Source organism: Pristiophorus japonicus, chromosome 5 (assembly GCF_044704955.1).
Source record: "Pristiophorus japonicus isolate sPriJap1 chromosome 5, sPriJap1.hap1, whole genome shotgun sequence".
In the NCBI taxonomy this organism is placed as follows: Eukaryota; Metazoa; Chordata; class Chondrichthyes; family Pristiophoridae; genus Pristiophorus; species Pristiophorus japonicus.
In genome coordinates, this window is record NC_091981.1 from 123,337,175 (window position 1) to 123,409,263 (window position 72,089).

Below are 72,089 nucleotides of genomic sequence, written 5' to 3' on the forward strand. Positions count from 1 at the left end.
TCACCCTTGAGGACTGGAACGATCGGGCAGGCCCACTCATTGAACTCGATCGGCGAAATGATGCCCTCTCGTTGCAGCTGGGCCTGCTCGATCTCTACCCTTTCTCTCATCATGCACGGTACTGCTCTCGCCTTGTGATGGATGGGTCGCGCCCCCAGAATTAGGTGGATCTGCATTTTAGCTCCTTGGAACTTCCCGATGCCTGGTTGGAACAGCGAAGGGAACTTGTTTCAGACCTGGGCACACGAAGAGTCGTCAGCGGACGAGAGTGCTTGAACGTCGTCCCCTAGTTCCAACGTATCTTTCCCAGCCAGTTCCTGCCGAGCAGCGTGGGACCATCGCCTGGTACCACGCAGAGTGGTAGCTTGTGCACCGCTCCCATCGTAGGAGACCTTTACAGTAGCACTGCCGATTATGGGAATCAGTTCCTTTGTGTAAGTTCTTAGTTTCGTGCGAATGGGAGTTAAGACTTGCCTTGAGGCCTTGCTGCACCACAATTTTTCGAAAGTCTTTTTGCTCATAATGGGCTGGTTTGTGCCCATGTCCAGCTCCATTGACACCGGGAGTCCATTTAATTCAACCTTCAGCATTATCGGGGTACACTTTGTGGTAAATGTGTGCACCCCATATACCTCTGCCTCCTTGGGCTGAGGCTCGTGATCTGCCGTGGATCTGTCCTCCTCTGCAACATGGTGGTTTGCAGGATTAACAGAGTTTGCAGCTTGCCTGCACATACATTGGAGGTGTCCCATTGTTCCACAGTCCTTGCAAAGGTAACCTTTGAAGCGGCATGAATGGAAACGATGATCACCCCCGCAGCGCCAACAAGGTGTTAATGGCCTTGCATTCATCACCCTTGATGGTGGACTCTGAGACATCTGCGGACGTGCAGCTGCAGGCAAGTGGGGCCTGCCCTGTACGTTGTGATTTGAAAACAACATCACTTTATTCACAGTACTTGTAGCAGCACTTGTGTGCTGAGAGATTTGCTGATAGCCAGGGCTATCGCTATGACCTTACTCAAAGTTAGGGTCTCTACAGTCAAAAGTTTGCGAAGTATGACTTCATGGCCATATGCCAAGCACGAAAAAGGCCTTGAGCATGTGCTCCAAAATGTCCTTCAAATTCACAATGTCCTGCAAGGCATCTTAGCTCGGCGACATAACTCGGCACTTCCTGGCCTTCAGACCTTTTGTAGCTGTAGAACCGATAACTCGCCATCAGAGCGCTTTCCTTCGGGTTCAGATGCTCCCGGACCAGTGTGCATGATTTCTCTGTGGGTTTCGCTGGAGTAAGCAGATTTTTCATGAGGCCATACGTTGGTGCCCCACAGACGGTGAGGAGAATCGCCCTTCGTTTGGCAGCGTTCTCTTCTCCTTCCAGCTCGTTGGCCACGAAGTAGTGGTCAAGTCACTCCATGAAGGTTTCCCAATCACCTCCCTCCGAGAATTTCGACAGGATGCCCACTGTTCTCTGCATCGTTGGGTTTGTCATCTGTATCTCGTCGCCAGTTGTTATGTATGAATAAAGAGTCTGACTGGATACCGTGAGCTCAAAGTAAAGTGTGACCGTAGCCTTTTATTGCAGGTCTCCAGAGTGCCTCTCCAGCCTGTGAGGCCTCCTTAAGTACCTGTGCTCCCAAGGGATTGTGGGATTCCTTGGGACTCCAGGGGATGAGCCCTCTGGTGGCTGTACTAGGTATGTACAACTTTACATACAAAGCAGTAAGGATCATGGCCTGCATGTTCCATGCAGCAGTCTTCGCCTCTCTTTAGCTGCCGTTAAGGCTAGAACAATGAAAAATATGAGGCATACAGCCTCATTAAAATATTTAAATGTGGGACCCGCCTCCTGCAAGTGTGTTGGTTGCCCACCCACTCATCCCACCTCTGTTAAACAGGAATTGGGCATTTTTATATTTTTACTTTCCACCTGACCCAAACCCACCTGTTCTTGGGGGTTAAAATTCCCCTTAGTGTGTCTGTGGTAGACAAAGTGAGTTGGCGGGGGGTGGGGGGCATATCAGCCTCCAGAAAGGTGTATGTGGGCTTCAGTGCGACAAGATCAGTCGCTTCGCTTCGGAGGCTTAGCAAGTTGTGCAGATGAGAGCAGGAAGTTACAAAGCGTCAAAGACAGAGTAATTGGAAATGTCAAGCTCTGTGATCTTGCTTTCAGCGGTTGCCCACAATTTGATGCCATCTAATAGTTGGTTTTCTATTGTCTCTATGGTTACTAATGTGTTTGAAGTCAGCATTATTATTAGGTTTAGAGTCTTTTGAACAGTTGTCATCTACCTCCCTTCAGTTTAGGAGAGATTATAAATAGGCTGCGATCTACTCGCAAGCAGGGAAAACAATCATATGTACATCCTAAGTAACAAATAGAGTACTGCAGTTCTGAAATCCATCTTTTAGCATGGTTGATTTTTGAAGTAGATACAAGTTGGTGACAGGCTCAGATAAATTAAACAACTATTGAGTTTGTTGATCTTTAATCTTGGAAACAGATGGTCCTCTCCTTGCTGCTTTCCAAAACAATTCACTGCCAAAAATTTTTTTCCATCATTCCAAATCTTGACCTTTTCATTCTGTATATCTGTGAGCAAGCAAACCAGTGAATATAGTTAATTCCATGTGCATCTATTTATATGCCTCCTTCTGCTGCTGTAGCCTATACTTCTGAACACATTTTCTTGGCACAGAATCCATCCATAAGAACATAAGAATGTAAGAACATAAGAAATAGGAACAGGAATAGGCCATAAGGCCACTCGAGCCTGCTCCGCCATTCAATAAGATTATGGCTGATCTGATCCTGGACTCAGCTCCACTTCCCTGCCCGTTCCCCATAACCCCTTATCCCCTTATCGTTTAAGAAACTGTCTATTTCTGTCTTAAATTTATTCAATGTCCCAGCTTCCACAGCTCTCTGAGGCAGCGAATTCCACAAATTTACAACCCCCTGAGAAAAGAAATTTCTCCTTATCTCTGTTTTAAATGGGCAGTCCTTATTCAAAGATTTTGTCCTCTAGTTCTAGTCTCCCCCATGAGTGGAAATATCCTCTCTGCATCCACCTTGTCAAGAATAATCTTATATGCTTCGATAAGATCATCTCTCATTCTTCTGAATTCCAATGAGTAGAGACCCAACCTACTCAACCTTTCCTCATAAGTCAACCCCCTCATCTCCGGAATCAACCTAGTGAACCTTCTCTGAACTGCTCCAAAGCAAGTATATCCTTTTGTAAATATGGGAACCAAAACTGCACGCAGTATTCCAGGTGTGGCCTCACCAATACCCTGTATAGCTGTAATAAGACTTCCCTGCTTTTATACTCCATTCCCTTTGCAATACTCGATGGGTAATGTGAGACTATTTTTCCTCTACTCCATTCGACTGGGCACACTATGACTGCTTCTAAGTTGCTTTTCTTTTATCTCAGCTGTTCTTTTCTTTACAGCAGTCGGTCTGGAAAGAATACCACATAAAATAAGGTTTGCATAAAATTTGCATGAGATAACCATTTAGATTTATTTTGTTGCATTTTGGTTTAATTATAACATCTGCTACTCATTTTTTTAGTAAAATTCACATCTGTTTCAGGTTAACCTTCCAGTTTTCTTTTTGCTACATCAGATGAACAAATGGCTCAATAAATCATGGATATTTTAATAAAAACAAATAATTCTTTCAATATGGCATTTACGTAGTGAAACACTCCTGCCATGCACTGTACCATTCTCAGGGGCTTTGAAACAGGCAACAGTTTTATGAGTTGCCAAGAAAGCTTCAGCATGTCTTTCTGCACTCTGAAGCCTCATTCACATGTGCAGTTAAATGACTGACAGCATGGGGTAATTCAATAGCCCTGAACTTGCGGCACCTATGGGTGCGGATGAGGTGTGCACACGCCCGTAGGAACCACATAAGTTCCGGGTTTAGGTATGTGAAGCGCATGTTCTTAAACCCGGAACTTGCAATCTGTCACGAATTCTCATGACAGATTGCACGCATCCGAAGGAAAAGGGCCTCCACGGGCAGAGAGTTGGGCTATTTGCCCAACTCCTTCCCAGCGAATGTCCTTCAAATTCTTACGCCTGGAAAAAGCAGGCCTTACACCTGTATAAGAGTTTAAAAAAATAGAAAAATAAACAATGGTCACTCTTTTATATATTAAAAATCCTGTCCATTAAGGTAAGTTTATTTTAGCCGTTAAAACATCAAAAAAATGTTTTTTTAAAAAAATGTTTTTTTAAGTTTAATTAAATTGCATTTTAATTAATTTTAAATATGTAATGTTTTTTAAATTTATTTAATATGTTTGTGTGTTTTTTTGGGTTTTCCCATTCATACTTCTGGCAACTCCGTGCAAACGGAACTCACCATATGTATGATTGGGAATACCTCATTTTGATCATTTTGGCCGGCCGAGGTGATCCAGTGATCCAGTAATGTGTATGAAGCACATACGCTCATGGAATACGTGGGCCTCAGTGCAGGCCTACGCATTGAGGCCCAGCAACAGAAGTCTCTGTACCTCTGGGACCACCAGGTACTTTCAGAAAAGATTTTGCGGTCGGAGGCATTTGCCCACGGGAAGCCTTCGACGGCAAATTCTGCGCCATTAGTTTTACTCCAGAATATCAGTCAAGACAATTTTCAACATGAATGCATAAAATGACTAAGAATTTTGGCAATAACTTGTCACAAAAGGTCTATGTCTGAGGCCTACATGGATATCTCTGTAAAATTGGACCTCATTAACGTATTTGCAATTTAACATTCTGACATAAGGGAATTAGCAATGAGTCCTTAACCATGGTAAATATTAGTACAAGTTGAACCTCTCTTATCCGGGACTCCCTTAACTGGCACCACCCCTTGCCCCGCACCATTCCCGGCCGCCAGGTGGCGCATGCGCAGGGCGCGGCCGGTTAAAATCATTCCTTTCCCGGTCTCAGAACATACATTTTTTTTTAAATTGTACAGGGTACTCACCAATATAATCTTTCTCCTCGATGTCAGGGTTATCGGCTGACTCCGCCTCGTCACCCTTGCTGGAACTCCTGCAACCACAGCCCTTGGGCCGGCCGCTCCTCTCCACAATGTTCCCTCCGGCGGGTCGGGCCGGCGGGCTGTGTCCTCGGGCCAGCAGCTGCTCTGCTCAGTGCTCCCTCCGGGGGTGTCGGGCCCGGTTGGGCCGCGCCGACTCTTTGGGACCCGCCGGCCTGCCGACACTTCGAAGCCCACTTGGGCCGCAGACCTCCTCCCCGCCCCCCCACCACCGACCTTGGGCCACTTCTCTTTCCCCTCTGGGCTGATAACCTCCCCTCATCCGCCAAAATCCCTCATCCGGCACAGGCCAGGCCCCGAGAGTGCCTGATAAGGGAGGTTCAACCTGTACACTTCTTGCATAGAATTGCATAGAATTTACGGCGCAGAAACATCCATTCAGTCCAACTGGTCTATGCCAATTTTTATGCTCCACACGAGCCTCCTCCTACCCTTCTTCATCTAACCTTATCAGCATAACCTTCTATTCCTTTATACAGATTCCTCTTAAATGCATCTATGGTATTCGCCTCAACTATTCCTTGTGGTACTGAGCTCCACATTCCAACTGATCCCTGGATAAAGAAGTTTTCCTAAATTCCCTTTTGGATTCATTATTGACTGGGCCAGATTTTTGAGAAGTTTGCGACCGGGTTTTCGCTGCGATTTGACCCTCCGTGGCGCAAGCCCGGTCACAAAACTGGGGGGTGGGATCTTCAGGTTTGTGGTGGCGATGGGGCGTAGCGCCGGGGAGAGGAACGCCAACGTGCAACGACGACGATCGCATTTGTGTCCAACTTTCGGCTCTCTCACGACCCGTGCACCACGCTCAGAATAGCGACAGGTCAAACCTGTTTTTGGAATGTTTTTGCAACATTTTTCCCCCCTCCCAATGTTCCCAGCGCCAGACTACATTTGGCGAAACTCATGTTTTTGCGTCGAGAATCCTCGTGGTACGCCCCCCTGCCCCCCGCCTTACCCCTGCTGCAGATATAAAACCCGAAAGTTCAACCAAAAAGCGGTAGCGCAACAAAAACGGTAATTTTCATGTATCGCTACCAACCCGAAAGCTGAAAATCCGCCCCATCGATATCTTATATTTATGGCCCCTAATTTTGGTCTCCCCCACAAGTGGAAACATCTTCTCTACGACTACCCTATCAAACCCTTTCATAACCTTAAAGATCTCTATCAGGTCACCCTCAGCCTTCTTTGCACGAGAGAAAAGAGTCCCAGCCTTTTTAATATTTCCTGATCAGTATAACCTCTCAGTGTAAATCTTTGTTGCACCTTCCCCAGTGCTTCTATATCCTTTTTATAATATAGAGACCAGAATTGTACACAGTACTCCAAGTGTGATCTAACTAAGGTTCTGTACAAGTTTAACATAACTTCTCTGCTTTTCAATTCTATCCCACTCGAAATTAACCCCAGTGCATAGTTTTCTTTATTTATGGCCTTATTAACCTTTGTCGCTACTTTCAATGATTTGTGTATCTGCACCCCTAAATTCCTTTACGTCTCTTTCCCATTTTGACTCTTATTTTCCAAGAGCTATGTGGCTTCCTTATTCTTCCTGCCAAAATTCACAGCCTACCGTATGCCCTGCACACAGCTATATTGAAATTAATTTGTCAATTACATGTCCATTCTGCAAGTTTATTAATGTCCATGGTAAATATCAGAATGCACCTTAACTACAGTGGTTCAATCGCAGTGTAATAGCCATATACTCTGCAAATAGGAAAAACATATTGAATTTATATTTTAAATGACCAAAAGATATTTAAAAATCACACATGGTATTATAGTTTTGGCCTTATAGCAATTAGCCATATTGTTAGATGTATTGTCCTGGATTAAAGTGACTGTCATGGCGCACGGTTCCAGACATTACACCAAAACTATGCAAGTGGAGGTATGGGAATGATCAGTTGTGAGGACTTTCTTCTATTCCTACAAAGCTTTTACACTGCAGTTTTGGGGGAAAGGTTACACTATATGTCGGCAAAAGCAACTAAAGTAGAGCAAAAATACTCTGCAAAGCAGGGGCTTGAGTCAAATTGCTAATGCTGTATATATATATGTATATTTCTGAAGGACCCTGGAGAGATTCTGATTTTATCCAGTCACATGAAAAAGCATTCTAATCATTTTGCTGCCAAAGCATTAATGATCGCTGGTGCTTAAAAAATTTATAAACTCAAAGCAAATCTTTGCATTTTAATGCAATGAAATCTTCCTGTTAAGTTGAAAACCAGTTATGCTTGAAGTGAAAAAACTGAATGGAGAGTAGCAGATGGCTGAAATGATACAAAGCTCTAACTCAAAGGGTTTGGATGACGTCAAGGACCTATCATATAACACGTGTAAGGGCTTTGCCCAAAAGAGAAAGCTTGAATAATTTATGAATATAATTCAAACCGCTAGGGTATGTTACGCCAGCCTGCTGACATCCTCAATGTCCTTCACATCCCTGTACTACATGGTATGCCAATACTTTTTTCGTCATTTTTATTTAACAACAGAGACAATAACTTGCATTTATATTGCAATTTAATGTAGAAAAACATCCTAAGCTACTTCACATACAAAGAGAAGAACGCATGCCAAGCCTTTATGGGGAAGTTAAGGCCTCGATCGCGACAACTGTGGTGAGTCCAGGGCAGCTGGGATTGGTGGCAGGTGACAAAGCTGCTCCTCGCTCCAGCCCACTCTATGTGAAGAATCTTCCCTAGATTGGGCTTGTTAAACCCATCCTGCGAGGTTCCCAGCCAACTGAAGTAATCAGGTCTAATGACATCACTTGATGATGCATCATCAGCCAGTTTCCGTAAAGACACCATGTCCACGTTGATTTTGACAGTTGTTCTGTCACCGCTCTGCAGCATTGAGGTGCTGCAAACACCAACAAGCACTCCACAAAGGTGCACGTCTGCACCCAGGTTCTCCCATGACTCCCTCCAGATGCTTATGGAGTGAGTGACAGCATGCAGGAAGGTTCTCTTCCCTTCCAATGGGCGGAAGAGACCTCCCCAGGAGACCAACGCAGCCTGGTTGCACAATGCACAGGAGGGCACAAGCAGGGATACCATCAGGAGGAGCAGGCTGCAGTGGCGCAAACCTTTCTATGATCTCAGTAGATCACGAAACATTACTGCAAAACCACATTCAACCTCATTCTGCTGTGCCACTCATCACATCCCCATCACTCTTCCCTACCCTACTCCTGCACCTCCTTACTCACACCAACTTATCTTGCACCTCCACCCATCCCTTTCTTTATCTACATGATCACATCCCCATCTCACTAGCCACACATCACACTCACCCTCATCCCTGTCCAATCATACCAACTAACAACACACAAGGGTAAGCATTTGGGTCTTTTAGCCAATATTCATGTAGAGTTTTCTCAAACATTGAAATCTTTAGTTTGAACACTTTGCGCTCTTTTACAGATATGTGTGAACCTTTGGAAGTGGCTTGATGAGTTGTAGTGAATGGTGAGGTATAAGGGTACCCCCACCCCCTCAATGGTGATTAGTGTGAAAGGAGTGGCTTGGTCATTGCAGGGATGCCTTATGGTGTGGGGTGGGGTGGTACCAACCTGGCATATCATGTGGCAGCCAGGATGTACAGCATCAAGTGAAATAAATGTGGCCATGGTAAGGCATCCCTGGCCTCCCGGGCAGCAATCCCGGATGCTGATACCCTCTGTCCTGTGCAGCATCAGGTGATTGCAGAGAAGGTTGGTGTTGTTGTTGGTGATGCTAGTGTGTTTAGTGATGTTGGTGTTGGGGCTGATCGTGGTGAGATTCTGAGGACCAAGATGAGATTATTTCAAGGGCACTGATGCTGTTGGAATAGATGGCAGCTGACGTTGAGATGACAGAACCGATCTGTTAATGATGAGAGAGGTGGCTCCAAGGAGGTGACACTGGATAGAGAATACACTGCAGACACTTCCAAACTGCATACAGTTCAAAAGTGTCTTCCAAATCCTGAAGGCTTCAGCTTCTGACATTGGAAAGTGAACAGCTGTGAAATGGTAGCTTTTATACCACTTCTGCAGCTGTCAACTAGTCAAAGCAATGGAGAGTCATTGAAAACCCAACGCACTTACCTGACGTGAAGCCTGAGCGACAGGAAGCTGCTGAAAAATTTTGAAAAATGATAAGTACCTGGTAAAATTATTTTTACATACCTGTAAATTGTCTCTTAATGATGTTAATTGGGTGGCCCACTGCTTGGTGTTGAGTTTGTGAACAGCAGTCAGACCCAACACTTTGGAAACTGACAAGGAGGTGGGTTCAGAGCAGGATCCTGCCCCGCTGTTAATCACGGCCATTTTAACAGTGGGAATGCCTCCAAACCCACACTCGCAGGACTGATAAGATTTTGGCCTAAGTGTGGTATCTGAAGGCTTTATCAAAGATGATTCTCTGGAGCCTTTTAAAGGCAGAGGGAGATGTAGAAATGCAGAGAGGTTTAGAGAGGGAATTCTATATAGAATGAAAGATTATTACCAGTAATTTCCGCTGGTGCTCTCCTAATTGTCCGCCCTAATTTAGATGGCAGAATTTCACAGAAACCCAGAGAAACAGCGCACACGGCATTTACATCATTTGTCCAGTGTTTCCACAAATCTTATGCCAAAGTTACAGCGCACAATTTAGAGAATCCCCAGAGAAATTCAACCCCATAATGTATTGATGCAAGTTAAAAAAAATGCTGAGATAGTTAAGCTGATAATAAGTTAGTTTTGATGTTGTTACCTTGTAGACTGTAAATAATAAGCATTTCATTCGCTTGTCTTGGTAATTGATAAACACTTCATACCCATCGTGTTCAGGAGTCACTGGTCTCGAGCTCTTGGCAAATATTTTATGAGGGTCTTCCCTTTCTGGCTAACTTATTGCAATGTAAAATTCATTAATATAAGTGGCCTCCAAAGCTGCTTTTAAGGGAAAATTAAACACTCGAAGTGGGAAAAATATTAAAGGGTATGGGGAAAAAACAGGGAAATATGATTGGTGTTTATAGCTTTGATGTGGAGTTAGCACAGGTACAGGCATAATGACCTCTTGCTGTGCCAAAAATTCTATGATTCTATAATCTGGAAAGTAAAGGTTCCATGTTGTCTTAATATGTGTTGAGATTTCTCCTTTAAAGCTTTTAAGGGTTTTAGCTGTGATGTGCTTCTAGGACTGCAGCCTTGTTTTCCACATATATTCACATGGAAGCAATCAAGTTTCAGTACTCTGTTCACAGATACCGCATTCTCATTTCAGATGTTCTTTCGTGATATTCACAAATTATATGGATCAGCAGATATTTTCCAATGCTGCCAAAACTACATCGAAAACATTGTAAATATCTGAAAGTTAATTAGGTTTATCTCCTTCCTAAGACCCAAATCCCATTCTTTGACAAATATTTCCTCCACTACATTGCATTTTCCATTAGATTCAAGCTGCTCTTCAACCAAAATAGTGCTACTATACTGTTCGAACTGATTCACACCGCAGATTAGATTTCCACATCAGCTGCATTATGGCGTGTTACATTGAGCACTGACAGGCAATGCCACAAAGTGGAATGGTTAAAGGTTCAATGCAGCCACTCGACTCACTTCCTCGTCTGAACCAGACAGATGCTGCAATATTTTGCTGCAGGAGAAATGGAAGATTAGTTGAGGACACTCAGCCTGGGCAGTACCTTCTGCCACAGATGCCAGTGTTACAGATCTGTGAGTACACTGCTCCGCCTGGATTAATGCCGCAACAGAGGCGCGACCAAATTTCTCTCCCAAAATCTTTTATTTTAATTTTTTTGATTATCCCCAAATCTTACCTGGGAACTTAAGGCAGAAGATTTAGGGATAATCAAAAAAATGAAAATACAAGACTTTGGGGGAGAAATGAGTTCGCACGTCTGTTGCGGCGTTAATCCAGGTGGAGCGGTACTTTTAGCGCCTTGAAAAAGTTTGCGTCTTCCACCCAGTTATTCGTCAGAATCGGTTGAAGGGCTGACAGGGGCAATAAATCAGCTGTTGCACACCAGAGCTGGGAGGCCATAACGGAAGTTTGAGGATATAACGAGCATGGTGGATAGAGGTGTACCGATGGATGTGGTGTATTTAGATTTCCAAAAGGCATTCGATAAGGTGCCACACAAAAGGTTACTGCAGAAGATAAAGGTATGCAGAGTCAGAGGAAATGTATTAGCATGGATCGAGAATTGGCTGGCTAACAGAAAGCAGAGAGTCGGGATAAATGGGTCCTTTTCGGGTTGGAAATCGGTGGTTAGTGGTGTGCCACAGGGATCGGTGCTGGGACCACAACTGTTTACAATATACATAGATGACCTGGAAGAGGGGACAGAGTGTAGTGTAACAAAATTTGCAGATGACACAAAGATTAGTGGAAAAGCGGGTTGTGTGGAGGACACAGAGAGTCTGCAAAGAGATTTAGATAGGTTAAGCGAATGGGCTAAGATTTCCAGATGGAATACAATGTCGGAAAATGTGAGGTCATCCACCTTGGAAAAAAAAACAGTAAAAGGGAATATTATTTGAATGGGGAGAAATTACAACATGCTGCGGTGCAGAGGGACCTGGGGGTCCTTGTGCATTAATCCCAAAAAGTTAGTTTGCAGGTGCAGCAGGTAATCAGGAAGGCGAATGGAATGTTGGCCTTCATTGCGAGAGGGATGGAATACAAAAGCAGGGAGGTCCTGCTGCAACTGTATAGGGTATTGGTGAGGCCGCATCTGGAGTACTGCGTGCAGTTTTGGTCACCTTACTTAAGGAAGGATATACTGGCTTTGGAGTGGGTACAGAGACGATTCACTCGGCTGAATCCGGAGATGAGGGAGTTACCTTATGATGATAGATTGAGTAGACTGGGTCTTTACTCATTGGAGTTCAGAAGGATGAGGGGTAATATTATAGAAACATTTAAAATAATGAAAGGGATAGACAAGATAGAGGCAGAGAGGTTGTTTCCACTGGTCGGGGAGACTAGAACTAGGGGACACAGCCTCAAAATACGGGGGACCCAATTTAAAACGGAGTTGAGAAGGAATTTCTTCTCCCAGAGGATTGTGAATCTATGGAATTCTCTGCCCAGGGAAGCAATTGAGGCCAGCTCATTGAATGTATTCAAATCACAGATAGATAGATTTTTAACCAATAAGGGAATTAAGGGTTATGGGGAGCGGGCGGATAAGTGGAGCTGAGTCCACGGCCAGATCAGCCATGATCTTGTTGAATGGCGGAGCAGGCTCGAGGGGCAAGATGGCTTACTCCTGTTCCTAATTCTTATGTTCTTATGTTTGATCAGTACATTTTGCAGAGCCATTGCACATACGCGGAACTCCGAATCAGATCCCGGGAAAAGCCGAATCTTAAAGGCAAGGCATAGTAATGTACCCATTAAAGTTTTCAAAACTTTACTGTTTTTCAACCTGTACTGTTATGTCTGTCTGCTGCTGCAAACTCGAAGGCTCATGCACCGTGCTTTGTGTAAACATAGCACTGTCTGTGAACTTGAAGGAAAGTGCTTCCGCATCCCTTTAAGTAGCCACCAGTTAACAACTCTGCAAGCCTGTACTGACTGTTTTTCCAGACGTTGTTATTGGTGGGTGCTCAATGAAGCGCATGTACCGAATATACCAACTGGGGCACAATCATGAGCATTGCACCAGCAATACTTCACAATTGGAGTGATTGTCAGAGCCAGGCGTTAATGGTTTGTGTTGTGTATCTGTAAAGCATGCACTCCCATGTTCTGCCACCAGGGAGCGCATCCCCTGAAGTCCCAAGGGATCCCAGCATCCCTTGGGAGCACTGTATATAAGCCGGCCCCTAAGGCCTGTTCCTCTCTCTGGAGTGTCTTAATAAAGACTGAGGTCACTGTTACTTTAACCGCCCTAAATGCAATCTCATCTGTGTCAGGAACACAACAACTGGCGACGAGTATACAAATCCAACGCAAAGATGCAGCAAACTGTGGGCATCCTGGAGAAGTTCTCTGAGGGTGAGGACTGGGAAGCCTATGTCAAACGGCTAGATCAGTACTTTGTAGGGAACGAGCTGGACGGAGAAGGAAGTGCTGCAAAAAGGAGAGTGGTCCTCCTCACGGTCTGCGGCGCACAGACCTACATCCTCATGAAGAATCTTCTGGCTCCGGTGAAACCCACAGATAAGTCGTATGAGGAGCTGTGTACACTGGTTCAGGAGCATCTTAACCCGAGGGAGAGCGTACTGATGGCGAGGTATCGGTTCTGCACGTGCCAGCGAGCTGAAGGTCAGGAAGTAGCGAGCTATGTCACCGAGCTAAGGCGACTTGCAGGACAATGTGAGTTTGATGGCTACCTGGAGCAGATGCTCAGAGACCTTTTGTACTGGGCATTAGCCATGAGACCATCCTATGAAAACTTTTGACTGTAGAGATACTGACCCTCAGTAAGGCCATTGCAATAGCACAGGCGTTTATGTCCACCAGTGATAACACCAAACAAATCTCTCAGCACACAAGTGCTGGCAATGTTCATAAATTGACTGGAACTGTGTTTGCGAGTAGAAATGTACAGGGCATAAACCACGAGTCTGCAACTGCCAGCAGGCCTCAGGTGACCCAGATGACTCAGAGTCCACAACAAAGGATGAATGCAAGGCAATTCACACCTTGTTAGCGTTGTGGAGGCTTCCATTCAGCCTATTCATGCAGCTTCAAAGGATATGTTTGCAAGAGTTGTGGAACAATGGGGCACCTCCAACGAGCTTGCAGACGAGCTACAAGCTCTGTAAAACCTGCTAACCACCACTTGGCAGAGGAAGATCGGTCCATGGTGGATCAAAGCAATTTCGAACCTCAGAGAGAGGAGGCAGATGCTGAAGTACATGGGATGCACACATTTTTGATGAAATGTCCACCTGCAATGCTAAATGTAAAATTGAATGGCTTACCCGTAGCCATGGAACTGGACACTGGCGCTAGCCAATCCATCATGAATAAAAAGATGTTTGAGAGACTGTGGTGCAACAAAGCACTCAGACCAGTCCTGAGCCCCATCCACATGAAACTGAGAACGTACACCAAAGAGCATATCACTGTCCTGGGCAGCGCCATGGTCAAGGTCACCTACGAGGGCACGGTGCATGAACTGCCACTCTGGGCAATGGCCCCACACTGCTTGGAAGGACATGGCTGGGTAAAATCCACTGGAACGTGGATGACATCCGAGCGCTATCACATGTCGATGAAGCCTCATGTACCCAGGTTCTTAACAAATTTCCTTCCCTTTTTGAGCCTGGCATTGGAAATTTTTCCTGGGCGAAGGTGCAGATCCACTTGGTCCCAGAGGCATGACCCATTCACCACAAGGCGCGAGCGGTACCTCACATGATGAGGGAGAGAGTGGAAATCGAGCTGGACAGGCTGCAACACGAGGGCATCATCTCCCCAGTGGAATTCAGCGAGTGGGCCAGCCTGATTGTTCCAGTATTCAAAAGCGATGGCACGATCAGGATTTGCAGCGATTATAAAGTAACTATTAATCGTTTCTCGCGACAGGATCAATACCCGCTACCTAAGTCAGACGACCTATTTGCGACGCTGGCAGGAGGCAAGACATTCACCAAGCTCGACCTGACTTCGGCCGACATGACGCAGGAGCTGGAGGAGTCTTCGAAGGGCCTCACCTGCATCAACACGCACAAGGGACTGTTCGTCTACAACAAATTCCCGTTTGGAATTCGGTCGGCTGCAGCGATCTTACAGAGAGACATGGAGAGACTACTCAATTTGGTACCATGCATACTGGTTTTTCAGGACAATATTTTGGTCACGGGTCGGGACACCGTCGAGCACCTACAAAACCTGGAGCAGGTCCTCCAGCGACTGGATCGTTTAGGGCTGCGGCTGAAGAGGTCGAAATGCATCTTCATGGCAACAGAAGTGGAGTTTTTGGGGAGAAAGATCATGGCGGATGGCATTCGGCCCACTGACGCCAAGACAGAGGCTATCAGGAACACACCCAGGCCACAGAACTTCACGGAGCTGCGGTCGTTCCTGGGACTCCTCAACTATTTTGGTAACTTCCTACCGGGCTTAAGCACCCTCTTAGAGCCCCTACATGTATTATTGCGTAAAGGTGAGAATTGGGTGTGGGGAAAAAAACAAGTAATTGCTTTTGAGAGAGCCAGAAACATTTTATGCTGTAACAAGCTCCTTGTATTGTATAATCCGTGTAAAAGATTTGTGCTAGCATGTGATGTGTCATCGTACAGAGTTGGGTTTGTATTACAACAAGCTAACGTTGCGGGGAAGTTTAAGGTCCATTGCGGGGCAGTAGCACTTCTCAAATTGAGGCGCTAGGATACCAGCATCCTCGCGCCTAAAGAGGAGGTGAGGTCGACCATGTGAAACCTGTAAAAAAATGAAGGGAAGCTTCCAAAAGCCTTTCACAGGTAAGAGAGGTAATTGTTAAAAATTTGACTATCAACTCTTACCTCTTCATTCCCTGCGATATCGCCCCGGGATCCGGTGTGCACCATCTGCTTCCGGCAGGCAAAAGCAGTCAATTTTGGAAACGCAATTCAAATGGGGCGTTGCGCATTCTTGACGTCACCAAGTGGGTGGCGCGAGAGTGCACAGTGCTAAATGACAGCGCCGCTGCTAAATCACCAGTGAAGTTCGCGGCTCACGGGCAGTAGGTGTTTAGTGGCTCCTTTGCGCCCCTCTCTAGTGCTAATAGTGGCATTCAACAACCAAATTTCTCTTCTATGTATTGAAACAGTTCAGATTGTTATCCAGGATGAAAGGCCCATGTTTGCGGTATTGCAACACAAAAGAACATCATTCTTTGTTCATTACTTCAGGTGAGAGACAATGAGGGTGAAATTTGTCTTGGGTGGCAGCGCAAAGCGTATGCCTGTTTACAGCAGCCCGATCAACCTTTTAATGCACTTAATGGAGAGGAGAATCGAGCGGGCAGTAAAGCAATCTGCCGATGCACTATCGCCCGCTTTGCAACACCGCCCAAGATGAATTTCATCCCAACAGCATTTGCACACAAAAATGTTTACAGAGCTCTGGAACCATAACTAAATAAATCATAATTTATTTTACATTTTACAAGATATAACAACATTATACTTGAATGCAGAATAATATCAAATAAATTGCACATGCAATTTTGAGGCTATTGCTCAACTGAGGCCTCGACAAAATGATTTTCTGTTGCACTTTAATACATTAGAGATTGTCAGTTTGCAGTTAATCTGTTTCTCGACTCATCCAACCATGCGAATATTTGTCTCACTATCTATTGAAGAAATTCAGTGTGAGTAAATCATAGTCCAGCATCTATGATTTCTTATCAGCTGCACTATTACTATAATGTACGATTAATTTCATTTAATTCTCTTTTTTAAGAGTGAAAATCACTCATTTCCGTACCACATACTGGTTCAATCCGGAAGCCTTTCATCTGTCTGCATCCGAACATCGCACTTCAGCAATCTGACACTCTATATATAGCTAAGTTGATTACAGATATCCACAGCCTTTGCAAGTTTTATTTTTCTCTCTGGCTGGTACATTAAACATACATTTTATCATCAGTGAACAAGAATTGACAAGCATTTTGAATTTAATTTTTGAAGTAATCAATTAAAAATTATTACTGGGAACTGGGTAGCTCAGTGAAACTGGTCTTATGGCTTCCCCCTTATCCTTTGACTGTGTCCTCTGGTTGGGGAAGCCCAGAACCAGAGGACACAGTCTAAGGATAAGGGGTAAGCCATTTAGGACTGAGATGAGGAGAAACTTCTTCACTCAGAGAGTTGTTAACCTGTGGAATTCCCTACCACAGAGAGCTGTTGATGCCAGTTCATTGGATATATTCAAGAGGGCGTTAGATATGGCCCTTATGGCTAAAGGGATCAAGGGGTATGGTGAGAAAGCAGGAAAGGGGTACTGAGGGAATGATCAGCCATGATCTTATTGAATGGTGGTGCAGACTCGAAGGACCGAAAGGCCTACTCCTGCACCTATTTTCTATGTTTCTATGTTTCTATGTTTCTATGTTATGCCATTGGGACGAGGATCCAAATCTGGCCCAGATTCATGGCATGAGAGTCTCCTCTGTCTGCTGGCTGTAAGGGTCCTATGTGCTATGGGGCCAAATTTGGTCACTGCCCATTTCTCAGCGGTCCGGGGGTGGGAGCTACGTTTTTGCCGCCCGCTGCTGCCGAGTCCCGTAGGGGGCCACTTTCGGCTCCGTTGTGTGGGTGGCAGCGGGAGCGGCAGTCGCGGACAGGAACGGGAGTGTCCAGCCGGTGTCACTATTGTGCGTCAGTTGGAGCATTTCTACTCGGGGATCTTCAGAGTGCCTCCACTGTGCATGTGCGAGACTTTGCGTATTATTTTTTGTAGTTTTCTTCTGCCGACGTGACATAATTTCGTGGCCATTGGAGGCTGATTGGTGAACTGCGCATAAAAGCAGACCACTTTATTCCACCTGTGAGTGTGAGAGGGGAGAGGAGGGAGTTAGAGCCTGAAGAGCAGAGGGGTGGCATTGGAGAGGGGGCAGACTGAATTGCAGACGGGGTAGTGTGATAAATTTAAACCCACAAACTCTTCAGCAGCCATTTCTCTCATCATTGACGATGAGTGGCCAGAAATCTTCTATGAAGACTGGCAAAACCAGGCCCAGAGCTCTGTGGTTCAATGAACAGGAATTGGATGAGCTAGTCATGGAGGTGCAGTGCAGGTACAACGACCTCACCCAGGATGGTCGTGTCAAGCCTCCACCAGCCCAATACCGACAAATGTGGATGGAGATCGGTGGATGGTGACTGCAATGGGCAACGTTGAGCGGGATGGGGACCAATGCCACAAACATTGGAACGATTTGCTGGCGGCAGCTAAAGTGAGTAGAAATTTATGTGCCCCCTCCTGTCCAAGGCCAAATAGGATATGCGCCAGATGTGTTTGTGTATGGGAGTGTGTATGGGGGGGGCATCAGCAAAGAGGCTAAAGGCTGCAACATTTCTTTATGCAGAAATAAAAAGCAACCAACGAGGCAAGCCTGTGTGCAACTGGAGGGGGCCCAGAAGAGGCGGTCGAATTGACCCGGCTGGAGGAGTGTGCATTGGCATTGGTGGGTGACTGCTACCGTGCAACCACACACATTGATGCAGATCCGGTGCTACCGCATGGAAAGGTTATACTAGTCTCTGGTGTCAGCGATGCTCATGGCATGCACGTATATGCAATGTTAAGGCACTCGCGGTTGATCGCACACTTTGTCGCCCATTATTGCTGGACATGTGGAGATGGAACTCCTTGCTGGCATAATGTAAGATGGAATGGCTCACATCTCAGCTTGACCAACACCACACCCGCCCCATACACACTGAAATGTTGTCCTCTACTTGCCGATGATGACTCGGACAGGACGGATCTAGGGAGGTCATCGACCTCTGGCCTTCAGAGAAGCTGTCAGGCCCCAGCGTCACCCACCCCGACGTTCTCCACAACCGAAGACAGCGGATCCTTCCTCCACCCTCCCAAATCACCCAATTCTACCGCTCCCACCTCTGCCTCCCAGGGCCAGGAAGAACAGGAGAGAGAGGAGGGAGAAGGGCCCGTCTTGCTACCTCTTGACCTGGAGATATTAGTGCTATTACTGCTACATTAGTATGTTTTGTGCCTGTTTTGCACCTGAAAAACAGGCACATGCATTTCTATCCCACAATTTTCTTAAATTGACACAAAGAATGATTATGAATGATTATTTCTTGAAGATGAGAAAGTTCATATTTTGAGGTTTTTGGTGCTCATTTGAGCCTGAATAAAAATCTACCTGCCTAAATTTGAGTGCACCATTCCTATTCACTCATATTATATAGACATTTTGATTCTAGTATCAATTTCTGATATACTGTTCACATCATACATTTTTGAATAATGATAACTTTTCCACCCAGTAGTGATGACAGAAATAGACTGAAAACTTACTTCACCTTATCTCAAGAAACTCTATCCACAATAGAGAGAATAGACAGACAGGTAAATACTGATACAAATACATAGAGAATCGGCGATTAATTTTTGCCGGGATTCTGCATCGTGTCCACCATAACTTCGATGGAAGCTCCTCTAAAATACCAGCTGGTTACACCATCTCAGGAGTTTCAATAGATCTTCCACTGAAGTCATGGCAGACGATCAAGAGAATCCCTGCAGAATGTAATGGTGAACATATCATACAAATAAATTGGAGGGATTTATTATTTCTAGATCTTTACTGTGTAATATGCAGACAGCAGTGCATGCAAGGAAACTCCACAAAAGAGTTGTGATAAAAAAATGTCGTGAGACCAAAATGTTTGTTCACAGGATTGAATTTCCGTGAGGGTTTTCCCGATCTTCTACTGTGAACTTCGACAAAAGATCCACAGAAACCCTTGAAAAGTAGTGTAAACACTGTTAACGCCATTTGTCCAGAGTTTTCACACCGAAGTTATGGCAAGGAATTGGAATGAACATCACGGAGAGAATTTAATCCTGTTTGTCCCCTTTAATATTAACACCATTGCCGGGTTACATGCCACAAGATTGCTTACAGATGAGTAGCAAGGTGGCAAATTTCTGTAGGAGTTCTCTCACTGTAGTTAAGTTGGAAAATGTGGAAACCCTTGAAAAATGAAAGAAATGGCCATTTACAACATTTTTCCAGGGGGTTTGCTGGTTTAGTACTGTAATTATGGCAGAAGACTGGAATAAATTCCATCATGATTCTTTGATTTCCTCTGGGTTAGTTTGAGTTAAATCGTAATGCTGAAGGCATGGTGGTGAACTGTGCTGATATTCTTATGTCAGTTAGTGTCTGACAGTTGACGTCCCTTGAGGTAGGAGATCGGGTGTAGTTTTTTGAAGTGGAAGGCTCAATGTTTTGAAAGGTAGTGAATCTTGTTGGCATCCGTTAGATGTTTGTAAACTTGGAAGTGGAACAAGTGCAGGCAGAAGACTGGGGAGACTGAGTTAAGCCATGGAGAGCTGTAGCACTTTTGGAGAGGAAGGAGGAAGAAAGGCTAGATCTGTGCAGAGGTTGATAGTGAAGAGAGGGATTAAGAAAAAGTACAGACAAAAGTAAAAAAAAATGATATGATGATCGAGTTGAGCGAATTGGGAGTTATCTGTCACGTAGTTGTTGGGGAAATATAAATACATAGGGATGAGTAGAGATAAATAGTGTGATTGAAAGGGCGGGGGGTGCGGGGGGGTGGATGGAAGTAAATAAATAATTAGGAGGCCAGATAGCGATAATTAATTATAGGGCTGCATAGAGATAGCTACAGATACGTAAGTAACACAATGGGAACTGGTTGCTTGTGGCCAGCTAGGCATTTAAAACTTTTTAAAATAGCTTGCAGTCATGACCACTTGTAAATTTGAATAATTAGGTGCAGGAAGGAGTGGCATAGTACAAGTGGCCACTTTTCAAATCTGAGAAACATGTTAAAGGTGGGAGAAGGGATAGAAGCCGGAAGCTGGGTCTATTCCTGAGAGAGTCCAGTCCTTTTTGGATGGTGAAAATGTGCAGAGCACAGTCGACTATGTGGGACAATGTGGGACATGAGCTGGAGTAAACTACATAGTCCCTTCTAATCTGTCACAGCAGTGAAAGTGTCCTTTTAAGGCCCTGATAGTCCTCTCGATGACCACTTTATCCAAGGGAGCAGAGAATATCCCTTATTGTCGATAAGCCATCCATTGGCATGATTTTCTTCTTTGAAGAGCTCAGGGGGCAGATGTATTTTTGTATTTTGAAAGATGAATGGGGGTAGAAAATCACCTGTCTTGACAACCTCCAGCAAATTCTTGGTTGACATGCAGGACCCTTTTCATGTTGTCACACACAATTTATACATTGAGGGAGTCGAAGCCCTTTCTATTGAAAAAGAGGGTGTTGACTATCGGAGCTTGCAAAGCAAAGTGGCTGCTATCTATTGCACCCTGGATCTTGGGAAAGCCAGTGATTCCAAAAAATCTTGCTGGCCATATTACCCTATTCCTTTGCTGTAATGTGAAACTGGATAGATTCCACAGCTCTCCTGAAAAATGCATCGATTACCTGACAAAAGCATGCGCATACTACATCCTGGCTGATATTACGGCGATCGCCGTGGCTACCTAAAATAACAAGTGCTATAACAATTGACGCCGTTTATCATCTTCATAGATACAGATAAAGCAATGCTGGCAGATAACCGTGGCTACAGATCTTCATGCAGTAGGTAGAAGAGGTCCCCTATTGCCTCTTTGGTGAAGTGTGCTCATATACATCTCTTCACTAAGATCTTCCTAGCTCTGTGTTGCCTGGGGAGAGGGTAATTTCTGGCGGGCTGCAGCATCCTTTCCTTCTCCTGCTCATCCCTCTTTGATAATGGTATATGTATAAAGGTATGCTAATGGAAAATGCCAAACCACATCTCGAGGAGCCATCACTGTAGCTGGAGGGGAGCTCACATGTCAGTGGTGTTACACTCCCACAAACAGTCAGAAGTAGGTCCAAGACTATCAAGGATGAATGCAACGAAAGTCGCTCCAAAAAGACGTTATCAGCTGCAGTAAGCACTATTTAAACTTTCAAAAATCATCCTAACTCAAATATTCTTCATTTTCTCCAGCCCCAGCTGATCATTTGTCGAATATATATCTCACCCTGACAATATTGTAAGGGTAAAATACGGGTCTGCAGTGGCACTGGCCCTCATTTACATCTATTATAATGAGATGGCTGGGAGTCGGTGGATGTATCACGAAGGGCCAAATCGGATCAGGAAATTTGGGGGCAGCCGAAATTGGGGCAGAAATCTGGGAGAAACAGCTTTTGCTCCGATTTGCTGTTGAGGAAAAGTACTTGTCTGAATTTAACACTTTAAAAAATGGCAAGAGATTTTGGGGCGAGGTTGTGTTTGCAATTTATTTCTAGCTATTTGTTCATAGATGGATATGCAACACTATCTGGTAAGGTCAATGAAAAACTGTTTGGCTTATTTTTAGCTTTTAGCTTTTCCTTTCCTTTTATGACATTTTTCAATTCCACAAAAAAAAATCAATGCTCTTCACTTTTGTTTTTGGCATGCCCTTTGATGATTCCTCTAATGTGTGCCATCTGTGCTGCATATTTGTTATGAATTTGCAGTACAATTGTCGAGACTAGTCAAGTATGAAATATAAAGAGTAATTTTCTCAGATTGGACTTTGGAATAAAAGCCCCTGAGTTATTTGGAGCTGTGAGGAATGAGATTCACATCTCATGTTTAAATACTGACATAAATTGAAATTTCATCTCAAACTTTCATAAAATCTAAGTGAGCTCGAAATTTACTTATAAATGCCTTACGTGTACAGATTTATTTTTGTTTGCCAGCTTAAAGGACATGGTGATCCACTTATTTTAATGGGTTAAATGTCTCTGTGGTAATAGCGAGCGGGGGCTTTCGTATAAACAGATTAAATGTTCATACACTAATATTCATACAGAGTTTTACAGCCTGAAAATTTGATTCATACCCCACATGAGGTGAATCGGGACACCTGTCAACATAAAGTCTGTGGAATGGCAGTCAAATGAGGTCACGCTGACCCAAGTTGAATACAATCTCTACAGGGCAGAAACTATAAAAAGAACATTAGTGTACTGCTTATGGAGGGGATGAACCATAAATGATGGACAATTAAAATTTTATTGTCAATTCAAGCACTCTGTCATTATGCAATGAGTCTTTTTCCTGCGAAGTTATAATTACCATGAATTGTTTCCATCCATGTGTGATATCTGATGGATGTTAATGTGAATGAAGTTTCAAAATGTAAATAGCGCACAAACATTATTAACCAATTTTTAAAAATATTGTAGAACATTATAAAATCGTAGAATTATACAGCACAGAAGGAGGCCATTCAGGCCACTCAGCTCATCATGCCTGTGCCGGCTCTTTGAAAGAGCTATCTAATTAGTCCCATTTACTGATTCTATCCCCATAGGTCTATAATTTTTTCTCTTCAGGTATTAATCCAATTCCCTTTTGAAAGTTCCCATTGAATCTGCTTCCACCACCTTTTCAGGCAGTGCATTCCAGATCACCACAATTCACTGCGGAATTTTGTTTTTCTCATGTCGCTGCTAGTTCATTTTCCTATCACTTTAAATCTGTGTCCTCTGGTTGCTGACCCTTCTGCCACTGGAGACTCTTGATCAAAAATAATGATATTGAACACCTCTATCAAATCTTCCTTTAACCTTCTCTGCTCCAAGGAGAACTGTTATATATGTAAACCTGTATTTACTCTGTACAGCCACCAGAGGGCTCATACCCTGGAGTCCCAAGGGATCCCATAATCACTTGGGAGCACAGGTATTTAAGGAGGCCTCACAGGTTGGAGAGGTACTTTGGAGACCTGCAAAAAAAGACTAAGGTCACACTTTACTTTGAGCTCACAGCATTCAGTCCGACTCTTTCTCCAGACACAACAACTGGCGACGAGATACAGATAGCGAACCCAAAGATGCAGAGAACAGTAGGCATCCTGGAGAAATTTTCGGAGGGAAATGATTGGGAAACTTTTGTGGAGCGACTCGACCAATACTTCGTGGCCAACGAGCTAGATGTGGAAGAGAGCGCTGCCAAACAAAGGGCGGTCCTCCTCACCGTCTGTGGGGCACCAACGAATGGCCTCATGAAGAATCTGCTCACTCCAGTGAAACCCACGGAGAAATTGTACAACGATTTGTGCACACTGATTCGAGAGCATTTGAACCCGAAGGAAAGCGTTCTGATGGCGAGGTACCGGTTCTACACCTACAAAAGGTCTGAAGACCAGGAAGTGGCGAGTTATGTCACTGAGCTATGACGCCTTGCAGGACATTGCGAATTTGAAGGACATTTGGAGCACATGCTCAGAGACTTTTTCGTACTTGGCATTGTCCACAAAACCATACTTCGCAAACTTTTGACTGTAGAGACCCCAACCTTGAGTAAGGTCATAGCGATAGCTCAGGCGTTCATTGCCACCAGTGACAATACGAAGCAAATCTCTCAGCACACAAGCGCTGCTACAAGTACTGTGAACAAAGTGATGATGTTTTCGAATCGTAACGTACAGGGCAGGTCACACATAACTGCAGCTGCAATTCCGCAGACGTCTCAGAGTCCACCATCACGGGTGATGAATGCAAGGCCATTAACACCTTGTTGGCGCTGCGGGGGTGATCATCGTTTCCATTCATGCCGATTCAAAGGGTCCGTTTGCGAGGGCTGTTGAACAATGGGACACCTCCAACGAGTGTGCAGGCGAGCTGCAAAGCCTGTTAAGCCTGCAAACCACCATGTTGCAGAGGAGGACAGATCCACGGAGGATCACCAGAGCCCAGACCGAGGAGGCAGAAGTACATGGGGTGCATACATTCACCACGAATTGTCTCCTGATAATGCTGACTGTTGAACTAAATGGACTCACAGTGTCAATGGAGCTGGACACGGGCGTGAGCCAGTCCATCATGGGCAAAAAGACTTTCGAAAGATTGTGATGCAACAAAGCCTCAAGGCCAGTCTTAACTCCAGTTCGGACGAAACTAAGAACTTACACAAAAGAACTGATTCCTGTAATCGGCAGTGCTACCATAAAGGTCTGCAATGATGGAGCGGTGCACAAGCTACTATTCTGGGTGATACCGGGCGATGGTCCCACGCTGTTCAGCAGGTGCTGGCTGGGAAAGATATGCTGGAACTGGAATGACGTTTCCTTCGTTGTTCGAACCACGCATCGGGAAATTTCAAGGAGCAAAAGTGCAGATCCATCTAATGCCGGGGGCATGACCCATCCATCACAAGGTGAGAGCAATACTATACATGATGAGAGAAAGGGTAGAGATCGAGCTAGACCGGCTGCAAAGACAGGGCATCATTTCACCGATCGAGTTCAATGAGTGGACCAGTCCTATCGTCCCAGTCCTCAAGGGAGATGGCACCATCCGAATCTGTGACGATTATAAATCGTTTCTTCCTGCAGGACCAATACCCACAACCAAAGGCCGACGACCTCTTTGCAATGCTGGCGGGAGGAAAGACGGCAGTCGGCGAGAGATGGGAGCAGCGTCGAGAGGCCTATGAAGGCCCAGCGGTAGTTCCTAAGGCGGCGGCAGTCGGCGAGATGCGGGAGCAGCGTCGAGAGGCCTATAAAGGCCCAGCGGGAGTTCCTGAGGCGAGAGGTGGGAGCAGCGTCGAGAGACCTATAAAGGCCAAGCGGGAGTTCCTGAGGCAGCGACAGTCGGCGAGAGGCGGGAGCAGAGTCGAGAGGCCTATAAAGGCCAAGCGGGAGTTCCTGAGGTGAGAGGTGGGAGCAGCGTCGAGAGACCTATAAAGGCCAAGCGGGAGTTCCTGAGGCAGCGGCAGTCGGCGAGAGGCGGGAGCAGCGTCGAGAGGCCTATAAAGGCCCAGCGGGAGTTCCTGAGGCGGCGGAAGTCGGTGAGAGGCCAACTGGAGCAGCTGGTGCTGGGTGAGAAGGCAAAAAAGAAGTAGAAAGAAATTGAAAGGTGACGTCACAGCCAAGGTGGTAAGTGATTGGCTGGTGATTGGTAGGTAGCTTTTCTTTTCCTTTCCTATATCAATAAGTACCCTTTAGTATTGTTGTTGCCAAATTAAGTTAATCTAGGGGTTAAGTCATGGCAGGACAGCTCGGACAGGTGTTATGCTCCTCCTGTACTATGTGGGAAGTCAGGGATGCTTCCGGTGTCCCTGACGGCGACATGTGTGGGAAGTGTATCCACCTCCAGCTCCTGACGGACAGCATTGCGGCACTGGAGTTGTGGGTGGATTCACTCTGGAGCTTCCCTGATGCTGAGAATGACATGAATAGCACATTTAATGAGTTGGTCTTACTGCAGGAAAAGGGTACTCAGCCAGATAGTAAATGGGTGACCAGCAGGAAGAGCAGTGCAAGGAATGTAGTGCAGAAGTCTCCTCTGGTCATCCCCCTCCAAAACAGATACACTGCTTTGGGTACTGTTGAGGGGGATGACTCATCAGGGGGGAGCAGCAGTAGCCAAGTTCATGGCACCGTGGCTGGCTCTGCTGCACAGGAGGGCAGGAAAAAGAGTGGGAGAGCGATAGTGATAGGGGATTCGATTGTAAGGGGAATAGATAGGCGTTTCTGCGGCCACAACCGAGACTCCAGGATGGTATGTTGCCTCCCTGGTGCAAGGGTCAAGGATGTCTTGGAGCGGGGGCAGGACATTCTGAAAAGAGAGGGTGAACAGCCAGTTGTCATGGTGCATATAGGCACCAACGATATAGGGAAAAACGGGATGAGGTCCTACGAGACGAATTTAGGGAGCTCGGAGCTAAATTAAAAAGTAGGAACTCAAAAGTAGTAATCTCAGGTTGCTACCAGTGCTACGTTCCAGTCAGAGTAGGAATCGCAGGATAACTCAGTTGAATACGTGGCTTGAGGAGTGGTGCAGAAGGGAGGGATTCAAATTCCTGGGACATTGCAACCGGTTCTGGGGGAGGTGGGACCAGTACAAACCGGACGGTCTGCACCTGGGCAGGACGGGAACCAATGTCCGAGGGGGAGTGTTTGCTAGTGCTGTTGGGGAGGAGTTAAACTAACATGGCAGGGGAATGGGAACCTCTGCAGGGAAACAGAGGGAAAAAAATGGAGGCAGAAGCAAAAGATAGAAAGGAGAATAGTAAAAGTGGAGGGCAGAGAAACCCAAGGCAAAAAACAAAAAGGGCCACATTACAGCAAAATTCTAAAGGGGCAAAGTGTTTTAAAACGACAAGCCTGAAGTCTCTGTGCCTCAATGCGAGGAGCATTCGGAATAAGGTGGATGAATTAACTGCGCGGACAGCAGTTAACGGATATGATATAATTGGCATCATGAAGATAGGGCTTCAGGTTGACCAAAGCTGGGAACTCATCATTCAGGGGTATTCAACATTTAGGAAGGATAGACAGAGAGGAAGAGGAGGCGGGGTGGCGTTGCTGGTTAAAGAGGAAATTAATGCAATAGTAAGGAGGGACATTAGCCTGGATGATGTGGAATCGGTATGGGTGGAACTGCGAAATTCCAAAGGGTAGAAAACGCTAGTGGGCGTTGTGTATAGACCACCAAACAGTAGTAATGAGGTTGGGGACAGCATCAAACAAGAAATAAGGGATGTGTGCAATAAAGGTACAGCAGTTATCATGGGCGACTTTAATCTACACATTGATTGAGCAAACCCATTGGTAGCAATGCGGTGGAAGAGGATTTCCTGGAGTGTATGAGGGATGGTTTTCTAAACCAATATTTCGAGGAACCAACTAGAGAGCAGGCCATCCTAGACTGGGTGATGTGTAATGAGAAGAAACTAATTAGCAAACTTGTTGTGCGAGGCCCCTTGGGGAAGAGTGACCAAAATATGGTAGAATTCTTTATTAAGATGGAGAGTGACACAGTTAATTCGGAAACTAGGGTCCTGAACTTAAGGAAAGGTAACTTCGACGGTATGAGGCGTGAATTGGGTAGAATAGACTGACAAGGGATAGTTAAAGGGTTGACGGTAGATAGGCAATGGCAAACATTTAAAGATCATATGGATGAACTTCAGCAATTGTACATCTCTGTCTGGAGTAAAAAATAAAACGGGGAAGGTGGCTCAACCATGGCTAACAAGGGAAATTAAGGATAGTATTAAAGCCAAGGAAGAGGCATATAAATTGGCTAAAAAAAGCAACAAACCTGAGGACTGGGAGAAATTTAGAATTTAACAGAGGAGGACAAAGAGTTTAATTAAGAGGGGGAAAATAGAGTATGAGAGGAAGCTTGCAGAGAACATAAAAACGGACTGCAAAAGCTTCTCTAAATATGTGAAGAGAAAAAGATTAGTGAAGACAAACATAGGTCCCTTGCAGTCGAATTCAGGTGAATTTATAATGGGGAACTAAGAAATGGCAGACCAATTGAACCAATACTTCAGTTCTGTCTTCACAAAGGGAGACACAAATAAGAACATAAGGTAAGAACATAAGAATTAGGAACAGGAGTAGGCCATCTAGCCCCTCGAGCCTGCTCCGCCATTCAATAAGATCATGGCTGACCTGGCCGTGGACTCAGCTCCACTTACCCGCCCGCTCCCCGTAACCCTTAATTCCCTTATTGGTTAAAAATCTATCTATCTGTGACTTGAATACATTCAATGAGCTAGCCTCAACTGCTTCCTTGGGCAGAGAATTCCACAGATTCACAACCCTCTGGGAGAAGAAATTCCTTCTCAACTCGGTTTTAAATTGGCTCCCCCGTATTTTGAGGCTGTGCCCCCTAGTTCTAGTCTCCCTGACCAGTGGAAACAACCTCTCCGCCTCTATCTTGTCTATTCCTTTCATGATTTTAAATGTTTCAAAAAGATCACCCCTCATCCTTCTGAACTCCAACGAGTAAAGACCCAGTCTACTCAATCTATCATCATAAGGTAACCCCCTCATCTCCGGAATCGTCCCTGTACCCCCTCCAAAGCCAGTATATCCTTCCTTAAGTAAGGTGACCAAAACTGCACGCAGTACTCCAGGTGTGGCCTCACCAATACCCTATACAGTTGCAGCAGGACCTCCCTGCTTTTGTACTCCATCCCTCTCGCAATGAAGGCCAACATTCCATTCGCCTTCCTGATTACCTGCTGCACCTGCAAACTAACTTTTTGGGATTCATGCACAAGGACCCCCAGGTCCCTCTGCACCTCAGCATGTTGTAATTTCTCCCCATTCAAATAATATTCCCTCTTACTGTTTTTTTCCCCAAGGTGGATGACCTCACACTTTCCGACATTGTATTTCATCTGCCAAACCTTAGCCCATTCGCTTAACCTATCCAAATCTCTTTGCAGCCTCTCTGTGTCCTCTACACAACCTGCTTTCCCACTAATCTTTGTGTCATCTGCAAATTTTGTTACACTACACTCTGTCCCCTCTTCCAGGTCATCTATGTATATTGTAAACAGTTGTGGTCCCAGCACCGATCCCTGTGGCACACCACTAACCACCGATTTCCACCCTGAAAAGGACCCATTTATCCCGACTCTCTGCTTTCTGTTCGCCAGCCAATTCTCTATCCATGGTAATACATTTCCTCTGACTCCGCATACCTTTATCTTCTGCAGTAACCTTTTGTGTGGCACCTTATCGAATGCCTTTTGGAAATCTAAATACACCACATCCATTGATACACCTCTATCCACCATGCTCGTTATATCCTCAAAGAATTCCAGTAAATTAGTTAAACATGATTTCCCCTTCATGAATCCATGCTGCGTCTGCTTGATTGCACTATTCCTATCTAGATGTCCCGCTATTTCTTCCTTAATGATAGTTTCAAGCATTTTCCCCACTAGGAGATGTTAAACTAACCAGCCTATAGTTACCTGCCTTTTGTCTGCCCCCTTTTTTAAACAGAGGTGTTACATTAGCTGCTTTCCAATCCGCTGGTACCTCCCCAGAGTCCAGAGAATTTTGGTAGATTATAAAGAATGCATCTGCGATAACTTCCGCCATCTCTTTTAATACCCTGGGATGCATTTCATCGGGACCCCCAGGGGACTTGTCTACCTTGAGTCCCATTAGCCTGTCCAGCACTACCCCACTAGTGATAGTGATTGTCTCAAGGTCCTCCCTTCCCACATTCCTGTGATCAGCAATTTTTGGCATGGTTTCTGTGTCTTCCACTGTGAAGACCGAAGCAAAATAATTGTTTAAGGTCTTAGCCATTTCTACATTTCCCATTGTTAACTCCCCCTTCTCATCTTCTAAAGGACCAACATTTACTTTAGTTACTCTTTTCCGTTTTATATATCTGTAAAAGCTTTTACTATCTGTTTTTATATTTTACGCAAGTTTACCTTCGTAATCTATCTTTCCTTTCTTTATTGCTTTTTTAGTCATTCTTTGCTGTTGTTTAAAATGTTCCCAATCTTCTAGTTTCCCACTAACCTTGGCCACCTTATACGCATTGGTCTTTGATTTGATACTCTCCTTTATTTCCTTGGTTATCCACGGCTGGTTATCCCTTCTCTTACCACCCTTCTTTTTCACTGGAATATATTTTTGTTGCGCACTATGAAAGAGCTCCTTAAAAGTCCTCCACTGTTCCTCAATTGTGCCACCATTTAGTCTGTGTTTCCAGTCTCCTTTAGCCAACTCTGCCCTCATCCCACTGTCGTCCCCTTTATTTAAGCATAGTACGCTCGTTTCTGAATCAACTTCCTCACCCTCAATCTGTATTACAAATTCAACCATACTGTGATCACTCATTCCGAGAGGATCTTTTACTAGAAGATCGTTTATTTGTCCTGTCTCATTACACAGGACCAGATCTAAGATAGCTTGCTCCCTTATAGGTTCTGTTACATATTGTTCAAAGAAACCATTCCGTATGCATTCTATGAATTCCTCCTCCAGGCTACCTCATGCGATTTGAGTTGACCAATCGATATGTAGGTTAAAATCCCCCATGACTACTTCCTTTCCTTTTTCACATGCCTCCATTATTCCCTTGATTATTGCCTGCCCCACCGTAAAGTTATTATTTGGGGGCCGATAAACTACGCCCACCAGTGACTTTTTCCCCTTACTATCTCTAATCTCCACCCACAATGATTCAACATTTTGTTCATTAGAGCCAATATCGTCTCTCACAACTGCCCTGATATCATCCTTTATTGACAGAGCTACCCCACCACCTTTCCCTTCTTGTATATCTTTCCGAATCGTCAGATACCCCTGTATGTTTAATTCCCAGTCTTGGCCCCCCCTGCAACCACGTTTCTGTAATGGCCACCAAATCATACCCATTTGTAATGATTTGTGCCGTCAACTCATTTATTTATTTCGAATGCTGCGTGCGTTTAGGTAGAGTGTTTTAATACTAGTTTTTAAACCATGATTTTTAGTTTTGACCCCTCCTGCAGCCCCTTTACATTCAGTGGCCCTTTTTGTTTTTTGCCTTGGGTTTCTCTGCCCTCCACTTTTACTCATCTCCTTTCTGTCTTTTGCTTTTGTCTCCTTTTTGTTTCCCTCTGTCTCCCTGCATTGGTTCCCATCCCCCTGCCATATTAGTTTAACTCCTCCCCAACAGCACTAGCAAACACTCCCCCTAGGACATTGGTTCCGGTCCTGCCTCGGTGCAGACCGTCCGGTTTGTACTGGTCCCACCTCCCACAGAACCGGTTCCAATGCCCCAGGAATTTGAATCCCTCCCTGCTACACCACTGCTCAAGCCACGTATTCATCTGAGCTATCCTGCGATTCCTACTCTGACTAGCACGTGGCACTGGTAGCAATCCTGAGATTACTACTTTTGAGGTCCTACGTTTTAATTTAGCTCCTAGCTCTTTAAATTCGTCTCGTAGGAACTCATCCCTTTTTTTATCTATGTCGTTGGTACCAATGTGCACCACGACAACTGGCTGTTCACCCTCCCTTTTCAGAATGTCCTGCACCCGCTCCGAGACATCCTTGACCCTTGCACCAGGGAGGCAACATACCATCCTGGAGTCTCGGTTGCGGCCACAGAAATGCCAATCTATTCCCCTTACAATCGAATCCCCTATCACTATCGCTCTCCCACTCTTTATCCTGCCCTCCTGTGCAGCAGAGCCAGCCACGGTGCCATGAACTTGGCTGCTGCTGCCCTCCCCTGATGAGTCATCCCCCTCAACAGTACCCAAAGCGGTGTGTCTGTTTTGCAGGGGGATGCCCGCAGGGGACACCTGCACTACCTTCCTTGCACTGCTCTTCCTGCTGGTCGTCTATTCCCTAGCTGGCTGTGTACCCTTTTCCTACGGTAAGACCAACTCACTAAACTAGCATTTAAGTATCTTTAATGATGTTAATTACCTGTCCCGCCGCTTGCTGTCCGGTCTGCGATCTGAACGTAGATCTGACAGGTCAGAAGCTGACACGGAGATGGGTTCAGAGCAAGATCCCGACGTGCTGTCAATCAGGGCCACTTTGACAGTGGGTCCGCCTCCAAACCTGCACTCGCAGGGCTGGGAAGATTCCGGTCAATGTTTCAGGTCGATGACCTTCCAAACTTCCTTGCTTTTGCACTGTATGCCTCTATTAATAAAGTCAAGGATCCCATATACTTTTTAACAGCTTTCTCAACTGGTCTGCCACCAGGTCTCTCTGTTCTGGCACCCCCTTTTAAAATTGTACCATTTTGTTTATATTGCCTCTCCTCATTCTTCCTACAAAAATATATCAGTTCACAATTCAGTGTCTTAAATTTCATCTGCTGTGTGTCAGCCAATTTCACTAGACTCTGTATGTTCTCATAAATTCTTTTACTATCCTCCTGATTGTTTACTGCATTTCAAAGTTTTGTATCGTCTGCAAACTTAACATTTTATCCTGTATACCCAAGTCCAGGTCATTAATATGTATATAAAAATTTAAAAGAGCAGTGGTCCTAATTACAACCCCTGAGAACACCACTGTATACTTCCCTTCAGTCTGAAAAACAACCATTCAACACTACTCTCTGCTTTCTGTCCTTTAGCCAATTTTGTATCCATGCTGCCACTGCCCCTTTAATTTGATGGGCTTAAATTTTATTTTCAGGTCTATTATGTGGTACTTTGTCAAACGCCTTTTAAAAGTCCATATATAAAACATCAATTGCACTACTCTCATCAGATACCCTCTCCATTACTGTCAAAGAACTCAATCAAGTTAGTCAAACATGATTTGCCCTTAACAACTCTGTGTTGACTTTCATTAATTAGCCAAACTTTTTCAGGTGACAATTATTTTTTCCCTGGATAATTGACTCTAAAAGCTTCCCCATCACCAATATTAGGCCGACAGGCTTGCAGTTGCTGTTTTTTTTTATTCGTTCATGGAATGTGGGTGTTGTTGGCAATGCCAACATTTATTGCTCATCCCTAATTGCCCTTGAGAAGATGGTGGTGAAGGTACTCCCACAGTGCTGTTAGGGAGGAAGTTCCAGGATTTTGACCCAGCGACAAAGAGGGAACGGCGATATATTTCCAAGCTTGGATGGTGTGTGACTTGGAGGGGAACTTGGAGGTGTTGGTGTTCCCATGCGCCTGCTGCCCTTGTCCTTCTAGCTGGTAGAGGTCGCGGGTTTGAGAGGAGGAGCTGCCGAAGAAGCCTTGGTGAGTTGCTGCAGTGCATCTTGCAGATGGTACACACTGCAGCCATGGTGCACTGGTGATGGAGGGAGTGAATGTTTAAGGTGGTGGATGGGGAGTCAATCAAGCAGGTTGCTTTGTCCTGGATGGTGTCGAGCTTCTTGAGTGCTGTTGGAGCTACACTTATCCAGGCAAGTGAAGAGTATTCCATCACACTCCTGACTTGTGCCTTGGAGATGGTGGAAAGGCTTTGAGGAGTCAGGAGGTGAGTCACTCGCTGCAGAATACCCAATCTCTGATCTACTCTTGTTGCCACAGTATTTATGTGGCTGGTCCAGTTAAGTTTCTGGTCACTGGTGACCCCAAGGATATTGATGGTGGGGGATTCTGCAATGGTAATAGCATTAATGTCAAGGGGCAGTAGTTAGACCCTTGCTTGTTGAAGATAATCATTGCCTGGCACTTGTGTGGCACAAATGTTACTTGCCACTTATCAGCCCAAGCCTGAATGTCGTCCAGGTCTTTTTGCATGTGGGCATGGACTGCTTCATTTTCTGAGGAGTTGCGAATGGAACTGAACACTGTGCAGTCATCAACGAACATCCCCACTTCTGACCTTATGATGGAGGGAAGGTCATTGATGAAGCAGCTGAAGATGGTTGGGCCTGAGGAACTCCTGTAGCAATGTCCTGGGGCTGTAATGATTGACATCCAACCCCTACAACTTTGTACTAGGTATGACTCCAACCAATGGAGAGTTTTCCCCTGATTTCCATTGACTTCAGTTTTACTGGGGCTCCTTGATGCCACACTTGGTCCTTGTAGAGGCGAAGCGAGCGAGAGCAAGCGAGTGAGCTGTGGCCACCTGGCATCTTTTATACCCCCATACTGTCCTCCCTTTCAGGCTGAATAAAGTTTGTTGTTGTTTTGAAGCTTCCTGTTGGTGTGTCTTTTTGCCCAATAAAGTTTCTTTGTTTTCGAGGTTTCCTGTTTTGAATCCAGTGACGGGTTTTCACTTCCGATCGGTCTGGGCTTAATGGCTTTCTATTGTTCTGGTATGTCATCCAGGTAATGGCTTGATCACTGACCAGTTCACCTGATCTACCTTTGACGAGTTCACATTGCTTAACCACGGACTTTCCATTTGCTCATCACCTGTGATGAATTGCCTTATCTTGGCCATTGTCTTCCCAGACATCCTGTCCATCATTCTAAGTCTAACATGCTGAAGTACCTGGGCCCCTCCCACAAAATGCTTCCAACTTTTTCTGCGGTGAGAAAAATATGTCCAACGAATCCTTGGGGATTAAAACGCAATGTCCAGATAATGTCCAATAAATCCTTGGGGATTCAATGCTTACACAAGGCAGTCATTCTCATCACACCTCTGGAAATCAGCTCATTTGTCCATGTTTGGACAAAGGCTGTAATGAGTTCTGGAGCCAAGTGGTCCTGGCTGAATTCAAACTGGGCATCGGTGAGCAGGTTATTGATGAGCAAGTAATGGCACTGTCAATGACACCTTCCATCACTTTGTTGATGATTCAGAATAGACTGATGGGGCGGTAATTGGCCAGATTGGATTTATCCTGCTTTTTGTGGAGACGATACATCTGGGCAGTTTTCCACATTGCCAGTGTTGTAGCTGTACTGGAACAGCTTGGCTAGAGGCATGGCTTGTTCTGGAGCACAAGTCTTCAGCACAACAGCCAGGATATTGTCAGGGCCCATAGCCTTTGTTATATCCAGTGCACTCAGCCATTTCTTGATAACACGTGGAGTGAATCCAATTGGCTGAAGAGTGGCTTCTGTGATGGTGGGGACCTAAGGAGGAGGCCGAGATGGATCATCCACTCACTGGCTGAAGACTCTCCTGTTTTTTGAACAGGGGTGTAACGTTTGCGATCCTTCAGTCTTCTGGCACCAGCCCCATATCTATGGAGAATTGGAAGATTGTGGCCAGAGCCTCCACATTTTCCACCCTTAATTCTGTCAGTAACCTAGCATGCCTCCCATCTGGAGTGAGTGACTTTTCGATTTTGAGCGCTGCCAACCTTTTAAGTACCTCCTCTTTATCTATTTTTAACTTATCCAATATTGCTGCTACCTCTTCCTTTACTGCTACATTGTCAGCATCCTCTTTTTTAGTAAAGACAAATGCAAAGTATTCATTTAGTACCGCAGCCATGCCTTCTATTTCCACAAGAAGATCTCCTTTTGATCCCAAATTGGCCCCACCCTTCTTTTGACCACTCTTACTTTTTATATGTTTACAGATGAATTTTGGCTTTCCTTTTATGTTAGCTGCTAATCTATTTTCCTACTCTCTCTTTGCCCCTCTTATTTCCATTTTTAGATCTCCCCTGTACTTTCGCTACTCATTTTGGTTCCCTGCTGTATTATTAACCATACAATGGTCAGAAGCTTCCTTTTTCTGTCTCATTTTAATCTACATATCTTTAATCAACAAGGGATGCACTTCCTTTGCCCCTTGTGGAAACGTGTCTACTCTGTACCCAAACTATCTCCTTTTTGAAGGCCTCCCGTTGTTTGATTACTGTTTTGTCTACTAATTTTTGATTATAATCCACCTGGGCCAGATCCATTTTTAACGAATTGAAATTAACCCTCCTTCAGTTCAGTATTTTCATGCTAGATTGCTCCTTGTCCTTTTACATAACTGTTCTAAATCTGATGATATTTTGATCACTTCCCCAAATACTCCCCGACTGAAACATACTCCACTTGTCCCATTTCATTCCTCAGAACTCGATCCAGCACTGCTTCCTTCCTCGAAGGCTAGAAACATACTGATCAAGTAAGTTCTCTCGTACACATTTCAGGAATTCCTCCCTCTCTTTGCCCTTTACACTGTAACTATCTCAGTTTATATTAAGATAATTGAAGGCTCAATCATCACTGCTCGGTACTTCTTGCATCTTTCTGCAATTTGCCTGCAAATTTGTTCCTCCATCTCCTTCCCACTATTTGGTGGCCTGTAGTATACCCAGCAGTGTAATAGCTCCTCTATTGTTCCTTAATTCTAAACAAATAGATTCTGTCTTTCACACCTCAATTACATTATCCCTCTCCAATGCTAGAATCATTTATTTGATCAGTACTTCCCCACCTTTCCTGAATACCTTGTAGCCAGGAATATTAAGTTCCCAACCCTCTCCTTGTTTGAGCCAGTTGTCTGTTATTGCCATTATATTATAGTCCTATGTGGTGACTTGTGCCGGCAGCTCACCAACCTTATTTAACATGCTTCGTGCATTTATACACATGCACTCCAAACCCATCTTGAATGGTTTTGCATTTCCCGATGTCTGACCCCTCCTATTTGTGAACTATTCTGTACTTTTGTGCTATTCATGTCTCCTTTCCTATGTGCACCTTGTTTCTCTTTTCAAATGTTTCATCCTAATACAACCCATTGCCAAATTAGTTTAAACCCACCCCCACAGCAATAGTTAACCTTGCAGTGAGGACATTGGCTCCAGCTCTGTTGAGGTGCAACCCGTCCATCTTGAACAGGTCCCTCTGTTCCAGAACTGGTCCCAATGTCCCAGGAATCTGAAGCCCTATCTCCTATACTAGATTTCCAGCTACACATTAACTTATTTTATCTTACTATTCCTATACTCACTAGTGCATGGCATTGGGAGTAATCCAGAGATTACTAACTTTGAGGTCCTACTTTTTAACTTCCCCCCTAGCTCCTGAAACTCTGACTGCTTGATCTCGACCCTTTACCTTCCTATGTCATTGGTTCCTACATGGACCACACATTATGGCTGTCCCCCTTACCCCCTCAAAATGTTCTGCACCCTCTTCATGATGTCCTTTACCTTGGCACAAGGGAGGCAACACATCATGTGGGATTCACCTTGGGTGTTGCAGAAACACCTGTCTTTCCCCCTGACTATTGAATCCCCTATTATCACTGCATTTCTGTACTTTGCTGTGCCCCTTTGCAGTTCTTTGCTCCATGATGCAATGCTCCAGAGATGTCGTCACCCTCACCAATATTCAACACTGACTGCCACACCCCCAGAGGATTGCTGCACTGCCTGCTTCTTCCTGCCCTGCTGGATGGCCATCCACCAACTGTCCTGAGAGTTATGTGGCTGTGGGGTGACCACCTCCTGGAACATATGATCCAGGAAATGTTCAGACTTCCATATGCCCTGCAGTGATTCAAGATCGAAACACTGAGCTCGACCTTGAGCATCTGGAGGTATTTCCTGCACACAAGAGGCCAAAGTGTCCCAGAGTTCCCACATGGCACATGAATTGCAGGCAATGGGTCTAAGCTGCCACTCTGTTCTATTCAGAAGCTACTTATATTATATATGCCTCTGTATATGTTTTATCTTAGTTCCCCTTTAACTCCTATTTATTATTTCTTTATCTAATATTTATGTGTACCAGATTCTTATTTAATACAATTTCGGATCACTTGTGTTAGTATCACCTATCTAGTTTATTTTATCCCTCTTAGATACTTCAACTAAATGCTTATCCTAAATACTTATTTGTTTATTAGTTCACAATACTTTATTTCTAGAACTAATAGAATCACTAGAGGTCTCGATTATAATTAGTAAATAGATTTAACTTAATTTCAAATCAGTTGGTAATTATTAATTTCTATGATTACAACTTAATCATTTCTTTTTTAATTCCCCTTTTGTAAGATAGTTATTTCTCCGTCAATGGTAACCCATTACAATCAAAATGATGAGTGTATGTATACTTAATTGACTTACCTTAGCTGTCACGGGCTCCTCCGCTACGTCGACTTTTGCAAATGTACTTAGTTTTCTTTCCCTGCTCTCCCAACACTCTGCTGCTGTCCTTTAAATATTCGGCTCCATCCGTGTTGTTCCACGCTCTCCCAACGCTCCCAATTCCCTTTTTTTTAAAAAAAGATCTGACAAATTAGTTGTGTTTTAACTTTTGACACCCGATTCATACAGCATTATGGATGAAAATAATTCACGATAATTGTATGTTTTAACAAACAAGTTGAGATTTCATTTAATAAACAAAAACAAATGAAGTGTGTGACATGGACATTGATAGGTCACTAACAGAGAATGACACTTGCTTGTATGCAGCAATTCGGACACTTTCCTGCTTCCCTAATATGGGTTTTATTACTCGAGCTGATGGGGTAACATCTGTAACTGTTATACCTGAAAATAAACCGGGAAGTAATCATTGCAAGCACAATACAGACTGTATAGTCCTGACCCTACAGTACAGACTTACACGAGGCATATGCTGAAGTCAAGGTCACTCTAGACCTGCACCTTTATTTCACAGCTCTCGAGTGCCACACTTGCCTGAGACCTGCCTTTATGTACCTGTGTGGAACAGGTATGCAGTGTCTCCTGCAAGTGGTAAAGTATGCTGGTGGTTACAGGTCATATCTAGTTACAGTCATGTATAGCATGATAAGATACAGTTATATACAGTAGTGTGAGATGCATGACATCACCCTCCCCAAGGTCTTATTGTCTTTATAGATTCAATCTCTCAGGTGGTCAACGCTCTCGCGTGGAGCGTCTTAGTTGTGGTTCAGTTGTTTGTCTTGGTGCCTGTTTTTCTTTCGGTGTGATTGCTGGTATCTCGCCTGGGCTGTCTGTTTCGTTCAGTGTGATTGCTGGTATCTCGCCTGGGCTGTCTGTTGAGATTGCCCTTTCCTCAGATTGTTCCCTCTGTCTGTCCACCAGGTGTGGTGTGAGTTCCACATTGTAGTCTGCCTCTGGTTCCGCAGTGTTGTTGGTGAATTTACTTTTTACTAGGTCTACATGCCTCCGGCAGGTTTGGCCATTGTCCATTTGTACAACCAGTAGCCTGTTTCCTTCCTTGCCTGATACTGTCCCTGCAAGCCATTTGGGCCCCTTGCCATAGTTTAGCACAAACATTTTGTCCCCTATCTCATTTCAGCCTCCCCCTCGAATTTCGGTCATGGTACACAGTTAGCTTCCGGCGCTTTGCCTCAATAATTTCATGCATGTCTGGGAGGATTAACGAGAGCCTAGTCTTTAAGGTCCGTTTCATCAATAGTTGCGCGGGGGGAACCCCAGTCAACGAATGCGGACGAGATCTGTATGCCAGCAGCAGTCACGGCAGGCGGCTCTACAGCGTGGGACCTTGGATTTTTAGCATGCCTTGTTTAACGATTTGTACTGCTCGCTCCGCCTGGCCATTGGAGGCCGGCTTGAATGGTGCCGTCTTATCGTGATTTATGCCGTGGTCAACTATAAAATCTTGAAATTCTGTGCTGGTGAAGCACGGACCATTATCACTGACCAATATGCCAGGAATGCCGTGCGCTGCAAACATGGTTCTAAGGCTCTCCACAGTGGTGGAGGTGGTGCTCAAGTTTAAAATGGTGCACTTGATCCACTTTGAAAATGCATCGACGACTACGAGGAACATTTTGCCCATGAATGGGCCCGCATAGTCTACATGCACCCGCAACCACGGTTTGGTAGGCCAGGGCCAGGGGTTTAGGGGGGCTTCCCTGGAGGCATTACTGAGTTGGGCACAAATGGTGCACCACCGGACGCAGAGCTCCAAGTCCGCGTCAATGCCAGACCACCAGACGTGGGATCTGGCTATGACCTTCATAAGGACGATCCCCAGGTGCTCGCGGTGGAGCTCCCGGACAAACGCCTCTCTGCCTTACAAGGGCATAACTACTCGGCTGCCCCACATCAGGCAGTCTGCCTGTAGTGATAGTTCATGCATGCGCCTATGGAAAGGTTTGATCTCCTCGGGACAGGCATCGTGAGCCTCTGCCCAGTCACCAGTTAAAACACATCTTTTGACTAAGGATAACGTGGGGTCGCTGGTCGTCCAGGCTCTGATTTGGCGAGCCTTCATGGGTGAACCTGTGGATTAAAAGGCATTGATTGCCATGACCATCTCACAGTCTTGTTCGTCGGACCCTTCCGTGGTCGCCAGGGGTAGGATGCTAAGCGCGCTTGTGCCTGGTCTGTGCCTTATTGTGTAGTCGTAAGACGCCAGCATGAGTGCCCACTGCTGAATGCGCGCCGAGGCGTCGCGTTTATTGCCTTGCACTCGGATAGCAGGAACGTGAGGGGCTTGTGGCCGGTTTCTAACGCGAACTTGGCCCCGAAAAGGTATTGGTGCATCTTTTTGACACCGTACACGCACGCGAGCGCCTCTTTCTCAACCATGCCGTACCCGCGCTCCGCCCGCGAAAGTGACCTGGAGGCATAAGCAATGGGTTGTAATTTACCTGCATCATTGACATCCTGTAAAACACACCCGACCCCATACGCTGACGCATCACATGTAAGAACTAGCTTTTTACCTGGGTCAAAAAAGGCTAAAACACTGTTGGAACATAGAAGGTTGCGTGCCTTATTGAAGGCGCATTCTTGGGCGTGCCCCCAAAACCAATCGCACCCCTTTCTGAGTAGCACGTGGAGAGGCTCCAGCAGCGTGCTCAAGTTCTGCATAAAGTTCCCAAAGTAATTGAGTAGCCCGAGAAAGGCGCGCAGTTCCGAGACATTCTGGGGCCTGGGTGCCAGACGAATTGCTTTGGCTTTGGATTCTGTTGGGTGGATTCCACCAGCGGCAATCCTTCTGCCCAAAAATTCAACCGCGGGCACGAGAAACAGACACTTGGATTTCTTAACTCAGGCCTACCTGATCCAATCGACTTCGTACTTCCTCCAAATTGCAGAGATGGGAGTCGGTGTCCCTGCCCGTGATGAGTATGTCATCTTGAAACACAACCATCCCCGGGATGGACTTGAGCAGACTCTCCATGTTGCGCTGGAATATAGCAGCTGCCGACCTGATGCCGAATGGACATCGATTGTACATAAAAAGGCCTCGATGTGTGTTGATGGTGGTGAGTAGCTTAGACTCTTTGGTCAGTTCTTGCGTCATATACACAGATGTGAGATCTAGTTTCGAGAAAAGTTTTCCTCCAGCCAATGTGGCAAATAGGTCCTCCGCTCTGGGCAGTGGGTATTGGTCCTGTCGGGAGACTTGTAATCCCCACAGATTCGTACGGATCCATCAGGCTTCATGACGGGGGCGATGGGACTTGCCCAGTCGCTAAATTCCATGGGTGAGATAATGCCTTCCCGCAGAAGCCGGTCCAGTTCGTGTTCAATCTTTTCCCTCATTACATAAGGCACAGCTCTAGCCTTGTGATGGACCGGTCTGGCATCCTGTGTGATGTAGATTTTAACTTTAGCCCTTTTGAAGGTGCCCACACCTGGCTGAAAGAGATGTTCAAAACGACTTAGAACTGTTTAGCAGGAGGTCCGTTCCTCTGACGACATGGCGTGAACATCATCCCATTTCCAATTTAGTTTTGCCAGCCAGCTTCTCCCCAACAGTGCTGGGAGATCTCCGGGGACAATCCACAGGGGAAGTCGGTTCATCGTCCCTTTTTGTGTGACTGAGAGCATGGCGCTGCCAAGGACTGGGACGATTTCTTTGGTATAGGTCCTTAGTTTGGTGTCAATCCTTGTGAGTTTTGGTCTGTTGCTTTTGTGCAGCCACAACTGTTCAAATTGTTGGATGCTCATGAGAAATTGACTAGCTCCCGTGTCCAGTTCCATGTTGATGGGTATCCCGTTGAGTAGGACCCTCATCATTATTGGAGGCGTCTTGTTGCAAGAACAGTGGACATTGATTGTGTTGACCCGCTGTACCTCGGCGTCCCAGGCACTGTCCCCACCGTCTTCTGCTCCGCTTTCCGACCCTTCTGATTTGTATACTAGCTGAGCTGCCATTTTTCTGCACATGCAAGCCAGATGCCCTGTATAGTTGCAGTTTCTGCAAACAGCAGGCTGAAATCGACACCCCCTTATTGAGTGCCTTCCCCCACATCTCCAGCACAGACTGCTTCCATTGTTTCCGAAGGATGAGCTGCGTCTGGCTGATCTCTCTTTAGTTTCTCTCAGTCTGTAGTTGATTGCTCGCATTGTGGGTTGATGAGGTGTGAACGGCCGTTCATGTGGCCCTTGATGGCTTCTGGCATCACTGCCTGCTGTTGAAGGCCTGCTCTCCTGCCTTTGTCTGTGTGTGGGGGTAGCGGCTCATTTCACGCTGTGAACCCCTTGTTCCGATGTTTCGTTAGTTGTCGTACCCGCAGTATAGATCAACCTCGTTTCTTCTTCTCCTGCCAAGAATGTCTGTGCAACCAGTGCTGCTGCCTCTAGGGTCAAGTTCTTGGTCTCTATAAGCTTTCGGAATATGCCTGCGTGGCCTATTCCTTCAATAAAAAAGTCTCTCGGAATGTCTCTCCTTAGTTCCTCGGAGAACTCACATAAACTAGCCAGCCTCCGAAGTTCCGCCACAAAGTCGAGTATGCTCTGGCCCACACAGCGTCTGTAGTTGTAGAACCTGTGTCTGGCCATGTGTGGGCTGCTCGCTGGCTTCAGATGGTCTCTCACCAGTGTGCTCAACTCCTCAAATGACTTACTTGCTGGTTTCCCGGGTGCCAGCAGGTCCTTTATTAAGGCGTATGTTTTCGATCCACAGCTGGTCAAGAGATGGGCTCTTCTCTTGTCTGCCTTATCGTCGCCCAACCAGTCTTTGGCTACAAAGCTTTGCTGGAGCCTTTCTATAAAGTCCTCCCAATTGTCTCCAGCATTGTATTTCTCATCTGAGCCATTGGTAGCCATTCTGTGGATTCTGTGATCCCGTAACTCGTCGCCACTGTAAAGTCCTGACCCTGTAGTACAGACTTACACGAGGCACATGCTGAAGTCAAGGTCACTCTGGACCTGCACCTTTATTTCACAGCTCTCGGGTCCACACTTGCCTGAGACCTGCCTTTATATACCTGTGTGGAACAGGTATGCAGTGTCTCCTGCAAGTGCACCCCTGGTGGTAAAGTATGCTTGTGGTTACAGGTCATATCTAGTTACAGTCATGTATAGCATGGTAAGATACAGTTATATACAGTAGTGTGAGATACATGACACAGACAATGCACCTAGGAATCTGAAAGGAATTAGTCTTTGTTAGTAGAATTGGGACTGCCTTGCTGGCTGCTACCAATTCCAATATTTCATTTTATCTGAAAGAAACTTCTAATCATTGACTAATGCTGCACCTTTATATTGCATAAATGCTTCAGGAACCAGCTGACACATGCTGCTGTAGAGATCATCGTCTACATATTGCAGGTTGGTTGTGCAACTACTTGTGCAGGCCCAGTGTCTTTAAAAGACGGACAGCAGCTATTTTGTCTGCCTCAATGACTTGGGAAGGGCAGTGTGAGTAAAATCACTCATGTGTTTCAGCTCTTGAGCTTGCCAGCGGCCAAAGAACATTGCAAACACTTCCTCCAATGGCAACTTGCTTCATGTTTTCGCTGCTGCAAGCCAATAATGCAATTATGTTGCAGATCTCACTTCTGCAGTGAAATTGTTTCATCTGAAGATTGTAGGAAAGTCAATTGAGGGATGTTATCTTTATGCAGCGAGTGTTTGGCTAGAAATTAAATTATACTGTATCTGTTTCTTTTACAGGCATAAAACAGGCACTGTGTCCAATAAGGCAGTGGCGTGCACGCGCATATTCTGCGCCGGAATAAATATCCAAGGCCTGTCGCTTTGCATATGAAAATAGAGGGCCTAATGCCTGATTGAAGACCCCTTCCTGGAATTGGTCTGCCCTGAATGCAGCCGAACTTGTAATTAAAAGTAATTTTTGTAAAAAAAACTTACCTAAATGTGGAGCCGGGAATCCACATCAGTCCCGAAGACCGTTGCCGGCCCCTCCCCCCACTTGGCCCCCTCCCTATGCTCCCTGTCCCTTCATCCCCTCCCCCCAGATCATTCCTTCCCCTCTTCCCACCTGATACCTACCTTTCTCCCTCCTCATCGCTTCCCCTCCCTCACAATCACCTCCGCCCTTATTGCCCCAGTATTGATCTGAGGGCTGCTGCTGAGGAGGTAGTTGGTCCAAATTCACCCTCATGGATGAAGCTGTCTCTGGATGGCTGGGCGTCTGCAGCTCGCCGGCAATATGCTCATGAGGCCCGAAGCCCAATATCGGGTGAGCCTCAGGCCTCCACTAATTTCCTTTTTATTAAGGGCGCGACTGCTGCCAACGAAGTTGAAGTAGTTTCAGTGTTTTTGCGGTTGTTCACGAACTGAAAAGAAAATATTGTCGCCATTACAAAGAAAACACTTCCAGAGAGAAAGAAGGGGAGGGAGTGGTGAAAAGAGAGTACTACTGCTGAACAGAACCGCATCAGAAATAGAACATTTCTTCCAGCAAAACACAGTATATGTTCATTTTTATTAATTTTCTTCTCCTTTCCCTTCACCCAGAGCTTGTGCACCATACAAATAAATCTCCGCCACCCTCCCCTCGTGGAAATATCAGACATTGATACTCAAACCAACCCATACTATTATTATACATTATTAAACCAACCCATAGCTCCATAGATTCCATAGATTTAGGCATGCAATATTAATATACATTCATACTTAAACCAACACAGATTTATGTGGAGATGCTTCTGCACAGCTTACCGTCATTGGCAGCAACTTCCGATTCGTTGGCAACAGTCACTGTTTCTTTAATTCATTCACGGGAGGTGGGTGTCGCTGGGATGGCCAGCACTTATTGCCCATCCCTAACTGCTGTTGGGTATTTCTAAATCCCCTTATTTAATTAGATTCGACTGGCATAAATGGTGATGACAAGGTTACTCGCTGAATAAACCAAAACAGTTTATTAAACACATTACACACATCATGCATTATACAAACTTGGATGTGAAAACTTGGTTAAAATACAGACTTTACTTCCCATACAAGCAAGGACACAGAACGCGTTGACGTGGGATGCTTCGCTGGACACCCTCTTTTCCTTCCTTGAAGGGATTTGGAAGTTAATATTCTTATACCCTCTTTCAATATACAATCATCCCATTCTTAATTGATGGCTGTCTGAGCTTTGCTTCATTCTGTTGATGATTGAATTATCGTGTTCCAATCTTATGATCTGTTCCCAACTACTGTCTTTTGTCACTGTCTTTCAGTCAAGGAGCATTAACCAGTAAGCATAATTACAATAGCCAATTTCATAAGTTCGTAAACATATCTGACACTAAAGACAAAAGTTTCACTGTAAATCTGTTGCAGTAACTGGTATTTGTGTTCGACAGGTAAGAAGCCATTAACTATTACAATGGTTGCTTCCATGAAACCTTTGACTGGTCTGGCTTCAAAGGCAGGGCTTTTGTTTGGAGCTATCAGAAAAGCTGCTATTCTGTGTTTTACAGGAAAAAAGCAATCCCAGAAGCTGGTATCTGTGTTTTAGAGGAAGAAGCCTTACAGGTGGCTTCTGTGAATTTGGTTTCTGTGGAAATATTAACTCCTTACACTGCCCTTGACCTTCAACAGCACCACCATCGCCGAGTCCCGCAACATCAACATCCTTCTGACCATTGACTAGAAGCTGACGTGGACTGTCCTTCTCAACAACACAGTAGAAGCTAAGTACTCTGTGATGACTGTGTCACCTCTTGACCCATCAAAGCCTTTTTACCATCTGAAATGCTCATGTCAGGAGTGTGATGCAATACTCATCACTCACATAGATAGGTGCTGCTATAACAGCAATCAAGAAGCTCAACATTTTGCAGGACAAAGTAGTCCCCTTCATTGAACTGAATATCCACCACCGGTGCACATTAGCTGCAGTATGTACTCTTTACAAAATGCACAGCAGCCACTCTCCAATCTTACTTTGACAGCACCTCCTTCCCCTACGATCTTTGCCACCAAGAAGAAGAAACGTAGCATCACCGACAAGCTCCCCTGCAGACTTGGCACGGCATCATCTCTTTATCATTGCTGGGTCAAAATCCTGGAATTCCCCATGTAATGCCTGTTATATATGTGTAAACCTGTATATACCTTATGTAGCCACCAGAAGGCTCATCCCCTGGAGTCCCAAGGGATCCCACAATCCCTTGGGAGCACTGGTACGTAAGGAGGCCTCACAGGCTGGAGAGGCACTCTGGAGACCTGCAATAAAAGACTACGGTCACACTTAACTTTGAGCTCACAGTATCTAGTCAGACTCTTTATTCATATATAACAACTGGCGATGAGATACAGACGACAAACCCAACAATGCAGCGAACAGTAGGCATCCTGGAGAAATTTTCAGAGGGAGATGATTGGCAAACTTCCGTGGAGCGACTCGATCAATACTTTGTGGCCAACGAGCTGGAAGGAGAAGCGAATGCTGCCAAACAAAGGGGATTCTCCTCACTGTCTGTGGCGCACCAACGAATGGCCTCATGAAAAATCTGCTTGCTCCAGCGAAACCCACAGAGAAATCATACGATGATTTGTGGACACTGGTCCGGGAGCATCTGAACCCGAAGGAAAGCGTTCTGATGACGAGGTATCGGTTCTACACCTACAAAAGGTCTGAAGGCCATGAAGTGGCGGGTTATGTCGCCGAGCTAAGACGCCATGCAGGACATTGCAAATTTGAAGGACATTTGGAGCACATGCTCAGGGACTTCTTTGCACTTGGCATTGGCCATGAAAAGATACTTCTCAAACTTTTGACTGTAGAGACCCCAACCTTGAGTAAGGCAATAGCAATAGCCCAGGCGTTCATTGTCACCAGTGACAATACTAAGCAAATCTCTCAGCACATGAGTGCTGCTACAAGTACTGTGAACAAAGTGATGTTGTTTTCAAATCACAACGTACAGGGCAGGCCCCACATGCCTGCAGCTACACATCCGCAGGTGTCTCAGAGTCCACCATCAAGGGTGATGGATGCAAGGCCATTAACACCTTGTTGGCACTGTTGGGGTGATCATCGTTTCCATTCATACCGCTTCAAAGGGTACATTTGCAAGGGCTATGGAACAATGGGACATCTCCAACGTACGTGCAGGCGAGCTACAAACCTTGTTAATCCTGCAAACCATCATGTGGCAGAGCAGGACAGATCCACGGCAGATCACGATGAACCAGAGCCTCAGACTGAGGAGGCAGAGGTATATGGGGTGCACATATTTACCACAAAGTGTACCCCGATAATGCTGAAGGTTGAATTAGATGGACTCTCGGTGTCAATGGAGCTGGACACAGGTGCGAGCCAGTCCATTATGAGCTAAAATGAGATAAATTGTGTTGCAGCAAGGCCTCAAGGCCAGTCTTGACTCCTATTCGCACTAAACTGAGAACTTTCACAAAGGAACTGATTCCCGTAATCGGCAGTACTACTGTAAAGGTCTCCTACAATGGAGCGGTGCACAAGCTACCATTCTGGGTGGTACCGGGTGATGGTCCCACGCTACTCGGCAGGAGTTGGCTGGGAAAGATACGCTGGAACTGGGATGACGTCCGAGCGCTCTCGTCCACTGACGACATATCGTGTACCCAGGTCTTAAACAAGTTCAATTTGCTGTTCGACCCAGGCATTCGGAAGTTCCAAAGAACAAAAGTGCAGATCCACCTAATTACAGAGGCGTGACCCATCCATCACAAGGTGAGGGCAGTACTGTACATGATGAGAGAAAGGATATATATCGAGCTAGACCGGTTACAACAAGAGGGCATCATTTCGGCGATTGAATTCTACGAGTGGGCCAGTCCGATTGTTCCAGTCCTCAAGGGAGACGGCACCATCAGAATCTGTGATGATTACAAAGTAACTATCAATCGTTTCTCCCTGCAGGATCAATACCCACCACCAAAGGCTGACGACCTTTTTGCTACGCTGGCGGGAGAAAAGACATTCATGAAGCTGGACTTGACCTCAGCCTACATGACGCAGGAGCTGGAGGAATCATTGAAGGGCCTCACCTGCATCAACACACACAAAGGTCTCTTCATCTACAACAGATGCCTGTTTGGGATTCGAACAGCCGCGTCGATATTCCAGAGAAACATGGAAAGCTTACTGAAGTCGCTCCCGCACACTGTGGTCTTGCAGGACGACATCTTGCTTGCAGGTCGGGACACCGTCGAGCATCTGCAGAACCTGGAGGAGGTTCTTCGTCGACTCAACCGCGTGGGGCTCAGATTAAAATGCTCGAAGTGTGCTTTCCTGGCGCCTGAAGTGGAGTTCCTGGGGAGAAGCGTCGCGGCGGATGGCATCAGGCCCACCGATTCGAAGATGGAGGCAATCGAGAACACACCTAGACCACACAACGTGACGGAGCTGCGCTCGTTTCTAGGACTCCTGAATGATGGTAACTTCTTACCGGGTCTCAGCACACTGTTATAACCACTGCACGCCTTACTGCGTAAAGGAGACAAATGGGGTTGGGGCACAAGCCAAGAAAATGCCCTTGTAAAAGCTAGAAAATTGTTATGCTCAAACAAATTGCTTGTGTTGTATGATCCATGTAAGCGTTTGTTACTAGCATGTGATGCGTCGTCGTATGGCATCCGGTATGTATTGCAACAAGCTAATGAATCTGGGAATTTGCAACCGGTTGTTTATGCATCCAGAAGTCTATCTAAGGCTGAGAGAGCCTACAGCATGATTGAAAAAGAAGCGTTAGCGTGTGTTTATGGGGTAAAGAAAATGCATCAATATCTGTTTGTGCTCAAATTTGAATTGGAAACTGACCATAAGCCACTGATATCCCTTTTTTCCGAAAGTAAGGGATAAATATGAATGCACGACTCACATCCAGAGATGGCCACTCACGTTGTCCGCATACATCTACGCCATCCGCCACAGGCCAGGCATAGAAAACTGTGCCGATGCTCTCAGTAGGCTGCCATTGCCCACCACGGGGATGGAAATGACACAGCCCGCAGGTTTAGTCGTGGATATGGAAGCATTCGAGAGTGAGCAATCACCCGTCACAGCCAGACAGATTAGAACCTGGACGAGCCAGGACCCCTTACTCTCCCGAGTAAAAGATTGTGTGCTTCACAGGAGCTGGTCCAGTGTCCCAGTGGAAATGCAGGAAGAGATAAAGCCGTACCAGCAGCGCAAAGATGAAATGTCTATACAGGCAGATTGCCTTCTGTGGGGTAATTGGGTAGTGGTCCCCAAGAAGGGCAGGGACACTCATCAGTGATCTCCACAGTACTCAGCCGGGCATTGTAATGATAAAAGCAATAGTCAGATCCCACGTGTGGTGGCCCGGTATCGATGTGGACTTCGAGTTCTGCGTGCACAAATGTAATACATGCTCGCAATTAAGCAATGCAGCCAGGGAGGTGCCACTAAGTTTATGGTCTTGGCCCTCGAAACAGTGGTCCAGGGTCTACGTCGAATATGCATGCCTATTTTTGGGTAAAAGGTTCTTAGTGGTTGTAGATGCATACTCCAAATGGATTGAATGTGAGATAATGTCGGCAAGCACATCCGCTGCCACCAATAAAAGCCTACGGGCCATGTTTGCCACGCATGGCCTGCCTGATGTCCTTGTGAGCGACAACGGGCCATGTTTCACCAGTGCTGAGTTCAAAGAGTTCATGACCCGTAATGGGATCAAACATGTTACATCTGCCCCGTTCAAACCAGCAGTCAATGGTGTAAGATTGCAAAATTCGTGGAAAACCTCCCCAGTGTTTGGACTCATTGGAAGGAAATTCGATTAGGGACTATCAAGCAGAAAGTTTGGGATCCTAGAATGAATGAGTTTTAACCAAATTTGGGATTTTAAAAGGCATATTGGGTCCGTGTGGAAAAGGACTGCAAAACTAAGGGACAACTAGCCTCTATAGGAGCCAGTCTTTGGATATTGAAGCCGTCTGGGGTAATGAAGCTAAACAAATTGTCTGGAGAATTGTGTAAACTCGAAAATCCTTCTCCCCAGGAGACATTAACATAGCAACAATTGACCCATAGATAGCCAGCCATAGCTCTAAGCATGAAACCCATCAGCGCATGCATAATGTTAACAGCCCATCCAGCCCGCATGGTAGCAAAGCAGGACTTGTGATAGGCGAGTCTGCAGTGAACCTCCTGTTACCCTCTTCAAGCTCTGCTTGATGGATTGCACTGCTCTCTCTGCCTGACCATTGTAGGGGGTGGTCTCGGGGGTCAGGTTCACTTCTGACCTCCTGAGCGGTTCGAATCGCTCCCACTCCCTGGGTTCTAGACTTTGGATTTATTTGGGGATGTGACAAAGTGCAAGAGACAGCTGATTTTGGTGCAAGTAACTTTGATTTTATTAAGGTAAAGAAAGTACAATGTCAAAATAAGGGACACTTTATCACATGTTCAAAAGGGTTTACAGAAAATAATACACCTCCCACCTCCCAATGCCAAACTCTGACTAGGTTGAACTCCAGGGCAAACAGGGATTATGCTCACCAATCCTTTTATTGTCAGTTCGCGGTGGTTCACGGTTTCGGGGTTTGCTGGACTCTGTAGGTTCTGCTTGCCGTACCCCTAACGTAGTGGAAGACTTCTTGCTGCATAGTCTTCAGTTGGGTAATGTCCGCTGATGCGGTAGGGTGTGTATTGGATTTATGGGGTGAGCACCCACTTTCTTCCATCAGCAGTAGGCTTCAAAGTTCTTTTAGGTAATGTTTCACCTGTTGGAAACTTTCGAGTCTTCTGTTTCTTCTTGAGGAGTTTCGTTCTTTGGTGGTTTGGATGTTACCATGTTGGCTGTGGTCAGTTGTGGCCACGATGATGATGTCCGAAGTTACTGGGAACTGCTTTTCTCTGCCTTGGTGATATTCTTCCTTCTTCTTCGGTAGCAGAGCAGTGTAGCCCAGGAGTGTCGTTGAGGCGGAAGATGTTGATGTTCAGAGAGCTGCATAGAAGGCTGTGTAGCAAGCTCTCTGGAAGGCTCCTTAAGGCTGCGGTTCTCAAACCCGTAAAAACAGGGCCCCAGTTATACTTTGGGAGTCGTTCTAATCTACGCGCTAAATCAACCCCAATTCTTTGTCTTAATTTTGGCAGGCTTGATATTTCTTTGTCATATTTTGGCGGGCTCGTTAATGATAATTCGTTTCAGATGTGCCGATCGGTTGGCTTCGTTTTCGATTTGGGAGATTGAGTTTTGGTATTTACGTTGACTGCACGAGACCCCACTCGCTCACTGGGATTCCACCCGCTGAACTGCTCATGAAAATGGCACTTAAGACAAGGCTCTCATTAGTCCACCCTGATCTGCAGGTAGAGAGCAGGCAGCTTCAACAAAGTACATATCATGATAGCGCAAATGTGTCACGCAAAATTGAAATCAATGATCCTGTATTTGTGTTGAACTAGGGACAAGGTCCCAAGTGGCTTCCCGGCACTGTTGTGGTCAAAGAAGGGAGTAGGGTCAAACTTTCAAATGGACTCACCCACCGGAAACACTTGGACCAAATCAAACTCAGATTTACGGACTATCTAGAGCAACCCACATTAGACCCTACCTTCTTTGACCCTCCAACACACACACCAGTGGCTACCGACATAGCAGTTGACCACGAAGCAGAACCCATCACCCGCAGCAGCCCAGCAGGACTCACCACACCAGGCAGCCCAGCAAGGCCAGCTGCACAGCAGCCCAGTGAGGGCCCAACAAACGATTCACCAAAACCAGCATTTGCACCGAGACGATCAACGAGGCAAAGAAAGGCCCCAGATCGACTCACCTTGTAAATAGTGACACTATTGACTTTGGGGGGGAGTGTTGTTATATATGTGTAAACCTGTATATACCTTGTATAGCCACCAGAGGGCTCATCCCCTGGAGTCCCAAGGGATCCCACAATCCCTTGGGAGCACTGGTACTTAAGGAGGCCTCACAGGCTGGAGAGGCACTCTGGAGACCTGCACAAGAGATTGGTGTGCAAAATCAAAGTGCATGGTATTGGGGGTAATATACTGACATGGATAAAGAACTGGTTGACAGACAGGAAGCAGAGAGTCGGGGTTAACGGGTCCTTTTCAGAATGGCAGGCAGTGACTAGTGGAGTGCCGCAGGACTCAGTGCTGGGACCTCAGCGCTTTACAATATACATTAACGATTTAGATGAAGGAATTGAGTGTAATATCTCCAAATTTGCGGATGACACTAAACTGGGTGGCGGTGTGAGCTGTGAGGAGGACACTAAGAGGTTGTAGGCTGACTTGGACAGGTTAGGTGAGTGGGCAAATGCATGGCAGATGCAGTATAATGTGGATAAATGTGATGTTATCCATTTTGGGGGCAAAAACATGAAGGCAGAATATTATCTGGATGGCGGCAGATTAGGAAAAGGGGAGGTGCAACGAGACCTGGGTATCATGGTTCATCAGTCACTGAAAGTGGGCATGCAGGTACAGCAGGCGGTGAAGAAGGCAAATGGTATGTTGGCCTTCATAGATAGGGGATTTGAGTGTAGGAGCAGGGAGGTCTTACTGCAGTTGTACAGGGCCTTAGTGAGGTCTCACCTGGAATATTGTGTTCAGTTTTGGTCTCCTAGTCTGAGGAAGGACGTTCTTGCTATTGAGGGAGTGCAGCGAAGGTTCACCAGACTGATTCCAGGGATGGCTGGGCTGTCATATGAGGAGAGACTGGATCAACTGGGCCTGTATTCACTGGAGTTTAGAAGGATGAGAGGGGATTTCATAGAAACGTGTAAGATTTTAATGGGACTGGACAGGTTAGGTGCAAGAAGAATGTTCCCGATGTTGGGAAAGTCCAGAACCAGGGGATATAGTATTAGGATAAGGAGTAGGTCATTTAGGACTGAGATGAGGAGAAACTTCTTCATTCAGAGAGTTGTTAACCTGTGGAATTCCCTGCCGCAGAGAGTTGTTGATGCCAGTTCATTGGATATATTCAAGAGGGAGTTAGATATGGCCCTTACGGCTAAGGGGATCAAGGGGTATGGAGAGAAAGCAGGAAAGGGGTACTCAGGGTATGATCAGCCATGATCTTATTGAATGGCGGTGCAGGTTTGAAGGGCCGAATGGCCTACTCCTGCACCTATTTTCTATGTTTCTTTGTTTCTATGTTTCTATAAAAGACTAAGGTCATGATTTACTTTGAGCTCACAGAATCTAGTCAGAATCTTTATTCATACATAACAATGCCATTATGGGAACACCATTACCACAAGCACTGAAATAGTTCGAGGAGAAGTCCCACTATTTCCGCAAGCCAAATATGGATGGGCAGTAAATGTAGGCTTGCACAAATAGTAAATAAGAAATAGGGGAAGGTGAAATTGCCCTTTTTATAGCCCCATTAGTGGCGCTGGGGGTCCTACCCCCCTCCCGGGAAATTGCCCTGGAAGTTTGGGAGGCGCTGTCCCGACAGTGCCGCGCCCCACAGTTAGCAACGTGCGCGGCAACCCCTCACCACCCCGCAATGACCCTTTTATGCCCCCACAGGGGAAATTTACCCATGAGACGCGAACCTGGCGAATATCCACTCCCGGGAAGCTGTTTAATGGAGAGGCCTGCAACGCCCCAGGCCGCCATCTTTGTTGGTCAGACTATTCTTGGGTCGGCCTGAACATGGCGGCCTAAGCATGGATCGGGCCACTTTGTGCAAGCCGGCACTCCAGCTTTGGTTTCGGGCTGCTGTCTCGGTCTCTTGCGTTCCTGGTGGCCCAGTGGTGGCTACTGAAGGGCCATGCAGAGTGCGCAATGGCCCGCCCCTTTAATGGAAGGAGAGGTGTTTTGTAGCACATCAGCACTATGTCGAGCATTCGCATAGCGCTAGATTCAGCATCGTGCTACCGCCCCGGCACTGCCCCCAAAGGAAGCGGAGCGCCGGAGACAGTGCTCCACTTCCTTTGAGGGGCGTAAGGCCCAATTCTGCATTGGGGGGCGGGACTTCCGGGCCAGCCGATAAAAGCTCTGGCCCCAGAAGGTTACCACCCCCAATCAGGGCGTGGGCAATTTCATCCCCAGAATGATGCTTAATTACATAGCATTGAAACCAACAAACTCAATTTTGATGAAGGATCATAACTAGAATGATCATAGGTCCCTATTTTCCGGGGACAGTACCCAGTACAAAAAATGTCCATGAGAGAGTCCCCGGTTCATGAAACTTGTCCCCGAATAGACTAGAGCCAAATTCATTGGAGTATATGAATATCATACCGTTAGACATAATCGCAGTTTCAGGTCAATGCACTTCAATAGTATGACGTCACATCCATGGTAATTATATGCTCAGTAGATTTGCATTGATACTGTATATGTGCTGCTAAAAAGTTTGCCTTGATACACTGCACAACCTACATTTCTGTCCAGGCTACTTTGATGTGCTCCCACCCCGTGTGTCCCTGGATTTCGTTTAGACAATATGGTGACCCTAAACACACTTGAAACGTTAACTTACCTCTCTCTTTCATTAGACTGACCTACTGTTCATTTCTAGCATTTAGATTTTCAATCCAGCTTGAAGTCATTTGTAACTACTCAGATAACTTGATTAAACTAACAAGATCACAGACAAACTCAGCAAAAATGCAAATAATCTGAAGAAAACAGTGACAAATTGAACTGCACGCTGCTGTTCCCCACTTGTTTTCCTGCATCCTCCCTCCCATTGCTTGGGAAGAATTCATGCTGACACTGCATGCAAATGAGTCAGGGATAATGGAAAATATCGAGATGAAAGTGTGCAGAATTTAAAGTGGCCCTGAATATCGATGCATATAAGCAGGGTAAATGTTATGCAGTTGAACAGTGTCAATAAAACATAACTGATTTCAAAACTTTAAATTAATGCAGTATGCATCAATGGCGATGTCTGAACTGTAAGTTGGCCACTTAAGGACAGATTTTTAACCTCTGCTGTTTGCTCCTCATGCCTCCTTATGGGAGACAGCATCTCTGATCTTTCATTGAGCAAAAGGAGCCAAATTTCTAGTGACATTCTCTTTTAGTGTAACAGCCTTTAGAGTGATAACTTGCACTGCGCTTTGATCACTGCAGGAGGTACATGAGATTCAGTTCAATGGCTGATCTGCTTTGAAGTGTATTACGGTGGAAGTTTGATACAATCATTTCAATTTTCCAACATAAACCTTCAGCTTATCTGAAATAGACGAATTGTGCTTAAATATTAATTTGGATGTGATCAAACAAGAGGATTTTTACTCCTAAATATATAACTGAATATAGACAGGTCATATAAATGCTTTTCTATTAAGAGGTGGAGGATTATAATTTGTGATGTGTCCAACATAAGTTGTACATTATGCTCAGCTTATGAGTTATGTTACCTGTGCCACTCAGTGATAATTTTTGTATACTAGCCTACTGCGTTCTGAACTGCACCCTCAATATATCTTATACTTGGTGACTGGACAAAACTATAACCAAATATATCTGTGAAAGCCATTGAACTCGTCAAAGCCAACTAGTGAGGCAAAAGATAATTGAAATCTTTCATTTAGTCCTTATTGGCCCGTATTTTGCGGTCGGGATGACGGCGAACTGACAGCATTCGCCGTCATTCCACCTTTGAAACTGACCACAACTTCAGGATTTGGCGCATGCTAAAATTCTGAAGTTGATGTCTGTCATTGACAGCTCTGATTGTCCCCTCTCCCGCCCCCCACCCTCCCCCGACCCCCCCACCTCCCCACACATACACACATAGCCGGCAATCTGTATAATCACCCAAATTCGGGAGACTGACAAAAACTTCGGCTCTTCTGCAGTAAGTATGCTGATAAAACCAAAAGGATTAGGTACAATTGTGGTTTTAACAGCGTTATTACTGCTAAACAAATGTTAAGGACCTGGAAAACTAATTTAAATTTTGTGCAGCGTGAAATTTGTCCCTTTTAATTAAAATTAAAATTTTTAAGAAACTTAAAACTTTTTTTTTCAATTTTTAACAAGTTTGTCCATCTTTATTTCAGGCTTTCCTTTTCCCCATGTAACAGTCCCAATCTTTGTTTTTCTCTCTTTAACATTTTTTTAAAAGTTAGAATTTTAAGAGCTTACTAACTCCCAGGTTCGCTGTCGGTGAGAATTCTGCCTTTTGATTGGCTGCTTAGACAGCTTGTTGACATCGCAGCAATTCGTACAAGGGGATCCCCACTTCACTTTGCTGAATTGAAGATCGGAAAACCAGAAGTTCTCGACACAGGGATCGCGAGATCCTTGTGCAAAGCATACTGCGAGGCCAGAGGCGAATGCCACTGATCGCAAATTTCGGGCCCGAGCTCATTATAAATTTTTTCTTCTTGGGTATTGCTGTAGTGTTCAGTGTGACCATTTTAAAACAAAATTTGATACCGAGTCACATAAGGGCAGAGCTTGGTCAAAGAGCTAGGTTTCAAGGAGCGCCTTAAAGGAGGCAAGACAGGTAGAGCAGCGGAGAGGTTTAGGGAAGGAATTCCAAAGCTTAGGGTCTAGGCAGCTGAAGGCACTGCCACCAATGGTGGACTGATTTAAATCGGAGATGCTTAAGAGGCCAGAAATGGAGGCGAGGAGATATTACAGTGGGTTGCGGGCCTGGAGGAGATTACAGAAATAGGCAGAGGCGAAGGCATGGAGGGATTTGAAAACAAGGAGAGAATTTTAAAATTGAGATGTTGCTTAATGTACATCAGCGTGCATAGTGATGTTGTGTGAATGGGACTTGGTGCAAGTTAGGCAGCATAGTTTTGGATGACCCCAAGTTTACAGAGGGTAGAATGTGGGAGGCCAGCCAGGGGTGCGTTGGAATAGTCTAGAGATAAGAAAGGCATGGATGAGGGTTTCAGCAGCAGATTAATTCCTATGGACTGGAGGGTAGCTAATGTAACACCACTGTTTAAAAAAAGGAGGGAGAGAGAAAATGGGTAAATGTAGACTGGTTAGCCTGACATCAGTAGTGGGGAAAATATTGGAATCAATTATTAAAGATGAAATAGCAGTGCATTTGGAAAGCAGTGACAGGATCGGTCCAAGTTAGTATGGATTTATGAAAGGGAAATCATGCTTGACAAATCTTCTGGAATTTTTTGAGGATGTAACCAATAGAGTGGACAAGGGAGAACCAGTGGATGTGGTGTATTTGGACTTTCAAAAGGCTTTTGACAAGGTCCCACACAAGAGATTGTGGTGCAAAATCAAAGCACATGGTATTGAGGGTAATGTACTGACGTGGATAGAGAACTGGTTGGCAGGCAGGAAGCAGAGAGTCGGGATAAATGGGTCCTTTTCAGAATGGCAGGCAGTGACTAGTGGAGTGCCGCAGGGCTCAGTGCTGGAACCCCAGATATTTACAATATACATCAATGATTTAGATGAAGGAATTGAGTGTAATATCTCCAAGTTCGCAGATGACACTAAACTGGGTGGCGGTGTGAGCTGTGAGGAGGATGCTAAAAGGCTGCAGGTTGACTTGGACAGGTTAGGTAAGTGGGCAACTGCATGGCAGATATAATATAATGTGGATAAATGGGAGGTTATCCACTTTGGGGGCAAAAACATGAAGGCAGAATATTATCTGGATGGCGGCAGATTAGGAAAGGGGGAGGTGCAACGAGACCTGGGTGTCATGGTTCATCAGTCATTGAACGTTGACATGCAGGTACAGCAGGCAGTGAAGAAGGAAAATGGTATGTTGGCCTTCATAGCTAGGGGATTTGAGTATAGGAGCAGGGAGGTCTTACTGCAGTTGTACAGGGCCGTGGTGAGGCCTCACCTGGAATGTTGTGTTCACTTTTGTTCTCCTAATCTGAGGAAGGACATTCTTGCTATTGAGGGAGTGCAGCGAAGGTTCACCAGACTGATTCCCGGGATGGCGGGACTGACATATGAGGAGAGGCTGGATCAACTGGGCCTTTATATACTGGAGTTTGGAAGGATGAGAGGGGATTTCATAGAATTTTGTAAGATTCTGATGGGACTGGACAGGTTAGATGCGGGAAGAATGTTCCCGATGATGGGGAAGTCCAGAACCAGGGGGTACAGTCTTAGAATAAGGGGTAGGCCATTTAGGGCTGAGATGAGGAGAAACTTCTTCACTCAGAGAGTTGTTAACCTGTGGAATTCCCTACCGCAGAGAGTTGTTGATGCCAATTAATTGGATATATTCAAGAGGGCGTTAAATATGGCCCTTATGGCTAAAGGGATCAAGGGGTATGGAGAGAAAGCAGGAAAGGAGTACTGAGGGAATGATCAGCCATGATCTTATTGAATGGTGGTGTAGGCTCGAAGGGCCGAATGGCCTACTCCTACACATATTTTATATGCTTCTATGTTTCTATGAACTGAGGCAGGGATGGAGTTAGGCGATGTTTCGGAGGTGGAAATAGATGGTCTTGGTAATGTCGTGGGTATGAAGTTGGAAGCTCATCTTGGGCCTAGAAGCACATGGGCCTAGAAATTTAATCACACTGCACCCATTTTACAGGTGTAAAATTGATGCCTAAGCATCGAAAATGTTGGCCAAAGTGCGCACGCTCATTCCACGCCAGAAGTATGTCACCCACTATATTGGATTGGGCTCCTCCTTCGGCACACCAGAAGCATTTAAAACGCTCATTATAATAGTTTAAAAATCGACCTACACTTGTTGTATGACGTTTTGTGAAATTGGGCTGCCGCAGCACCTGACTTACCACACGATAAACTTGCCCAACAAATCATTGCGTTAATAGGTAGCAAGGACCTTGCAGTAACATGATTTAAAGAGCTTATGCACTCCATACAAGTTAGTTGCTGGTTTATCTTGTTAGGATGCTGTTAACTTCTGGTCCTTATTTTCTCAGCAATTTGATAGCATCACCTTCTTCTTTTGATTATTCTGGAATCCATTTTTAAGGAAGTGATACCAGGGCACTTAGAAAATCATAACATGATTAGGCAGAGTCAACATGGTTTTATGAAAGGGAAATCGTGTTTGACAAATTTATTCGAGTTTTTTGAGGATTTAACGAGCAGCGTAGATAAAGGGGAACCAATGGCTGTAGTATATTTGGATTTCCAAAAGGCATTCGATAAGATGCCGCATAAAAGGTTATTACACATGGTAAGGGATCATGGGATTGGAGGTAATGTATTCGCGTGGATAGAGGATTGTTTAACGGACAGAGTAGGGGTAAACAGGTCTTTTTCAGGTCGGCAAGCTGTAACTAGTGGGGTGCCACAAGGATCTGTGCTGGGGTCTCAGCTATTTACAATCTATATTAATGACCTAGATGAAAGGACCGAGCGTAATGTATCCAAGTATGCTGATGATATAAAGCTAGGTGGGACAGAAAGCTGTGAGGAAAATCCAAAGCATCTACAAAGGGATATAGATGGACAAAGTGAGTGGGCAGTAAGGTGGAGTATAATGTCGGGAAATGTGAGGTTATTCACTTTTGTAGGAAGAATAGAAAAGCAGAATATTTTTTAAATGTGAAACTTTTAACTGTTATTGTCCAGAGAGATTTGGGTAACCTTGTGCAAGAAACACAGAAAGCTAGCATTGAGGTACAGCAAGCAATAAGGATGGCAAATGGCATGTTGTCCTTTATTGAAAGGGGGTTGGAGTTTACAAATAGAGAAGTCTTGCTACAATTGTACAGGGCCTTGGTGAGACCACACCTGGAGTACTGTGCACAGTTTTGGTCTCCTTATCTTGGAGGCAGTACAACGAAGGTTCACTAGATTGATTCCTGGGATGAGAGGGCTGTCTTATGATGAGAGGTTGTGTAGAATGGACTTATAGGGCCCAAGTTTCCACATGATTTGCGCCTGATTTTTAGGAGCAACTGGTGGAGAACGGACTATCTTAGAAATCGCAATTCTCCACATTTTTTTTCTGCAGTTCTAGTCAGGTAGAACAGTTTCACTTTGGAACAGAATTTTTTCTTCAAAAGGGGACGTGTCCGGCCACTGACGCCTGATTTCAAAGTTTCCACAGTGAAAACGTACTCAAAACTAACTTAGAATGGAGCAAGTAAAGATTTTTGTAGAACTGAAAAAACCTGTTCTACACATTAAAAAATCAGGCGCAGGTTACAAATTGGGCATCCAGAACGGGGGGGGGGGGGGGAAGGGAAGTCATTAAATTCTATAATAAATCCTTATTTATACTTCAACAAATATTATACAAATAAATCCAACCTGAATAAACATTTATAAGCAAAGAAAAGATTAAATAAACCATCTTCCTACATGTGTGAAAGTGCTTCAGCCACGGAGAATTCTGCAGCCGTTCGTTCCCGCGGAGCGGGAGGGGGGGGGAAGGAAACAGCCGTTCATTCCCAGGGGAAGGAGACAGTGAGAAGGCTGCAAGAAGCCTCAGTGCTGATGTGCTGATGGCAATGTGCTTTTATTAAAAAATGTTCAAAAATTAAACAGCTACAAAGAACTACAAAAATGACCGAGTGCCAATGTTTTCTTCACACTGCGCGTGCGCAAACGCTTCAACGCACACGCGCAGCGTTGCCGGCAGGAAAAAAACTAATTTAAATGGTACCCGCCCCCTCCCACTTACAAAATCGGCGCGAGTGTAGGCTCCGCCCCCTGGGCGCCGCGCCAAACAGACAAGGAGCTGCAAAGCGCTCCAGAATCGCGCGTTTTTTTTCCGGCGCCGTTTTAGGCGTGAAAAACGGGCGCCCAGCTCGGAGGGGCGCCTGTTTTTTATCCTGTGGAAACTTGGGCCCATACTCTCTGGAATTTAGAAGAATGAGAGGTGATCGCATTGAAACATATAAGATTCTTAAGGGGATTGACAGGGTAGATGCTGAGAGGCTGTTTCCCCTGGCTGGAATGTCTAGAACTGGGGGCACAGTCTCAGGGTAAGGGGTAGACCATTTAAAACAGAGATGAGGAAGAATTTCTTCACTCAGAGGGTTGTGAATCTTTGGAATTCTCTTCCCCAGACAGCTGTGGATGCTGAGTCTCTGAATATGTTCAAGGCTGAGATAGATAGATTTTTGGAGTCCAGGGGAACCTAGGGATTATAGAAATATAGAAAATAGGTGCAGGAGTAGGCCATTCAGCCCTTCGAGCCTGCACCACCATTCAATAAGATCATGGCTGATCATTCACTTCAGTACTCCTTTCCAGATTTCTCTCCATACCCCCTGATCCCGTTAGCCATAAGGGCCACATCTAACTCCCTCTTGAATATATCCAATGAACTGGCATCAACAACTCTCTGCAGTAGGGAATGCCACAGGTTAACAACTCTCTGAGTGAAGAAGTTTCTCCTCATCTCAGCCCTTATCCTTAGATTGTGTCCCCTGGTTCTGGACTTCCTCAACATCGGGAACATTCTTCCTGCATCTAACCTCTCCAGCCCCATCAGAATTTTATATGTTTCTATGAGATCCCCTCTCATCCTTCTAAACTCTAGTGAATACAGGCCCAGTTGATCCAGTTTCTCCTCATATGTCAATCCTGTCATCCCGGGAATCAGTCTGGTGAAGCTTCGCTGCACTCCCTCAATAGCAAGAACATCCTTCCTCAGATTAGGAGACCAAAATTGAACACAACATTCCAGATGAGGCCTCACTAAGGCCCTGTACAACTGCAGTAAGACCTCCCTGCTCCTATACGCAATTCCGCTAGCTATGAAGGCCAACATACCATTTTCCTTTTTCACCGCCTGCTGTACCTGCATGTCAACTTTTAATGACTGATGTACCATGACACCCAGGTCTCGTTGCACCTCCCCTTTTCCTAATCTGCCGCCATTCAGATAATATTCTGCCTTCGTGTTTTTACCCCCAAAGTGGATAACCATCTGCCATGCGTTTGCCCACTCACCTAACCTGTCCAAGTCACCCTGCAACCTTTTAGCATCCTCCTCACAGCTCACACCACCACCCAGCTTAGTGTCATCTGCAAACTTGGAGATATTACACTCAATTCCTTCATCTAAATCATTAATGTATGTTGTAAATAGCTGGAGTCCCAGCACTCAGCCCTTTGGGTGGGAAAATGAAGTTGAAGTCGATGATCAATCATGATCTTTTTGAATGGTGGAGCAGGCTCGAGGGGCCATATGGCCTATTCCTGCTCCTATTTCTTATGTTCTTATGTTGTAAGTTCTTCTGACTGCTTATTCAGGGTTGATAGTTATCACAAGTCCCTATTAGTTTCTCATTGGGAATTCTCTCGTCACTTTTGTTGATTTTGATTTGTGTGTTTCTTACCTCTTCAGTCTTTGAGTCAATCAGCAAGTGGGTCAAAAGTGTATGACAAAAAAGTGTGACAGAAAAAAGTGGCAGAAAAAGGGTGACGGGACAGTGGTACAGGAAGTGATACACTTACATGAATTTTACGCTATATGCTATATCAATAGATATTTGTACAGTAAGGAAAGATATTACTTTTACCAAGGTAATAGAAAGGACATAATTAGACATCATCTCCTTCGACCTGCTGCTGGCATTAAAATGGCAGCATAAATAAGCTGTTGCTTGTACCACCAGAGACAGCACGTGCCACCAGAACTGATGGTTTTGGTCCATACCTTTAATATCAATGCTGCTTCTGATGGCAGAATGCAGACAAAGTGGCTATATTTTCGAGCAGGCTGCAATATTTGGCTGCTGTTACATCGAATAACTATAAGCTGTCACCTAGTTCATGAAAGAAATTGCTTCACTGGTCGTCATTGCCTTCTACAGAACTGTGCCAACCTTCAGAAGTCATAACCATGAGCAGCAACTTTAAAGCAAATGCACGTGCACAAACCTGCATCTGCGAATCTGCTTCAAAGTGGATCTGGTGGCTATAGAAACAATCTGCTCTGTAAACTAGGCAGTTTCTATAGCAGTAGGAGGAGCAGGCGATGTTGTAGACCTGATTCAGGAAATCTTTCTGCGACATTAATGCAGCATTAGATTGTAGCAGAATTCAGTGCCAGTCTCTCCCAATACAAAGAGAGCACACCGTACGGTGATATTGCTGTTTGCCATCTAAGTGAAATGGCCAGTGAATCGAGGGCAGTTTTGCTATGCCTACATGCTTATTGGTAACCAGGTTAAAGCTGCCCAAATTAATATTGCTTCGGACTCTAAAAGCCTCAGGGAGAAGATATTTTCATCCCATCAGTCTGCTTGGATTTAACTTAAAATCCCAGAGGGGATGGAACAGAGTGCTAACTCACTGTGTCAAATAGTCCCTCTACTATAATACATTTAATACATGAGTTTTTAAAAATGCAGACAACAATGATTTAACTATTGATTGTTAATGGGTCGTCACTGTGACTACAAAATAAAAGCACTGTCCGTACTTTTGTAGAAGCTTTTTTTGTTTTTTGTAAACATTCATCTGATAAGAATTTGACTTTGTTTCTATGGTAATGCTAAAACTGTAGATCTTTGTCATTAACAGATAGTGATTAGATATCTGGCTAAACAGCTGTACTCTCTCAGTGTACTATTGAGATTCAATTTATCAGATGCTAGGAATGCATTGAGAGCTCAGTGAATTCTTTATTAGCTAAATGCCTCACTCTGTTGGTAGCAACAAGAATGGTACTATTTTTATAAGCCAATAAAAAATATTCAATGTTATCATACTGTGCAACTTCAAAAAAATGTCTGACAGATTGTCACTGACATTTCCCCAGAGTAATGAATACATTCTTGAAACAATCGTTTGATGAAAAATTAAAATTGGATTAGATATAAACTATTCCTCCTAGTCACTGAGCAGTATGCATTAAGTATAATGTCCTGGTTATTTATAGCCTATACCTGTTGTTCATTTAAAATAGAGCATGAGTAGGCACCTGCTTTTTAGTCAGTTGTTGTGTAATGGTTAGATTCCTGTGTAAATTATGTGACTATGGGAGACATTTGTAAATCTGTGTAATATGCTCAGGTAGTATGATTCAATGGGGCTGCACATACGTTTCTATCTGAATTCTACATCTATACTTATTACCAATAGAAGAGGGACTCCACAGTGGAAGGAGTTGTGGAACCGTTTCTGCTGCAAGAAAGAAGAGGCTTGAGAAGCAAGATGTAAAATATGAAATAGTGCTGTCTATTCCATTTTACAATAATTGTTGGGAAATTCAGAGAGCAGGCTAGGCCACTTCATACGTAACAACAGGGAACACAAGTGCTTCTGATTTGTACTGGCATTCATACAGTCTCTGAATTTGATCATGTAGAAATAAAAGTGTGACTCGGTAATCAATCTTGACAGGTTTGTGTATTTGCAGCAACTGTATTACCTCCATCCAAAGGCAGTGTTTCTATAAAAAAAAATGGAAATTGACTTATACTGTATGGACAGATTTACAAACTGCAGATTATGCAGAACAGACTTGTCTTATAAAGGCCAGTTATTTATTTACAGTAACTGTGCAACTAATATGTCATATGTTAAACCAGAAATTCACAAGAAATAACTCAACTTTGCAACAGGTAAAAAGTGCATTTCCAAAACTCAAGTTTAAAATAAATTAGAGGAGAATGGAAGCCAGATAAAATAACCTGATTTCACCTCTAGTTAATAACAGTATTGAGGTGAAGAGTCCATTAACCTCAAGGTGGGCCATCATCAAGGTTGAAAAGAGTAACCGAGAGGACAAGATGAATTATAAATTAATGACTCGGTAACACTAATCTTACTTAAAGAAGAAGGAAAGACTAAAAGAGATAAGAGAGAATAAAAATAATTTTGTACTGTGTAATATGACATATTTGTCACAGTATATCTGGAGTTAAAAAAGAAAGTTAATTTACAGAAAACAGCCCACTTTGTTTTGATGCACAATCACTTAATGTTTGGGCGTGCGGTGTGCGCAGAGTATATACCCTGAATGGTGAGGCCTGAGGCACCCCAGATATTAGGCGTCGGGCCTCATTCTAACTGCAACAGCTCATTGGCAAAGAAGACTGCAAGATCAGGCCGCTGCTGGAGTCACAACAGGTTTCAGGTAAGTGGGTCAGGTTGAAGACTGGGGTTGGAGCTTGGATCAGGGCCAGATGTTGAGCCAGGGGCAGTTCCCAGAATTGTGGGGCCCAGGAATCACAGCGGCAGCGATGGAACCCAAACTGAGCATCGGTGAGTAGGTCATTAGTGACTAAGTGCCACATGATCGCACTGTTGATGACACCTTCCATCATTTTGCTGATGATTGGGAGTAGGCTGATGGGATGCTAATAGGCCAGATTAGATTTGTCCTGCGTTTTATGGACAGAACATACCTGCAAAATTTTCCACTTTGTCGGGTAGATGCCAGTGTTGTAGCTGTACTGGAACAGCTTGGCTAGAGACATGGTTAGCTATGGAGCACAAGTCTTCAGCACTACAGCTGGGATATTGGCAGGGCCCATAAACTTTGCTATATCCAGTACGCTCAGTTATTCCTTGATATCACGTGGCGTGAACCAAATTGGCTGAAGACTGGCATCTATGATGTTGGGCCCTCAGGAGAAGGCCAACATGGTATATCCACTTGGCACTTCTGACAGGATGGTTACAAACGCTTCAAAATTGTCTTTTGCACACATGTGTAGGGCTCTTCCAACGTTGAGGAAGGGGATGTTCATGGAGCCACCTCCGCCCATTTGTTGTTTAAGAACATAAGAACATAAGAAATAGGAGCAGGAGTAGGTCATTCGGCCCCTCGTGCCTGCTCTGCCATTCAATAAGATCATGGCTGATTTGATCATAGGCTCAGCTCCACTTCCCTGCCTGCTTCCCATAACCCTGTACTCCTTTATCGCTCAAAAGTCTGTCCAACTCCACCTTAAATATATTCAAAAACCCAGCCTCCACAGCTTTCTGGGGCAGAGAGTTCCACAGATTCATAACCCTCTGAGAGAAGAAATTCCTCCTCATCGCAGTTTTAAATGGGTGACCCCTTATTCTAAAACTATGCCCCCTAGTTCTAGATACTCCCATGAATGGAAACATCCTCTCTGCATCTACCTTGTCGAGCCCCTTCATTATCTTATATGTCGCAATAAGATCACCTCTCATTCTTCTGAACTCCAATGTGTACAGCCACAACCTGCTCAACCTTTCTTCATAATTCAACTCCTTCATCTCAATAATCAACCTAGTGAACCTGCGCTGAACTGCCTCCAATTCAAGTATATCCCTCATTAAATAAGGAGACCAAAACTGTATACAGTACTCTAGGTGTGGCCTCACTAATAGCCTCTACAGTTGTAGCAGGATTTCTCTGCTTTTATACTCTATCCCCCTTGCAATAAAGGTCAACATTCCATTTGCCTTCCTGATCACTTGCTGTATCTGCATACCAACGTTTTGTGTATCATGCACAAGGACCCTCAGGTTCCTCTGTACTGCAGCATTTTGTCATTTTTCTCCATTTAAATGATAATTTGCTTTTGTATTTTTTCTGCCAAAGTGGATAACCTCACACTTTCCCACATTATACTCCATCTGCTAAATTTTTGCCCACTCACTTAGCCTGTCTATAACCCTTTGCAGATTTTTTGTGTCCTCCTTACAACTTGCTTTCCCACCCATCTTTGTATCATCAAACTTGGCCACATTACACTTGGTCCCTTCATCCAAATCATTAATATAGATTGTACATAGTTGGGGTCCCAGCACCAATCTTTGTGGCACCCTGTTACTGTTTGCCAGCTGGAAAATGACCCATTTATCCCGACTCTCTGTTTTCTGTTGGTTAGCCAATCCTCTATCCATGCTAATATAATACTCCCAACCCTGTGAACTTTCATCTTGTGCAGTAACCTCTTATGTGGCACCTTATTGAATGCCTTCTAGAAATCCAAATATATCACATCCACTGGTTCCCCCTTATCCACCCTGCTCGTTATATCCTCAAAGAACTCTAGCAAATTTGTCACACATGATTTGCCTTTCATAAAACCATGCTGACTCTGCTTGACTAAATTATGCTTTTCCAAATGTCCTGCTACTGCTTCCTTAATAATGGACTCCAGCATTTTCCTAACGACAGATGTTAGGCTAACTGGTCTATAGTTTCGTGCTTTCTGTCTGCCTCCTTTTTTAAATAGGGGCATTACATTTGCAGTTTTCCAATCTGCTGGGACCTCCCCAGAATCCAGGGAACTTTGGTAGATTACAACCAATGCATCCACTATCTCTGCAGGCACTTTTTTTAAGACCCTAGGATGCATTCCAGAGGACTTGTCCACCTTTAATCCCATTATTTTACCGAGTACTTCTTCTTTATTGACAGTGATTGTTTTAAGTTCCTCCCTCCCTATAGCTCCTTGATTATCCATTATTGGGATGTTTTTAGTGTCTTCCAACGCGAAGACCGACACAAAATATTTGTTCAAAGTCTCTGCTATTTCCCTGTTCCCCATTATTAATTCCCCAGTCTCATCCTCTTGCTAGTTTACTTTCATAATCTATCTTCCCTCTATTATTGTTTTAGTCATTCTTTGCTGGTTTTAAAAGTTTCCCAATCCTCTGGCCTCCCACTAATCTTAGCCACTTTGTATGCCATAGTTTTCAATTTGATTCCATCCTCTCTTTCCTTAGTTAGCCACAGATGGTTATCCCTTCTCTTAAAGTATTTCCTTCTCATTGGAATATATTTTTGTTGAGAGTTATGAAACATTTCCTTAAATGTCCATCGCTGCTCATCAACTGTCTTACACTTTCATCTGTTTTCCCAGCCCACTTTAGCCAACTTTGCCTTTATACCTTTGTAGTCTCCTTTATTTAAGCTTAGGACACTGGTTTGAGAGCCAACTTTCACACCCTCCAACTGAATTGAAAATTAACCATTCCATGATCACTCTTTCCTAGAGGATTATTTACTAGGAGATCATTTATTAATTCTGTCTCATTACACAGTACCAGATCTAAGATAGCCTGCTCCCTGGTTGGTTCCATAACATACTGTTCAAAGAAACTATCCCGGATACACTGTATGAACGCTTTCTCAAGGTTACCTTGGACAATTTGATTTGTCCAATCAATATTAAGATTAAAATCACCCATGATTATTGCTGTTCCTTTTTTACAAGCCTCCATTATTTCCATCCAACAGTGTGGCTACTGTTTAATTGTCCACTGTAAGAAATAATAACATAATAAAATATGGGTTTCCCTAGCTGGGCAGTCTGCCTGAGTTGATGACACAAAACAATTTTAATCATGTCAGATAACAATTTTTACAGAGAGCTCGTTACAAGGACATAACACAGAACAGGCCTTTGAGTAGCCATAGCTGGGCCTGATGAGAGGTTGAGTAAGGAGCCTCATGATAAGCAAACTGTTTAGGAGAAGGTAGCAAGATGTCCAAACAAGAGATAAGCAAAGGAATGATCTCTTAGGATTGGGAGGGGTCTGCTGTAGGTACCTTTTTCCCTGTAATTGGAAAATTGAATGGGTAAAAGTGATTAAACAAATGATTGAGGTGAGATATCTACTGGCCACCTAAAATAAGGTATTTAAACAGGCAGTCAAAAGGGGAAGACAAACAGAGCTTCCCTGAGGTGGATCCACGCTAGCTTCGGCTTAACACCTCAGCCAGCTCGAGAGACGACCAAAGAGGAAGAGATTGTTATCACAGGCTGCAAGGATGAGACCATTCAGCCTCATCATTCGTCCATCCGATCACCTGAGAATATAACGGTATGTCTACGATGTCTATCCTGATTATGTGTTGTATTTGATTGTATTTGAACTGCTCCTCAATAAAACCGCCTATGACTCCTCGACCCGTTTGGGTAATCTGTGACCTATGCTCAAAATCTTACAGTGGTGTCAGAAGTGAGATCACAGAAGCAGGAATCATACAGACTGCAGATTGTGAGAACCCACAAACTCAGTTAACCACGTGTGATCATCGCTAAGACTGGGTAGGGAATTGAGAGAGAGAGCATTCCAAAAAAGTGAAATCACAGATAAAATGACATTGGCATTTCACAGCTATTGATAGATAGCCTGACAGAGAAAACAGGCGAACCTAGGGCAATCGACATCCTAAAAATTATAGAGGGGTGTGATGCGGACTACGATTGCATTCTCGACAGGCTATCTGAGGATGTCCAGAAGTGCAAGCTTTAGCTATAAAAAGGCCGAGATAAGTTGGCCTACAGAGCACACTTGTGCACCTCATCAGTTAAATAGAAAAAACAAAGAATTAAAGGAACAGGTAGACAAGTTACAAAAAGAAAGCGAAGGTTGGCAGGAAAGCATTGCTGTCCTGCGCAATCAGTTATGGTGGGAACAGGAAGAGCATGACAGGGCGCGTTTTACACAGAAAAAGCTGGAACAAATACTGGAATAAAATGTCGAGTTCCAAGCAGAGAATACCAGACGAGGTGAAGAGTTAGAAGATGCGAGGAGGGCTCTGAGGGAGTTAGACCAGCACCAAACCGCCGCCTTTCCCGAAGCAGACCACACCCTGAGTTTAGCTAAAATCCAACAGCTTCAGGCACAAATTGGCCAACAGCAGGCAGTGGTGGCTGCTGCCTCCAAAACCAGAGCAAGACACCATGGTCCTTGTTGAGACAATATAGTTGAGAACCGCACCTCCTGCTCCGTCTGTTCCATACAAGAACGGCAAGACAAAGGAGAAGATACCAGCGTGTGTGGTCACCCGAGCCAAGGCAGCTCGCCAGTCTAAGCACAGGACTGACCGAGAGGGGGCCAATGGCCAACCCTCCTCAACCACTGATAACGAGGGAGGGACCACAACCATGCAAAGCTCCCTTACCCCTGTTGCGGTCAGGGCCCTGAAAGATGATCTAGGGAGGGTGGACATGAACACCAGCTTGCTTGACCTCATGCAACAGTGGAGAAATAATAGGCCCAGATTTGCCCAGGAATTGCTCCGTTCTTTTTGGAGCAACTTGATTTTTTTGGAGTATCTTAAAAATCGCAATTCTGCCCATTTAATTTGCACCAGTGTAAGTGAGTTAGTTAGGATTATTTTTAGTTTACTTTTTTTTTCAAAAGGGGGCATTACCAGCCACCTACGCCTGTTTTGGCCATTTAAGGAAGTTTAGACAGCTAATAGTTGCTCCAAACTAACTTAGGCCAGCGTATGTGGCCATTTGTGGCTCGCACAGAAAACCCTTGCGGAGAGTTAAGAAATCAATGCAGTTAAGTACATTGTAAAGCAAAAAGCACTAAACAAAGCACAAAAATAAGCATTCAATAACAAATAAAAAATACAATGAAGCAGAGAGGACCTGCACCTAGCACCAAGACTTACAAAGTACTAAACAAAGCACAAAAAGTAATAAGCAATTAATTAACAAATCATCATCATAGGCAGTCCCTCGAAGCGAGGATGACTTGCTTCCACGCCAAAAAGGGATGAGTTCACAGGTGTTTCAATGAAGGACCTAATATTCCAGATCCCGAACTACATCGTGAAGGGTGGAAGATGCCTGTGTTTGGATTTTTTTAACGTGTGGTGGCCACCACATGGGCTTGACAGAACTAGGTTTTGGTCCAGTGGCAAAGATTACCCAAGACTATCTGGACACCAGCTCTGCTGCACAGACTGAGCGCACACACATATCGCAGTGTGGGCTGGCACGTGCTGCCCCGAGCCCTCGCCTCTTCTGGGCCCCAGATTGACGCCTCTCCTGAGTCCCGGTCACTTCCATCTACAAACTCTTGCCGCTCCAAATTCCTGGGGCATTGGAACCGGTTTGGGGGAGGTGGCCTTATAGGGCTAAAATTTAGCCCTCCGATTAAAACGGCGCACTTGCCTGAGGTGTGCCAACTTTGTACTCCAAAAATGGCGCCGAAAATTTAGCTCCGTATTCTCCCCGCTCCTTGAACCATCGTATGCCTTGGCATGGTGTGGCAAAAGCAGAGGTGGGCGGAGCCAGATCCCGGCGCTGAAAACACTGGGACCTCTGCACATGCGCGCTAGAGTGTGCGCGCATGCGCAGTAGCTTCTCGCCCCCAGAATCTGTGAGTGTGCTCTGCAAGCTGTGTGGGAGGGGCCGAAAGTGTGCTGCCCCATCCCTGGCAGAAGGGACTCCCGCACCCGCCGGGGCCGGCCCACTGTGGATCTCTCTCCTCCTCCCCCCCCTTCACCGATGAGGCGTTCAGCCTCTCCCTCCCACCTTATTCCGAATACTCCTCGCATTGAGGCACAGAGCCTTCAGGCTTGTCTTTTTAACTCACTTTGCCCCTTTAGAATTTTGCTGTAATGTGGCCCTTTTTGTCTTTTGCCTTGGGTTTCGCTGTCCTCCACTTTTACTATTCTCCTTTCTATCTTTTGCTTCTGACTCCATTTTATTTCCCTCTGTCTCCCTGCCTAGGTTCCCATCCCCCTGCCATATTAGTTTAACTCCTCCCCAAAAGCACTAGCAAACACTCCCCCGAGGTCATTGGTTCCGGTCCTGCCCAGATGCAGACCGTCCGGTTTGTACTGGTCCCACCTCCCCAGAACCGGTTCCAATGCCCCAGGAATTTGAATCCCTCATTTCTGCACCACTGCTCAAGCCACGTATTCATCTGAGCTATCCTGTGATTCCTATTCTGACTAGCACGTGGCACTGGTAGCAATCCTGAGATTACTACTTTTGAGGTCCTACTTTTTAATTTAACTCCTAGCTCCCTAAATTGTCTTGTAGGACCTCATCCCATTTTTTACCAAATCGTTGGTACCAATGTGCACCACGACAACTGGCTGTTCCCCCATTCCTTTTGCAGGCTCGAGGGGCCAGATGGCCTACTCCTGTTCCTAATTCTTATGTTTTCAGAATGTCCTGCACCCAATCCGAGGCATCCTTGACCCTTGCACCAGGGAGGCAACATACCATCCTGGGGTCTCGGTTGCAGCCGCAGAAATGCCTATCTATTCCCCTTACAATTGAATCCCCTATCACTATCATTCTCCCACTCTTTTTCCTGCCCTCCTGTGCAGCAGAGCCAGCCACGGTGACATGCACTTGGCTGTTGCTGCTCTCCCCTGATGAGTCATCCCCCTCAACAGTAC